This window comes from Misgurnus anguillicaudatus, chromosome 2, assembly GCF_027580225.2.
Source record: "Misgurnus anguillicaudatus chromosome 2, ASM2758022v2, whole genome shotgun sequence".
Classification (NCBI taxonomy): Eukaryota; Metazoa; Chordata; class Actinopteri; order Cypriniformes; family Cobitidae; genus Misgurnus; species Misgurnus anguillicaudatus.
Genome location: NC_073338.2, coordinates 46308922 through 46373931, shown reverse-complemented (window position 1 = coordinate 46373931; position 65010 = coordinate 46308922). Strand labels below are relative to the sequence as shown.

General features: G+C 36.7%; 2 protein-coding genes and 1 non-coding gene across 4 annotated transcripts in view; 2 read left to right on the top strand and 1 right to left on the bottom strand.

Annotated features, from left to right (window-relative positions):
- acsl3b (acyl-CoA synthetase long chain family member 3b) overlaps positions 1 to 3169 on the bottom strand; it is a 23393-nt gene extending 20224 nt beyond the window's left edge. Inside the window, exon 1 of the mRNA XM_073856597.1 lies at positions 2986 to 3169. The gene's annotated coding sequence lies outside the window, so the exon portion shown is untranslated. The remainder of the gene's footprint in view (positions 1 to 2985) is intronic.
- Positions 3170 to 3623: 454 nt separating this feature from the next.
- trnag-ccc (transfer RNA glycine (anticodon CCC)) lies at positions 3624 to 3694 on the top strand. Its single transcript has one exon. It is a non-coding gene; the product is annotated as a tRNA-Gly (tRNA).
- A 26991-nt stretch (positions 3695 to 30685) lies between these two features.
- Positions 30686 to 63313, top strand: pax3a (paired box 3a). 2 transcript variants are annotated; one of them, XM_055203493.2, is made up of 9 exons: positions 30686 to 31984; positions 32867 to 33102; positions 33804 to 33930; positions 34201 to 34347; positions 47585 to 47784; positions 49340 to 49505; positions 49785 to 50005; positions 54299 to 54562; positions 61787 to 63313. In XM_055203493.2, the coding sequence occupies exons 1-9, from the start codon at positions 31900 to 31902 to the stop codon at positions 61802 to 61804; spliced, it is 1464 nt and encodes a 487-aa protein (XP_055059468.2). In that variant the 5' UTR covers positions 30686 to 31899; the 3' UTR covers positions 61805 to 63313. The 2 variants fall into 2 exon arrangements, with proteins under 2 accessions (XP_055059468.2, XP_055059467.2); XM_055203492.2 differs by having other exon boundaries at positions 30703 to 31984; positions 33801 to 33930.
- The last annotated feature ends 1697 nt before the right edge of the window (positions 63314 to 65010 follow it).

Sequence of the window (65010 nt, the reverse complement as noted above, 5' to 3'; positions counted from 1 at the left end):
CATTAAAAAGCGTGCCGCGGATGATCAGTAACGTGAGAAATCATTTACCCCCAAAATACAGGACCCCTTACGTTAGTCATACTGTGCAAAGACACGCAATTACCTGTTTGGTTTTCTTAGCCCACGAACTGAAAGGCTTGCCAATCTTCATCATTTCGCTAAGCCTTTTCCACCTTTATCGATCTTCAAAACATCGAAGCCTTCCTGCATTATAAGTTTGACCATGCTAGCTGAAATAAACTTTTACCTCAAATAAAAGTGTGATACAGTCAGAAAACCCGGAGTGGATCCGGTCCGTAGTGATTACAGAACGCTTACTGCGGAGAGAGGAACGTGATTTGGCTCCACTCCAGGCTTTGATCACATCCCAGAGACGAAAGATCTTTGATTATTTGCCCAGATATGCGGGTGATTTGAACTAATTTCCAGGCATCATAACATTACAAAAGGCAATCGAAAATTTACTACCTCGTCAGATGACGTTTACTACTTTTTACTACTTTTTACTGGCCTTAATTTGGCATAATTTAATTTACTACCTTTTACTACCTTTTACAACCCCGCGGAAACCCTGAAAGAAGAGGAATATCTGTCAGTAGAAGTCTTTCAAACACACCCACCTGGATTACTAATCGAAGCACCACCATTCATTACCAAAACACCCATTGTGCACCACTAGAGCTTCTTAGGTGTGTTCAGACCTGTTGGGTTGGTCTATAACCTGAGCATGAGTGCTTGGGAATGAAATGGCATACAGACACACAGTCATATAGAAAAGAAAATCAGAGCCATACAGGAAACCCAGCCCAGATGAAAAACAAAACCTCACAACTAACAACTGTTGAACACTCAATGATCTTTAAAGCCCTTTTACACAGAGATTTCGGAAAATACACGGATATTGTCCCTGAATCGCTTGATTTTGGTTCTGGCAGTGGTTTTCGCAAACACACATTTCTTGAAGACACGTGAAGACAAGCACCTTATGTTTCTGCGATTTCTCTCTCGAGAAACCATGTGCAGGCATTTTTCCTGATTCGATCATAAACCAGGGCATCGTGCACCATTCCATTAAACTTGTGAACAATTTTGGCTTCAGTGCAGATAGCGAGGAGCTGTCCGATCTCTGCTTTATTGCAGTTCACAGAAGTTTTTTCATCACGAACGTTGATAAACATTTAAAACCCCTGATCAAGGAGTTGCACAATTGTGATGACACATGGGTTCTGTTGCAATGTTACTAGGTCCCCATTCCGGGATCAATCCTGGGATCAGTTCCAAGACGTGTTTGCGTTCACACAAAAGGCACTCTGGCCACTAGGTTTCACTTTCACTTTCGCATTTCTCTCCTTGCAAATGTAAAATATTATTGAATACAATATTGATTTTCTGCAGCAGTATTTGCCCATACATCAAACAGTTATTTGATGCAATTACAAATCGATTAATTGATCGATACTTTTATATTATGTGCCTAGTTAAGCAGATACATTTTTAATAACCAACCAATGCAAGCTAAATAAAAACCATGAACATTTAATTAAACTCTTTGAAAATGGCACCAATCTCAGTCCCAATTGGTACATTTATACCAGCAAACTAACAAAAATACACTATAAATAAAGAAAAATAAATAATGAGGGAAAAAATGTCACTGACCATGGCAACAGTCAAAGTCTTTCTGTATTTTGTGCCAAAATGTGCAATAGTGACAATCACTGAGGTAGTTTGTTCAGCAGATGGAAATAAACAAAAATGTGCGCTTTGTCGGAAATGCGTAGATGGACGTAAATCCTCAAAATGAAGGTACCTCATATCGATGTGTTATGCATCGTTAGAAATTTAACCAATGTATCAACCCAAATCAATGTATTGTTAAATGCCTATAAAATATGGTATTGTACATATTTTTGTGGGTTTGTAAATGGTGACAGAACAGAACTTGGATTTTTGGGTTAACCATTCCTTTAAATTGTGCTAGTACCAAATATAATCAAAACGGATGCTTGTGCATTCATTACATTTTCATTCATGCAAAGTTTTATCCAAAGCGATGTACAAAATTGTTAAACTTTGACTCAAGTCTAAAATAGAATGCAGTGTTTGATTTTGCCTAGCATTATTTTAAATATGACTTCAAATGTTTGACATGGTCTTACTAAGTCAATACTAAATATATAAATGTTATTTCTGACAGAAAACATCCATGTTACCGAATGTAGGATTATTTTATATAGAAACAGTAAATAAAAATAAATGATAATAATAAAATAAATAAATAAAACTTCAACTGGGTTACATAGATATTACATAAATTTAAGATGTCAATTAATGTACCATGCATCTGGGTTCTTTTAAATGGTGTAAATATATCACCTGACCAACAAAATCCCCCCAAAAATCTATATAATATATACACAAACATGGTTTGGTAACATGTGCATGCTCAGTTCTATTTCTAGTCTTGTAAATAAACATTATGTCAGTGCGTCGTCACTATTCAAACACCATCACAAGACAAACCATGCAAACTCAAATATAGCCTACAATAAACTACAGTGTTATGCCACGAGCGCACTTATCTATGAGCTAATACGCACAGCATATAAATCACACTGCTATTGCTATAACACCTGCTTTTCAATGAAAGCATAATCCCAGCTGATGGGGTGAGAAATGTGTTAGATCATATATGTAAAGAGGATAGTTTATGTGAGAGAGAGAGAGATTGTATATGATAATGATATATGCATGTATGCCTGCAGAAGAGGCCTGTGAGATGATAGGGAGGTCTGGAATGTGATGCCACCCATATCCTACATTCCAGAAATTGCCGAAAGCTATCAGACCGTGTGAACCCGCATAATGGCAAAGAAACGTGTATAAGATGCTTAGCTATACCTATATGCTTGTCCCTATTATGTAAATGAAACCTCTTCGCGCGCATCTGCACCATGCAGAACAATTAAGACAATAAACACTCACCTTATTCTTTGGCTGCTTCAGTCACACTCCCCTCCTCCAATTTAAACGTTTAGCAGGAAACAAAATAGCTCGACGCGATGAACAAAAAGCGGTTATTGATGTGTTTATTTCTACGTCGCTGTTTACTGCGCGCACTCGCTCGCGCCGGCCGTCGCGTTTATTCCGGAAGTGATGGAAGCGTTGTCATGGCAGAGGCCGGCCGCTCTGCGCTCTCATTGGTCGACTCTGTGTGGCGCGTGTTGAAGGCTGCGTGACGTCATGTCGGGGTTACAAGCGGTCATTATTGATTTGATCGATTTATTTGTAAATTAATATTGATATTTCTTAATATTTTGGCGGTCCATTAGTGGTGAGGTGTAACAGTGGCTATTGTGATTAAGGATGTTGTTGACGTGAACGTAGAGCAACGCTGTAGCGCCTCGAACAGCTGGCAGCTCTGATTCACATTTCTACAGACTCCCTGTTTATTAAAAGTAATGGAAATAAATGTAACTGCAATAATCATCTTGTATCACAAGACAAAGACTGCTAAACAGTGCTTAAGCTTTAGAAAAGAAAATAACTTCTACTTCTCACATATGTATATTCTATGCATTTCCCAATCCTAAGACATGGTGGTCTTTGGGAATTTCGCGTAAGCGCCGCTGGTGTAGTGGTATCATGCAAGATTCCCATTCTTGCGACCCGGGTTCGATTCCCGGGCGGCGCACTGCTTTTATTTGAATATCTCTTCAGGAAAATCTGAATTGAAACGGAAGATGCTAAATTAACGCTTTCAGATGTGTAACAACAAAATTAGTAGCCTACTTGCAAACAATAAATACTTTTATACAAAATCACAACTGAAACTAAATTTGAAATAACATATAGGCCTATTTTGCAAATATGCTGCAGCGTTAGGTTTTTCCCAACATGCATTGCGACAGGAACAACTTTAACCTGATTAGTTTTTAGTAAAAGTTAGTTTCTTCGAGTAAGATGTCGCTCAGTTACGTAACCTAATGGTCACTGAAACTGCACCTGTAGCAAAGAGCTAATTTGTTCCTCATATTGTTACTGACAGGCTAATTTTCTAAGACATCAAAGCAATTGTCTCGCTATATACGTGATATGAAGGCACGTTCAGAATATATGTGAGACAATTCTGAAAATGATTGAATTAAATATAATTAGATGCTGCTGCCAAAATGAGATGCTACGACAGGCCAGATCATCGTCAGCCAAGTGTGAAACTACATGACTGCAAAGTGCAAACGAAATCTGCATGGCTGGGTAAGTTGGGGTTGTGTCTCTTAAAGCACAGTGTAAGATAACGTTACAACCATAACAGTTAAACGTTCAGTGTTTATTCGTTAGGCTAATATTTTTGCAGCAACTTTTCGTTTGTGACGTATAATGTAAATATCCGACTTAAGTTTTTTTTGTGATCCACTAAGTGCTGCGCTGACCGGTGGGTTTATGACACCAAAATACCGCGAGGGATCGATCACACTCGCGGCCGATATGACCGTTCTACGCCCCCGATCGGTTTGCGCAGCGCAACTTCATGGAAAAATTGCTTTATTTTTTTCTTGTCAAACCACACCATGGTTTTGTCGACCGCGAACAACAACCGTTTTGACCGCATATAAAAACATAACTGTGCGTGAGAAGACTCGGTGCAGAATGCTTTTTTGTCAGCAGAGGTCGCTCGTTGCATAACCATATCATATCAACATTAACAGTAGGCTATTATTATAGATGAGAGTGGGACTAGTTGTCACATTTTTACTCCAGTGTAGGATTATTTTTCAAAGTCAATTTCTGTATGCAAATGCCAAAAAGGCTTGGCTACAAACAAGTTATTATTTTTTATCATTATTGCACAGGAACAAGAAGAGAAATAATTTAACAAGCAGTTATCCTTTGTGAAGACATGCATCAATTACAGGGCATGTTGTCACAGTACTTACTGGCTTTGTGTAACCATTATAAAGCAAAGGACAGCTAATTAAAGAAAACAAATAATATCAAAACCATTCTGTTTCAAAAAAATAAATGGTTTAAAGCAACAATGTTAAATCTGCTCAAATCTGAGATAGATTTTAACTGTGTTAAAATCTATCTTTTTATAGTAGATATATGTTGCCATATTGTATACCAATGTGGTATTATTGTTTTAACTTGTTTACCCAACCACTTTTACAAAAATATGATGATATTATTGTTTTAGTTTAAAGTCATTGGTAGAAAAAAAAGTATTTGGACTTGACTTAGAACCTCATAGTTGAAGATGTGGCACCTTTGAATTCTCCTTAATGTGACATAGATCCGGTCGTCCCGTTTATCTTTCAGGTTACTCTTTTTTCCCTGTCACTGTACCCACTCTGATCAGGTTATGAAATATGAATTTGTCTTAAGGTTATTCTGCAATTTAAGTTTCATAATTAGCGTTTTTATGGAATCTGTTGGTCATTGGAAGTTAGTAAGGATGACAAAGAAAGACCAACATTGTATTTATTGATACATGTTTTCCAAAAAGAAATATATATATATATATATAAGGTAGGAATAGAAAAAAGTGTGTTGTGTGTACATTTGATGTATTTGATGCCAATTCACATTTTGTCTCCATTTAACCTTGAGCGCACTTGTCGTATATCCTGTTGTGTCTTATTACCATCACACATGTAAGTGCACTACTTAACCTTACAAGCCATTGAGTCTAACTGTGACTTGATATGATTTTCACAAGCAAACACAAAACAAACGAGAGCTAACAGACCATTTTATTTTTAAACTTCAGATTTGGTTTACGGATCATTTTGTTCTTTCTTTCCTAATGAGTATTATAGTTTTTTTTACAATAGATTTTGATGCCATTATGTTACATTTACATCTACATTTAGGAATTTAGCAGATGCTTTTTTAGACTTACAAAAGTGAGGAGCAGTTTGTCTTAAGGAGACAATAATATGAGCAGTACTGTGCAAAGTTACTTGATGCTTACAAAGTTTAAATGGTTTTAGATGAGAGCTAGGTGTTTACAGCAATGTTTTTTGCTAGTAGGCTACTCTAAATACATTTATCCTCTTTGCAGCAAGGCTTTGAACTGGTTCGTGGAACGAAAACGAAAACCAGAAACTTTAAAAAAACATATGTTCTGGAACAGAATCTTTTATTTAAAATAATGGTAACCGGTAATATAGTTATTTTTTTTCCGTTTTTTGACCAGATTTCTGTGCAATATGTCGTCGTTGACTCATCAGAGAAATGAGAAGCTTGTCACCAGCAAGTAGCCTACTCAAGCCCAAGTCTCTAATGCTCAAACATAAGAGGCAAATATTGTAGGCTACCAAGTATCTCAAGATGTTTTTTTTTATACTAATTAGTGCAGTTGATCTGTGATCCGTACAGATCACGACCCACGGTTCGGCTCAGAAGCGATTCGGAGATTAATATGCAAATTTAAATAGGGTAAAAGTTCAATCAATCAATCAATCAATCAATCAATCAAATTTAATTTATATAGCACAAATTCGTACATCAAGGCAATTCAATGTGCTTTACAAAAAAAACCAAAGCTAATAAAAAACATCACAATAAAAAAAACAGGAAACACACAGACACAAAGTTGATTCAAAGATAATAAAAAGTTGATCATTTGCACGTGTTTCAAAGGCTTGCAAATGTTAACACTTAAGTGATTTTAAAAATTTAACCACAAAAAGGCGCTAAAGTGAGCAATTTTCTGTATGCACAGACGCACATGTTGTTGAATGTGTCCGGTCCAACTCCAATCAAACGTGATTATCCCTATGCTCTTCAAAGATCAGAACTCTTGATGTATAAACTTGAGAGAGAGTTGCGCTTCTGTGTCTCATACTGTAGTCCCTTAAAATATATCTGACGAATAAAGCACTGAAAAACAACATAATTTTCACTTTATGTTGCACGACTGTTTAATTATAATAATAATAAAATTTATTTTATATAGCGCCTTTAAGTTGCATCTCAAAGCGCTTTACAGAATCATATAAAAAATACATTATGAAGTACACATACATCTAATTTAAGAACATATAAAAGAGGATGCATACAAAGGGAATAAAATCACTTATATGCTAACCTAAAAAAAAAAAGTTTTAAGTGAGGACTTAAAAATACTTAGAGAGTCGGCCTGTCGAATCTCAATGGGAAGAGTATTCCAGAGCCTGCAAATGAAGAAAATGCCCGGTCACCCATAGAGCTTGAACGTGTCGAAGGAACCATTAAAAGCCAGAGACAGAGGATCGAAAATCGCGTCTTGGAGCATATGCAGTTAAAAGTTCAGACAGATAATGTGGCGCTAAACCATTCAAGGCCTTGTAAGTGAGCATGAGGATTTTAAAATCAACACGAAACCTAACTGGAAGCCAGTGCAAGGACTCCAGAATAGGAGTGATGTGCCTACCTTGCATAGTATTTGTCAGGATTCTGGATGCAGAGTTTTGGACATACTGTAATTTGTTTAGGGTAGATTTAGAAACTCCAGCAAGCAGAGCATTACAGTAGTCGATGCGAGAAAAGACAAATAAGTTTATCAAATTTTCAGCCTTCATGCATCTTCCTCCCCAAGCGCCGTTTGGAATTCGTCCTCTCTGTATGTGTGCGCGTGTTTAAGTGCACTCAGCAAATGTAGGCATGTCAGAATTATGCCGCTTACATAATGTAGCCTTTTCTAATGTTTGATGACAAGATTTTTTTAATGTTTGATGACGAGACTTAAGTAAAATTAAGTTTAATGTCCTAATGATCAGCCTACTTATATGTCCCACAGTTGACATGGAACATTATTAACCGGTTTGGGAACTTTATTTTTTTGTTCTAACCGGTTCAGGAACTTCAATTTTAGGGTTGAACCGAAAACCGGAAACGTTAAAAACGTTTCTGTTCAGAACGAACCAATTGGAGAAAAAAATCTGGTTCAAAGCCCAGCTTTGCAGATCTCTAACATGATATTTAACATGACTTTATGGCCAGTGTTACACAGCTAAACCCTGATATGTTACTCTGTCACGAAATGGTTAAGGATTGCCCCTATTTAGGTACCGCCTCCTAGCTGTCACTGGGGCGGTACCCTTTCAAAAAGTACAGTAAAAGTACCTTAGCACCTATAAAGTGCATATTAGTACCTCAGAGGTACATATAGATCTATTTGAAAGTTACTGTCCTCGTGACAGCGTGGGGCCATTTTCTGACCATTTATTTCTGGTGGTGAATACAAATTAAATTGCCTACATACAGTATTTATTGCTTATCTAAATTTTGATGTATTTTTTATGCCTGCTGTTAGACCGGATAAAAGTAAAAGCAGATTTTTATATAGCTGTAAATAAATTGCCCTAAAACACAATTTTATAAAATTTTTTAAAGTTTTTTGTTGGCTTCCTAATTCACACTGACATTTGTGTTATTTCATTTGTGTTATTTCTGTTATTCATGTATAGATGACACGATCGATAATAAGTATAGGTGTATAGAGTGACTGGTCAAAACCTTTGACCTTTGTCCTTATTGGTTCTTGTCCGTTGTCATCTGTGATTTTATTCATTGTGGCTTCATGATGTTGAAAATGTGAATGGGACTTGCCAAACCTGCTGTCGTGATGCTAGAACATTGTGTTGGTTGCTAGGTTACTAACTTGGCAGGGTCAAAAGAACGCCCAAATCTCTTTAATAGTCTCATCACAAGTTAAGCCCCTGTTATATCCTTCAGTGTCAGTCCATAGGATTATTTGACCCATTTTAGGGTGCAGCAGGTGAAAATCTTTAGTCTGCGTAGAAAAGCAACAAGCATGATTTATGGTATCATTTTTGTTTTACAACTCATACCCTGTAGAAAGTATTCAGTACACTAATGTTTCTTATTAGGGGTACCACTGTCAGAAAAAGATACAAAAGCTGTCTGGGGGGGGGGGTACCCTTTAGAAAGGTCATAATATGTTCCATTTAGGTACAGATGTGTCCCTTTGAGGTACCAATAAGTATCTTTGAGGTACTTACATGTAACCTTTAGGTGTGTGTACCTTTATTTCTGAGAGTGCATTAGGGGCCCTCAACAAACTTCCAAGGGAGCCTCAAAGTCATGTGTGTAATTTGCTCGGGGGTCATGACCCTCTCAAAAATCAAATCCAGCTAATATAACCCCCCAATATCATCACATCATTCAGATTAAAATAAATATGAAATATTCTGAATGAACACTTTTGTTCATTTTCTTTATTAATTTCATTTGCCAGCAAGAAAAATAGTATTATATTTTAAATAATCTGTAATGTACCCCCCCGACCACCGCACCGACTACTTGGTATTACCCAACCCGCTTTCTCTACCAAGTTTGTTCACTATTTTGCGCATGCGCAGTCGCTGGGATGAATGGTTGGAGAAAGCTGACGGTGCATGATGAAAAGGACACTGAAAGGCAGCCAGTCGAGCCAGACGACAATTTTTCATTGTTGGTCGGCACCAGCCAAAAAGAGGAAAAATCCTGACCAAGGTACCCCTATTGCTAAGTTAGCTGTTATGTTAGCTCCGCGTTTTTCAAAGTCAGTGTGGGACGTGGGCGCGGCCCACTGGTGGGGAATAGAGACATGACAAGTGGGGCGCCACAAACAGGTTTTGTGCCCATCTTTTTAATTCCTTTATTTATTGACCATACACTCAAAACAAAACAAAGACACATTTAAATGTAAGCCTTACTTAACCTTTTCACACGTAAGTTTAAACATTAAAAAAAAAAATTCAATGCGATTGTTATTGATCGTAGTATCACTTTATGGCATTGCTTCCCATGGAGACGCGTCATTCATTGCTTGACACACCACGTTGAATGACTGATGATCTGCTTTTATTTCCTTTTTTATTCAAAATTTCACAAATTTGTTAGCTATTATAAAGGTTCTGAATAAAAGTGCAAGCTGCACTCCAGTGTGCCACCCTGTATTGCAGGGGTGTCAAACATACGGCCCGCAAAGGTGTCCAATCCGGCCCGCATGATGATTTATACAGTTTTATTAAATATTAAATACATATTTTAAAAACCCTTTCTAGTTCGTATTTAATATGAGAGACTTGCGGAAAGCAGCAAAACACGGAACATAGACTGAACACGGTGCCCAAAAATCTTGCCGTTTTATTGTTTCCGCTCCGCTAAAGATCCACTTATTTCGGTGATCCACTTCGTGTTCCCGACCGCTCCGCAGCATCTCTGTGTCCACTCTCTGCCTGGAGAGCGAAGACGACAGTTTTTAAAGTTCGTTGCATTAACAGGTAGATTTATTATATTATATTTGTTTATGTATATAGTTTGTTTATGTATTTCTTCCGGTAATGATTTGCTGTAGGTGTTCTAAAAGTGCTAACAACTTAGCAAGCAAACAACAACAACAAAATATCCACATTCTTAGTATTAACGTTACAATGCTTGTCTAATCAATTTAATGTTCCCGATCAGATCTAAGTTAATATAAACACAAAATTTGCTGTTGTTGGCACACTTTGTAGACAAAAAATACAAAAAACACAAATGCCTTCACAAAATAACGACAGAGAACGGAAAGAGAGGCTGCTAAAGGCAGTTTAACATTTCAAACATGGAATCAAAGCTCCATCAACATATTGAATATTTAGCAGATTGTCACACTTTAATTCTTGTTATTATATTTCCCATTATAATCACTTGTCTAAGTGGATGCTAGTAATATAACACATCATATTTATAATACTTAATTAAAACCACAATAATAGTACCACCCCCCCATAGTGCCATTTTTGGTTTGGGCCACTGCCCCATAGCATTTTCATTTTCTAAATGACTGTTCTCATTACAAATATATTCCAAAGAAAAGTGAATGGTTTATAAATAATTTTGGCATTAAGGCAAAAGAAGTTAAATTAAAGCTTTTCAAACTAAGGCCAGTGGGTTTTGTACAGATGTAAATTTGTGTGTATAGTATGTACAGTATGAGTGTGACCTTATGAAATGTAGTTTTCACAGAGCTGTGAGTTTCTCTAGTTTTCTTGCTAAACAAACTAATTAATTGGTTTGTTTAGTTAATTTTAACACAATTATCAGCACACTAAGGTTTAAAAAAAATTATCCGGCCCTCACTTCGTGGCGTTATTTACCATCCAGTCCTCAGCCTAAAATGAGTTTGACACCCCTGCTGTATTGTGTAATGTATTGAGAGTTGAATTGTGCATAATACATTTGCTGCAGGTGCCAATACAGTGATGCAATTGATTAATCTTTAAGTTCTTGTTTCTTTTTTCATAAATATTGAACACACACACAAAAAGCAATTAAGTGGAAGAAGCCACTGCTGGCTTGTGCTTAAACACTTAATTTAACTACTGTTTCATTAAGGCATAAATAGTTAAGTGAACAGCTTTTGGGAGTACTTCGACTCGGCGCAGTAACACCCTCCCTCTCCCATTATGAGAGTGAGAAGGGGAGCGGACTTTTCAGGCGAGTCGAAGTACTCCCAAAAGTGATATTACGCCATAAAATATAGTTCCTCTTTTAAATCCGCTTAGAAAACCGCTACGTTTTATTTTATACCACCAAACTTGCTCGTATAACTACTCGTCTTAAATAGGAAAAACGTTGATGTGTTTGGTCACTTCTAACTTTATCTCTAAATGGTACAATTGAATGAATGGGGCTAAGCTAAATGCTATTGAAGCGTCGCAGCGCGCTCCAGCGCTTACGTGCACGCACACAGATGATAGAGGGATGTATCAACAGTTCTTAGTTAAGGTAATAACAAATTTTAATATTGAAAATGAGTAGACTATTCCTTTAACCCTTTATAGGGCACTCATTGAAATCTTTGGAAATTCTAATTTTTAACCTCAGAAAGCCAATGGGGGATGTTAAAGGACATTCTTTAAAAAAAAAAATGTAACAATATTTTTCACCTTTGCATTGCAAATCAAGGTCAACGAAGTTACCATATATGAGCACTTGCCTGTCTAGGGTTAAAATAAATTACAGAGAGTGAATTTTTAAGATTTGATAAAAAACACACACAAACTGCAAGGGACATTTATTTATTATAGGCACAAACTGCAAGGAACATTTATTTAGAGACACGGTCTTGCGGTACTGATACTAGCTTGACTGGGTTTACAGGAACAACAATGGTATCCCTCTTCTCAGCTGCCGAGCAGACAGCTGCAAAAGAAATATGCTTAATATTAAACCAACTCTCATTTATTTGTTAAGGAAAACAATAACAGTGTAATGTAGATCTACTGGAAAAAAAGAGCATTCACATAGAAAATATAAAAACATAATAAAACCGAAAATACATTCATAACTACTGTTAGTACCACTTTTTGCTCATAATTGTGTTTTATCACAAGCCAATATTTAATAATTTAAATCAATTCACACAGTACTAGGCCTCACACTAACAATAAGTACCTGTGTACGCCATTTAACTATAATTAAAAACATAAATTTATAAGGCATATGTCTGAAAATGGACATTTGTGCAACTTAGGTGAACGGGGCATATGACCAAAATGGTGCGTTTAGTTTTCAGTCATTAAAGGGATACTTCACCGATTTAGCATTCAGCTTTGTATCTGTAGAAACCCGGCAGTATTACTGAATGACCATGTTTCCCACCCTCATTTCCCCCTGAGAGGAGAGATATCTGCATTTTTGGTTCTGCAAAAAAGTCCTCCGATGATGTAATATGACGATTTTTGCATCATCGGAGGACTTTTTTGCAGAACCAAAATGCAGATATCTCTCCTCTCAGGGGGAGATGATGGAGGGAAACATGGTCATTCAGTAATACTGCCGGGTTTCTACAGATACAAAGCTGAATGCTAAATCGGTGAAGTATCCCTTTAAGCAAATTTTTAAAAATGCTATGCAAATAACAACAATCTCAATCTTTAACACAACTATTCAACCAAATAATTTGTGAGTTACATCAACTTACCATGTTTAGTTATGATGTTATAACTATTGCTGTGGGAGAAGCCAGGTTCAAAAAAGTTGATTTCTGGAAGATGGCTGTGTATGAGGTGCTCCAGGCCACTGCTGATTGGTCAGATGCATTGGTGTTAATATCCATGAGATAGCTTGATCTCCCCTGATCAGCTGAGAGAAAACTACATGACTCTACTACTCCAAATGAAGGCAGGGCGCTTTGAATGTGTGCGGAAGTGACTAAATATGGTTACTAGTGAAAAAGGTTATAAAGGAATAGTCCATTTTCTTAAAAGAAAAATCCAGATCATTTACTCACCACCATGTCATTCAAAATGTTGATGTCTTTCTTTGTTCAGTTGAGAAGAAATTATGTACATTGCGGGATTTTTCTCATTTTAATGGATTTTAATAGAGCCCAACACTTAATACTTAACTCAACACTTAACAGTTTTTTTCAAAGGTTCAAAGGTCTATAAACGATCCCAAACGAGGCATAAGGGTCTTATCTAGCGAAACGATTGTCACTTTTGACAAGAAAAATAAAAAATATGCAGTTTTAAACCACAACTTTTCGTCTAGATCCGGTCCAGCGCGACCTAACATAAATGCGTAGTGATGTAGAGAGGTCACGTGTTACATATATGCAACGCACATTTGTGGACCATTGTAAACAATAAACTGACACAAATACATTAATTAGTATCATTCGACATACAACAACGTAGGAACGGTCCTCTTTAAACACACTTGTAAACACTGGGGCGGAGTTTCGCGTTCGTCCTCTGTGACCTCTTGACATCATGACGTATTGCGTGAGGTCGCTGGCGCTTTCAGGACCGGACCTAGACGAGAAATTGTGGTTTAAAAGTGTATATTTTTTATTTTTCTTGTCAAAAATTACAATTGTTTCGCTAGATAAGACCCTTATGCCTCGTTTGGGATTGTTTATAGACCTTTTAAACTCCGTTAAAAAAACTGTTAAGTGTTGAGTTAAGTGTTAAGTGTTGGGCTCTATTAAAAGTCCATTAAAATTAGAAAAATCTTGCAATGTTTTCCTCAAAAAACATAATTTCTTCTCGACTGAACAGAGAAACATATCAACATTTTGGATGACATGGTGGTGAGTAAATTATCTTAAAAGAAAAATCTAGATAAATGACTATTCCTTTAAGGACCCCTGCTGTTCATGGTACAGAATGACTGAAATCCCTGAAATAAAGATGCTGTCAAATACTGTAACTGGGTCACCAAAAGTTAGTACCTCAGAGGTACATATTGTTACCAAATGCCTACATATCTATACCTAAATGGTACACATTAGGAGCTTTGAAAAGGGTACTGCCCCAGTGACAGCTTTTGTACCTTTTTTCTGAGAGGGCAGTATAGTAAATGTAAAGCAGGCTCCACGATTAATGCTTTGACTTAATTCTGTTTTTTGATGAAAAGACTAATGCTAATATAGCACAACACATAACCAACTATTGCTAACTTGGTCCTTAATAGCATCCTCAACCTGCTATGAAAGTCACACTCATGGTGAGCGACTCTGAACTTTGTAACTGAACGTGCTATGAGGGCAGATTCGGGGCGAGCCCGGGTGAGGAAGAATGCGTCCATTGTGGCCCGAGCTTCAGCACAGCGTCTCTTTGAGGACCAGTTGGGCTTAAAATGTTTAAGAGCAGAGAAGGATTAGAGAACAAAAAGATCCTTCTCTGTCATCAAAGAGGATCTTCTCCGAGACTCATCTAACTGCTCTCCACGCCTGCCCGCAGGTCTGAGAGATGGAGAGAAGGAGAGAGACAGGAGGGGTGCACATTTCAAAGGTAATCTTTAACTCTAAGCCTGGCAGACCGGTTGAAACAGACTCCCTCCTCCGAGTCTGAGCCAGCATGTTGTCCAGCCCCCCGTTGGGCCGCTTCTCCCCCAGTCGCCTGCATTCTTCCTGCCCTTTTGTTTCGAGGGCACTGAAGTGGCCGTATTCATGACCGGGCCGAGCCGAGGAGAGAGGAGGATTTTGATTGACCTCGAAAGGGGGCGACTTTAACTCTCTTAAGTCTCTTCCTAAAATAACACTTTCTTGAAACAAATACCTGCTTTGTTCCCGTGGCCCTTTCAATGGCTGATCAGGGCTGCAGTGGGCAGGACACCAACAAAAAAGAGGGCAGTTCAGGAGACGCCAGGCGCTGTGTTCAGCCGACACCATCTCAAAACAGATATGACTTGTGTTGGCGTATGTAGATGACCTTCTGTGAAAGTGCACGCATGAGAAGCCCACTTTGTTTGATTAAAGTCACCCCCCTCCCCAGAAAATGTTGGAGAATGTCTTTTGAACTCTGCATTATTGTCAGATATTTCAAACGGTTTGGAAGTGTTGGCGAGTAGAGTAGATTATTTCTGATAAAAAGCTAAATAAATAACGTGTAAATTAACTTAAATAAATCATAGCAGAAGCGTATCAACTACGACACTGAGCTAACGTTACTGTGTAAAATTAATGTATTTTACATCCTATAATGTATTTTAGCAGCCTCAACTCGTCTTTAGGGAACCAAAAATTTTTTATTTTCGACAAGGTATTTGTTTGAGTTTAGTCACAAGCCAGACCGATAAACAAACACAAGTCAATTTTATTTATATAGTGCTTTTCACAATTGTTTAATTGTTTCGAAGCAGCTTTACATAATAATAAAACACAGACCGTAAGTTAACTTGGGGCCAGATGCGTAACCGTGACAACAAACATGGGTCTGATGAAACCACTGTTAGACCATTATATGGACCATTAGGTACTGATTATGTATACATTTGGTACCTTTGAGATACTAATATGAATTCTTTAGGTGCAAAGCTTTACTTTTTGAAAGGGTACAGCCCCAGTGACAGCTAGGGTACATATTTTGACAATTGAGTTATTTCATAAATTCAATTATTATTCTGTGAAGTGGTCTGTATGTAAACATCTGCTATGTGAAATTACTCTTTCAGGGCGGTAATAAAAAAAATATAAATACTCTTAATTTGATTCTTAACATTTTGTGGATTCTAAAAGGTGCCCTAAACTTTGTATATATGGGGCTAATAGCATGCAGTCTGAACTAGGCATTACATGGATGTCGCCGTCATGTTTCTACAGTATAGCCCTAAACAGAGCTTGTTTCGTCCCTACGTTGTCTCAGACAACGACATGTTTGACCTGTGGCGGCTACCATATGTGTTTTGAAATTGAGAGGTGAGCGCTCAATACAGTCTGAGAGTATCTCATTATCGAGATATGGTGGACGTCGTACCACTTTCTGATGGAGGGAACTCCTGGTAATTCAGGACTGTTGGTTAGTGGCAGAGGGTGGGGCTTTATCAGTGTGATGTCATATTGAATTGAGAATCAAAACAGCATGCATAATGAGGCTGATTTGGTTTAATGGCGATTAAAAAGGGATTTTTTGTGTGTTTTTGTGTTGTGTTCACACACTGCCAACACACATTTATGTCCAAACATTGCATAATAGGTGTCCTTTAAGAATCAGGTGTATGTAAACTTTTGAACTTTTGATTTAGGTCATCTATTGATACAGTAAAAGTATATCTTCAGTGCACTGTTGTAAGTGGATTTAGATATTTGCCACATATAATAAGGGCATAGGTAAAAAAAGACATTAGGCAATATACAGTGCGGGTCATATAATTAGAATATCATCAAAAAGTTGCTTTATTTCACTAATTCCATTAAAAAAGTGACATTTGTATATTATATTCTTCCATTAAACACATACTGATTTATTTTACATTTTTATTTCTTTTAATTTTGATGATTATAACTGACAACTAATGAAATCCCAAATTCAGTATCTCAGAAACTTAGACTATTGTGAAAAGGTTCAATATTGAAGACACCTGATGCCACACTGTAATCAGCTAATTAACCCAAAACATCAGCAAAGACCTTTAAATGGTCTCTCTGTCTAGTTTTGTAGGCTACACAATCATGGAGAAGACTGCTGATTTGACATTTGTCCAAAAGATGACCATTGACACCTTGCACAAGGAGGGAAAGACACAAAAGGTCATTGCAAAAGAGGCTGGCTGTTTACAGAGCTCTGTGTCCAAGCACATTATTAGAGAGGCGAAGGGAAGGAAAAGTTGTGGTAGAAAAAAGTGTACAAGCAATAGGGATAACCGCACCCTGGAGAGGACTGTGAAACAAAACCCATTAAAAAATTTGGGGGAGATTCACTAAGAGTGGACTGCTGCAGCTGGAGTCAGTGCTTCAAGAACCACTTCGCACAGACGTATGCAAGACATGGGTTTCAGCTGTCGCATTGAACAACAAACAGCATCAGAAGCGTCTTGCCTGGGCTAAAGACAAAAAGGACTGGACTGCTGCTGATGAAAGGAAATTTTGCATTTCCTTTGGAAATCAGGGTCCCAGCGTTTGGAGGAAGAGAGGAGAAGCACACAATCCACTTTGCTTGAGGTCCGGTGTAAAGTTTCCACAGTCAGTGATGGTTTTGGGTGCCATGTCATCTGCTTGTGTTGGTCCACTGTGTTTTCTGAGGTCCAAGGTCAAAGCAGCGTATACCAGAAAGTTTTCAAGCGCTTCATGCTTCCTGCTGCTGACCAACTTTATGGAGATGCAGATTTCATTTTCCAACAGGACTTGGCACCTGCACACAGTGCCAAAGCTACCAGTACCTGGTTTAAGGATTGTTCTTAATTGGCCAGCAAACTCACCTGACCTTAACCCCATAGATTTGTGAAGATGCAATATGCCAGACCCAACAATGCAGAAGAGCTGAAAGCCACTATCAGAGCAACCTGGGCTCTCATAACACCTGAGCAGTGCCACAGACTGATTAACCCCATTCACACAGACCTTTGGTCCCAGAAAATACCCGTAAAATTGCCAGACAAGCGTCTGTGTGAACCAAACTCGTCCCGTTAACCTTCTGGAATCGTTGCCGGAAAGAGGACCTAGTCAGATACACGGAAAACCCTCTGTGTGAACAAGAAGCCGAAACAATGCTGTAATGGGCGTGTCGTAGTGAGGCCGCGCGCATCATCACAACAAAAGTTATGGTTCAGCTCCTTAAAACGAGAGATAACATGCATATAAACATTCACCACGAGAAATATTGCAAACTAGATTGACGCAGTTATCAGGAAAGGATAAATGAGATGCATAAACAATGATGCACGTGCCTTAGTGAGGACGCGCGTGTCATGGCAACATGAAGTTGGTTCAACTCTTTAAAATGAGGGATTTACAACATTCACGACGAGAAATGTCAGCAAACTGGACTGAAGCAGATATCATGTAAGTTAGCTCGTCACTTACTGCGTTGAAACGGAGATCATTCAGCAGCATAAAAGAATATCACGTCACGTGCTCATTTGAGCTATAATAAACGAAAATACCCGCGCATCATCCCAACAAAATATATCGTTCAGATTTAAAAGCATATAAACAATCACGATGAGAAATATCTGAAAACTGTATTAAAGCAGAGATAAGGGAGCTCGTCAAATATCCACTCTGAAGCTGAGATCATTCACCAGCATTAGAACGGTGCGTCACGCGCTCCTTTATAATCTTATAATCTTATCAATCTTATTAAACAAAAATGCACACGAGTGGTTTCTGGAGAGAGAAATAATAAATAATTTGCAAACTTCAGACGCTGCGTAGAAGAGAGGGCAGGACTTTCAACAGGCCACGTGTCTTTCCGGGACATCAGATGCCGGGTAATCATGGCAGTGTGAATGAACAAAAAATCTAACGATTCTGGAAAAATCCAGGATGCATTTTATGTGTATTTTCCGGAATGTCTGTTTGAAAAGGGCTATTGACTCCATGCTATGCCGCATTGCTGCAGTTATTCAGGCAAAAGGAGCCCAAACGAAGTATTGAGTGCTGTACATGCTCATACTTTTTCATGTTTAGACTTTTTATTTGGCCAAGAAATATTCAGTTAATTTTCAAAAAAAAATCTTTGTATTGGTCTTATGTAAAATTCTAATTTTCTGAGATACTGAATTTGGGATTTTTCTTATAGTTGTCAGTTGTAATCATCACAATTAAAAGAAATAAACATTTGAAATATACCAGTCTGTGTGGAATGAATGAATATAATATACAAGTTTTACTTTTTGAACGGAATTAGTGAAATAAATCAACTTTTTGATGATATTCTAATTATATGACCAGCACCTCTATACAATATACGTCGATATTTGGGACAAATCTTTCAGTTCCTTAAAGGTGCATTGTGTAACTTTTATAAGCATATCTTGACATAAATGCAGTATAATACACAAAGCTATACAGTGGTGTATAAAGACCTTACATAATGATGTATTGTTTTTATTACCTTTGGAATGAGCTGTTTTCCTCGCCATACATCGTAGGTCCCCTTATGCCGAGTTCAGACTGCATGATTTTCAAAGTAGCGTTCAGTCGCTGATGTGTTGACACTGCATGACGGATCGGCGACAGGGGTTTTTCACGCGGTATGACTTTACCATAGAAAGAATCGTGACAACTTTGTCCCAGTTCCCAAACTATGTCTCGCAACCAAACGCACGCAAGAAGTGACAGGAAAACAACAGGAGGTCTCACTTGAGATTTCTCAAAACCTGTTGGCGAGTCAAAATCAGTGTCAGGCTTAACCCTACTGAAAAATCCAGCTAAGACCAACATAAGCTGGTGAGCTCCCAGCTTGGTTTTAGCTGGTATTGCTGGTGTAGCAAGCTGGTCTAGCTGTGTTTTGGTAACTTTTTAAGCTGGTCTAGCTGGAAGACCAACTGACCCACCAGCTTGACCAGCTTTGCCAGGCTGGGAGGACCAGTTTAGACCAGCTACTGCTACCTTAAACCAACCAGCTACCAGCTGGATTTTTCAGTAGGGAAATCATGCAGTCTGAACTAGGCATTACATGAAAGTTACCATCATGTTTTGAAATTGAGGGGTGAGCTCTTGGTTGCAATTTGTAATCGTACCACTAGATGTTGCTAAACTTTACACACACCACCTTTAAAAGACACTAAAGCCAACATTTGACAGAGAGTAAAATAATCATTCTGTTTTTAATGTGACATTAAGTTGTGTCACACACATCTACACACCTGCGTGCAGCATAGTCTTTATTAAGCAGTAGTGCGAGTTGTCAGATATGCAATCCAGCAGTAGTTACAGCCGGGACACAGATGTGATATAAAACATTTTACCTTACAAACAATCACAAATCGTTATGGTACATTCTTCTATAAATTTTCTATGCATTAAGCACTATTCAAATTTATTTAGTTAAAGTTTTGCAGATATTTTTGAGATACTAAATATGATATATTCATAAATAAAATATTACGCACAATAAAAGTTCATTTAGTTTCACCTATGTTTTGTTTGTCTCTAATTTATTATAATTTCATTTGCGTTATATCAGCATCATATCAGCTAATCGGCCATATTTCATTCTCAATATCTGCATCGTCCGCAAAAACAAATCTGTATCGGACGTTCACTATATTCATTTATAGTCATAGAGACACTCATGCAAAGTAACTTAAAATGCATTTAGACTATACTTTCTATCAGTATTGCCTAGGTTTATCTCCTCATCATCATCATCATCATCATCATTAGATCTTTTATTGATTTTAATCGACAGTGTTCTTCCTTTGCAAATCATAGTTTTGTGCTACAGGCCTCAGATCATCTCTTATAAGATGCTGCATTTAGTTTTGTGCCTGTTTGCAATTTAGCAAGAAAACAAACCCACCTTATGACACATGGCACTGTTAACGATTTTCATGTATTTTTACAGTATGGTACTGGCAGCACAGATGCCAGCAAATTACTGTATTTTGTTTTATCAATACTGTACTGCACTACAGTTTTACAGTATATAAATTAATACTTTACTGTTTTTTTACAATATTTTGTAATTTTGTCTATATCTATTGTATTTTTATTAAACATAAATAGCATTGTGTTCAAATCTCAAGGCTGGCAACTGAATGACTGCTAGTTCGAGACAACCAATGAGCAAGCCATGAGCCATCAGAATTGTGTCTATAAGTTTTTTAAGTAGCCTACTAGTATTTTATTGGCATATGTTCACTCTTAAGTATATGGTATTCATTAACCTTTAACTAATTGCTAATGGGGAATTAACATGCATGCATTATCACTGAAATGGATGTAAGTGCTTGTGCTATTGACAGAAACGTCCTCTTTTTCATTGAACTTGTGAGCTTGTCCTACTTATAAAAAATAGCATCTTAATAGTGTGTAGTGTAAACGTGTAAGCGTGTATGCGTGTCTATGTGACAGAATGAAGAATAATGTTTGTAAAGATTGCAACTATGTCATATTTGCCATACGCGTGTCAAATGTGATGACTTGCAAAAAACCTGACAATGCTTTATGTTGCTTGATGTATGTTGGCGTTATGGCTGTGTTGTAGCTGTAGTGGCTGTGTCTCAGATGAATTGTCTGTTAACTTGTAGCATATAAAGATTTATAGCTCAGCTGCAGCAGTAAAGCTCATGATTTACAGATATGTTTCAGAAATAGATGTTTAAAGAAAAGCATTGTTTGGGAGATGTTTGCAGTGAGAGATCATCTCAGCCCGAGGCTCTCTGCAGAACACAGATCATCCCATCAATGCTTTCTTCTGCCTCCCTTCAGAGCTTCAGGGGTAAAACAGAGGACACAGGCTTTACTATAACGAGAGACTGAGAATCTATATGAACTAAACATTAAAGGGATAGTTCACCCCAAAATGAAAATTATGTCATCATTTACTCACTCTTACGTTGTTACAAACCTGTATAAATGTCTTTGTTTTGATAAACACAAATGAAGATTTTTTTGAGGAATGTTTGAAATCAAACCAATCATGTTAATGAAGCTCATGATCAGTTTGGTTTTAAACATTCCTCAAAATATCTTTATTTGTAGTCATCAGAACAAATACATTTTTCAGTGGTGACCAGTGACTTCTCTTCAGAGGGGCGCGAATTCAAAATATGTATTTGTTGCGTCATGTGCATCAGGCATTATTTCAAAATACATGCCTGCTGCACACGCGTCGAAAGGGTTCATGATAAAGAGACGCTCACGTTCGCAAAATACTTGCAAGACACTAACGTAACAATAAACTGTCATTACACGAGATTAAGTGAGTATCTGGCAAACGCGAGCATTTTTTTTATCATAAACCCCTTTGAAGCGTCTGCAGCAGATATGTATTTTGATATGAGACGTGATGCACATAAGTTTACATGACGTGCTGAACACATATTTTGAAATGATGAGCCACACAAGACGGCCTACATACATGTTGGAACGAGCTTCGCTTAATATGCCCTCGAATAAGAAGTCACCGGCCACCACTGAAATTTACACAGGTTTGTAACAACATGAGAGTGAGTAAATGATGACAATTTTCATTTTTGGGTAAGCTTTAAGAAATTAAACAGATGCATTTGTGTTTGTGTGCTTATTTAGCACAATAACAGGACCTACTTCTTATGACAACTGTAATGTTTTTGTGTGCATTTGTGTTTCTCCTGTCCTCTCTTGAGTCATGGTAAACCTTAAAGGCCAACTACTTCTGTAGTTAAAGGCATGGCAATGATAAAACCAAACATTTACAAGATGATTTAAAGAAGGGGAAATTTGCAGCATAGACGTGAGAGATACAGTGCATAGTAGTAGTATTATACATGTTGTTACCTGATTACACCTCTAGATGGCATTGCTGCGTTTATATGACTAGTGCCTAAAGGCAGAGGTTTAAAGTACTCAAATATTTACTCCACTACATTTCATATAAACACGTTTTATTTTACATTTAATACTTTAACTGTATTACTTTATGTAACCAATTAGGTATTAAATATATTAATTGTGAAATGTACGATTAGATTTATATTATTCTGTAAAATATTAATAAAATATAAAATAAAAACTTAAGTACTTTACACCTCTGTCTATGGGTCAGTTTTTCAGACAGGGTTTATTATTCCAAGACTAGCCTTATATTGGGACACTTAAGTTCTAAGTAGTTAAGTAGTGTATATATATATATATATATATATATATATATATCATGAAGAGTTTCGTTGCAAAACGAGATAACTCCGTTTTTTTAATTGTTCAGAAATCTCGTTTTTTGGTTGTGCATTCCAATTCATTTCAATTCAACTGCAGTTGGTTTGTTTTGATTAGTAGCACCATAAAACAAAATAATAACATGATAACATAATAATAAACATGTTTTGACAAAAATGTTAAAACATGGATTTATCTCGTTTTGCAACGAAACTCTTCATATATACTACAACTTTTGTAGACTAAAATCTCATTGTGCCATCAATTTCTTTTATTACAGAAATTTTAATGATTTGAAAAAGTTTTTGACATGTAATGATGATGAAAAATACACAAGTCCAAAGTAGATGGAAACTTTATTGCTTTTTTAGATTATCTCGAAGTGACACCTCAAGAAGACCTCTGCTTAAAATGGCAGCATCTCTGCAAATTCAAGGCAAAAGGTTAATTACACAACATTACATTTTTGTTGTTCATAGTTTTGAGTTTACTATAGTATTATCACAGTAAATCACAATAAAGGACGGCCTTTCGTGAGTTTGCTTTTACACTCGTTTCCAAACTCTCATTTCCAACCTGTAAAACCGTTCGTGAGGCCCATTCACTTGCATAGTAGAAAAAATAATAGGCTGCTATGGAAGTGAATGGGGCTCATGAACGGTTTGGTTACAAACATTCTATATGGCCTTGTAAGCACATGAGAGTAAATGATGACAGAATTTACATTTTTGTGTGAACTATTCCTTTAACCAGTGAATGAACAGCAGTGACACGTGTGTTACACCTGCACCGGAAATGCAAAGATAGTCGAGGCGCGGGAGCTGTCCGCGTGCAGTGGTTCTGAAATAACATGTCATTTAATACCAACAAATACCGTGACATCCAGTGACTGAACGTTTTAGGAACATAATATATCTTTCTATTCATGCCACAAGAACTAAGAAATAACAATGCTACATTTATATCCTACATTTGTCATTAGTTATTTTTGTTTTTTAATTGGTTCCAAAAGGTTTATGTAATTTAAAGTCATGAATAAAATGTGTCAATTTTGGTTTGCAAAGAGCCTATTTCTATTTATTTTGTCTTTTCCTAATAAAATTAATATACACACCCATTTTTATCGTACACCAACATTTTAAGATTTAGGATTATTTACGTTCTCTTTAACAATTAAATAAGCACAAATTAGCAATGCGCGATGCTTTAAAGGAAAAATCAATAATATTCTGATGGTTATGGAAGTGTGGCCATAGTTTTACTTTGAAATTATTAGTTGAGTCTCTAGACTAGTTGAGAGAGAGAGAGAGAGAGAGAGAGAGAGAGAGAGAGGGGGGGGGATCACACACTGGCCCCTTAAAAAAAGCTGCATTACGCGCACAGTAAAATCTATTGCATTAGATAAGGCCTATTTATGTATAGTTGTATTCTAAAATGTTAAATTCCTTAATTTGTAGATTTGGACAAACGTGAATGAATGTAAGCAAATCAAAATATAAAATAGCCAAAATATAATTTTTACTACAACTATTAAGTCTTAAAATTGTATAGGCATAGTTATGGGCCTCATGAAATGTTTTGGTTGTCCGATCTATATTTAGGTAAAAACCACTTTGCTTAATGTTTCCAGTATGACAAAAAATGTGTTCTTGTTCAAGTCGCCCTCTCGTGGCCAGATGTAGCTGGCATTTTGATGACAGATACAAGACCTCCATATCATGAAAGTTAAATCCAGATCGTAGTCGGTGTTTTAAACCAGTAGCCAGTAGAGATATCCTCATATCTCCGAGACTTACCACCTGTTGAGAGATGCGCTACTGGTTGCCATGATCACCTGAGAGCGATAATGCCGAAGCACTGGCCTCGGGGCCAAGGTTCACCACGGGGGCAATAAACTCCCTGTCCCCCTGCCATCATGTAGAGACATTACTGTGCCCCGAGGGCCCCAGAACAAACGCTTCATTTCCAAAGGCTTTTACCCTCTTACCGGGTCACTTTATTTACCCAGTGTCATGCAAAAGTCTTAATTTCCTTTGAATTCCAGCGCTACTGTATTGCCTTGAGTTACTTACATTCATTAACACCATTTAATTAGTACCATCAAACACTTTACGGTTTACAGTGCTCGAGCCTGTTAAACACATTAGCAAAGACTGATAAGGGTAAAGGTGATGTGTTGGTTTCGCTCTTGATAGGTATGTGATCAATAGGCCTAATGTTATGTGCAATAATGCAATAATGCAATAATCACTTTGTAGCAAATGCAGTCATATCTTTACGGAATTGATACGCGTAAAATCAATAACGTTATATGCAGTCATGCAAAAGTAACTTTTGAGCAGATGCAAACATGTCTATATGTAAGAAATTGATTAGGTCCTATAATTACATTTGCAATAGCCTAACTTTCGGGCAAATGCAAAAACATCTTTAAGAAATTGATCAAATCAATAATATTATAATATCTTTAAAGCAAAAGTATTTTGTTTGTTTAAAAGAATGCTTATTTTAATATGTCGGCAACATGATAATAAATGAACTTTTTTGCCTCAAAGTTTGGTGAAAAACGGCAACGTGGAAAATAAATAAACGCAAACATCTCTGCATAATTGTTGCCAGTTCCAGCTACCGATCTGTGCCATGTCAGAGCAAACGCATTTAGCATGAGAAGGAAACTGCAAACAAGCATCACTTCATAGTTATTCTAATGACCCCGGGTAGTAAATAAAGCCATCAGAACAGCGAGCCTCTTTTGTGATGAGACGCATTATTGAGTGGTTTGTCACTTTACTGTAAGAGAGACGTGTTTCCCACAGCAGTCTCGAGTGGTAAATATTTACTTTAGCAGTCCACAGTGGGATGGGATGTTCACCATAGTTACTTTGTCAACATAGTTCATTATATTTCCATTAGCAGTGATATGATGGGTGTATTTGCAGTCGTGCTTTGTTGCTGTAGATTAAATTAGTAATTGTAGGTAAATTTTATGCTTGTTGAACTGGAGTTGAAATATTCTTTGTCCTCAAAGTGAAATTTGTTATGGACTCCAGGGTGCTGGACAAACAAGATGCATTGCCTCTTAAATTGTTATTTTAAATAAGTGCCATAACAGAACTAGAAAACTACAAAATCATCATTGCATAATAACAATAAAACAATGCATCAACATAACATTACAAATTTCTAATAAAAATTTGAAAAATAAATATTTAAATAAAGTGTTTGTATAGATTTGAAATAATATTTCGAATGAACATTTTGAATGACAATTGCGCAACGCTTTTACGCACTATTTTCCAGAGTTCAAAATTTGAGTTTAAAGGTTATTAATTACGAGCAGAAATGAAATGACATACTGCTGAGAATAAAGATCAAACCTTATCCGCAGTCACATCGCTTCTGCGTTTCAGTCTATCAATGCGTTTGGCGACACTCCTCAGAGCTGCAACATTGTTCTTGAGTTTAATCATAATGGCATTTTTCCAGACTTCTATGAAACACATCCCGGGGTTATTTGGTTTAAGAGTCTAAACTAAACCAGGGGCGCTTACATTTCTCCAGTGTGGCGTTTGCCTCTTTATTTATGATGTCTTTTCTTCCACCGATGTAGAAAATTTCTGAGTTAGATTTTTCACCCCAAAATTGATTTGACACGGATATCCAATGTCCCTTTAAAGATAATCAAACTGAGTCTCTCCTCATTCCGCATATATCCCCGCGCACTTTATGACCATATCCAGTTACCACGAGCCTGTTGTATGCAATTGACATTCTTCAATTTGAAAACATTATAACAGCATTTAATATACTAAACGAGGGAGAAGGACCCGTGTTCAAACATTTGTTCACAGCAGGCTTTTCTGAGATTGGAAAAAAAATTAAAAAAGACTGATGTGCCAATATGAGATAAATATATATTCTCTCTCTCTCTCTCTCTCTCTCTCTCTCTCTCTCTCTCTCTCTCTCTCTCTCTCTCTCTCTCTCTCTCTCTCTCTCTCTCTCTCTTCTCTCTCTTCTCTCTCCAGCATTCAGGCCAGAATACAAAAAAGCAATTAGTAAGCAGCCAGTTGGGCCAAAAGTGACCTACGCAAACACAGACGCATGGGAAAACTATATCTATAATCACAATGACTTATTTAAATATTAATTAAAAATCATCTATACAAACACATTATTAATTGCACTAGATTTAAACTCCGTGAGAACATTAAGTCAATGCCAAACATATGCAAAAGTTACGCTAGTCATATCTTTATTTTAAAATTCTAAAAGCATTTTTATGCAAAGGGTCAGATCACGTAAAAATATGCAAGTAACACAAATCAACACACGTTTTATGTTACTTTAACTTAAAAAAATAAGTTAAACAATTTCAACTTGATTTTATAAGTTATGTCAACTTTTTAAGCCAGAACTTAAAATATTAGGTTAAATTGACATGCAAAACCAAGTTGTTTTAACTTCGTGCATTGTTTTTTACAGTGAATGTATCTATAGAAACACACTATATAAAAAAAGATAAGAATCGGTTCTTTAAAGTAACTTTGACTGAAAAATAAATTGTGAAACTAAAATTATAACTTAAATTATTGCACATTTATTTTTGAAAGTGCAACTAAATCTTCCCCTGACAGAACACCAGTAAAGTTTAGAGGTCACAGATTAGAGGTGTCCTAAACGAGTTTACCATTTGTTTAAAAAAAAAACTTAAATAGTTGTCTAAACTTTCTTGTTTTATGTTCTTTCAATTTTTGGTCAAGGTCAAAAAGATTTCAAGATTTGTTTTAAAAACTTTACAAACGCAAGGTAATTTACTTGAGTAGTAGCCTAATATAATTACGAAATATTGTAAGTTGCTAAAAATCATAATAATCATCATCACCATTAGAATATGCTCATATTAAGAGTGATTACAACAACAGTTAACACAATACTACAACTACCAATAATAATTAATATTTTTGTCTGTTATATAATTCTGTAATAATTGCTAGGTGCTTTAGATTAGGCGGTCAGGTTTTTTTTTAATCCCACGTGGGAAATTGAATTAATGGCAATAGAATCACTTTTGATGTTTTGTCCCTCCGGCCAATCCGGCAGAAACTCTCAGATGTCAATTAAAGTCAGGTTGCACGGCTGTGGTGTTTCTCTTGTTCAGACTTCAGCCTGGCCTGTGGCGCGCGCGGCTCCTCGCACCACGACGCTTTGCTAATCCGTTTATGTCGCACCTGGGACCGGGGACCGTGGATCGCAATAACACGCGCTTATCCGCGAGCCGCGAAACATGCTCATCTGAGCAAAACACTGCCATAATGCCCATATCCCAGTGGAGCAGAGGGCAACTTTATTTCTGGATTGAACTGTTGACGTCTCTTAAAGAGGAGCTGATAATTTTCAGTTGACAGCTAGCGTATTTCTCACACCAGTCTTATGGAAATCAGACAGATGCAGTGATGCAGAACATGAAAATACTTATGCATACAATTAATATCATGATTACAGGCCTGTTTCTCTATTTTGTGTATTTTACATTTATACATTTAGCAGACGTTTTATCCACAGTTCATTTCGAGGTCCATTGTATCGTGTTTCCTCGGATCGAACCTATGACCTTTTGTGCACTTTTTAACGCAATGCTATACCAAATGAGCTACATGTATCTTTATATTTGTGTTATTTGGGGTGAATTCATTTAAATATACTTTAAAAAAAATTGTTTTTAATCTATAAGTGTGTCAAAAAGGGGCAAACCAACTGTTTAAAATGTCAACATTTATTAATATTTCACCCAACCATATACAACCCAGCCCAGGTTAATTTATAACCCAGTGGTTGGGTTTATCTCTTTCTACCCAATAATGGGTTAAAAATAACCCAGCATGTTTTATGGACAAGACCAATCATCAAATTTCTAAAAATAAAGGTTCTTTAAGACATAGTTCACCCAAAAAATAAAAATTCTGCCGTCATTTTCTCATCCTCATGTTCTCATCCTAAATCTGTATAAATTTATTTTTCTTTTTTTATGAACACAAAGTAAGATATTTTAATAAATGATGGCAGGCACACAGCTGATGTAAGCATTTACTAGTAGGAAAAACAAATACGATGGAATTCAATAGGTACGCTCAACTGTGCACCATCATTTATCAAAATATCTTCTTCTTCATTTATCACAATACTTCCATAATAATTGTTTTTCCTACTATATGGAAATCAATGGGTACAGCAGCTGTGTGCTTACCATCATTTATCAAAATATCTTCTTTTGTGTTCATCAACATAAATGAAAAACTCATACAGGTTTAAAACAATATCGGTGAGTAAATGATTTTTGGGTAAGCTACACTTTAAAGGGTTTTTCAGAGATGCCACTGAAGAACTATTCAGTCAGGTTCTTAGAAAAAACATTTCTTTCTTAACTTTTAATATAAAAACTTTTTCACTACAAAGCTGTTTTTGAAACTGAAAGCTTTATGGAACTTTTTAGCCAAAAATAGTTATATGGCATTATGACGCACCTTAAATAATAAGAGTGTAGGTTAAGATCAACCCTGAAATTTCTAAATTAATTTTACCCAACAGGTGGGTTTGTCCATGTTTTAATCCAACCATGGGTTGAACAGCCCAGCATAAGGTGGGTAACACCAGATACACTCTAAAAATGCTGGGTTATGTATTTGTATGTTTATAGTTTATCTTAAGGTCCCATGGCCTGGCCAAGTAACACATATTCTTAAGTCATTAAAAGTTTATTTTCATTTAATTTTATTTGTGCGGAGTAGGGTTGCAAAGGGGCGGAAAGTTTCCAGACTTTCCATGGGAACTTAATCTTTTGGAAATTTATGGAAATTAATATAAACTATATACAACTTTATATATTTATCCAAGTTTTATCTTAAAAACGTGGCTTGCCTTGACTTGATGTGGTCTTTGGGCTCAAATGCAACCAGTTTGGCTTCTGTAATAGTCAAGGCCTAGAAAATTGAGTGGACACAGCACAAGAAAGTTTTAAACAAATGTATGTAATTTACGAGAATACATGAAGGACATTTTGACATTATTTTTTGTGCAGGATTCAAGAAATGATATTTGCATGTTGTAGAAGAATGCAAGTACATGCAGGGGGTGTGGCTTTCAGTAAGCAATGTGCTGTGTGCATGAGGAATTTATGGAATTATTTTTGGAAATTTAGGGAAATTCATATAAACTATATATGTAAAACTTTATATGTTTAAGTTTTATCTTAAAAACTTACTTGACTTGATGTAGTCCTTGCACAAATGCAACGAGTGGTAGTCGAGGCCTAGAAAAGTTTTAAACAAATGTATGTAAATTTATGTAATTTACGTGAATACATGAAAACATGGACATTTTGACATTGTTTTGTGCAGGATTAAAAAAAATTATCTGTGCATGTTATGGAATACAAGTACATGCATACATGCAAGGGGTGTGGCCTTCAGTGCATGTGCAGAGAAATTCAACTGAAATTGCATTTAATCTTGTTGTTTTAAACAAAATTATGCTTCAATAATTTTTTTAACTACATTTAAGTTCCCTGTTATAGATAACTCTGCAATGTTTTCAAGTTTCCAGTTTATTCTCATTATTTCCCATATATTCCCATTAATTCCCATGGAAAAATTCCAGCATTGAAAATTCCCGGAATTCTGCACGTAGTGGGTTGGAGGACAAAAATGGGAAAGGAGAATCAGTCTTCTGCTTGAACAATTGAAAGTGTGATGGTTTATCAGTCTGATTGATCAGTGCGCACTGAATGAACGGGGCCGTTTGACTGACGTGCGGTTTTCAATGAGCTTCTGTAAAGAAAGGGGGCTTCAGTAACTACAGGGAACAGAGGAGGAGCATGTGAAAGAGAGAGAGAGACAGAAGAGAGAGAGAGAGAGAGATGCGAAGTAATGCACGAGAATGAGTGGGATGACTACATTGAATGTCCCTGCGTTATAAATAACGCTTCTTCGCAATTGTATTCCTCTCTACAGACAGCTTTTACTGCAGTCCCGGCGTCATACCCTGCTGAGACCCCCGCAAGCTGCTGCTTTCATTCTGTAGTGACTCTACTGTCCACATGCATACAATAAATACCTATGTGTCGGGCAGTTTTGTGGCTTTGCTAAATGTAGGGTTCAAATAGGCTTCATGTTCTTTACACGGTGCAATAGAAAAGAGGCTTAAACATAATGCAAAAAACGCATCTCTGTGCCCCAGGACTAAACATCTGCATTGAGTCCAACTCTGAATAATCGGAAATATCCTGAAGTCAAATATTTGAATAACACACGAAAGCGTTTTCGGATCTGTTGCTTCATGCATCCAGTTTATTTTTGAGGGTGTTATCTATGAGACGTCGCCTTGAACTCTTGAGGTCATGACAGAAGAAAGTTTCAGAATGTGGACCAATCAGAAAGCGGTCCCAGGTTCTAGAGCCCTCCCTCGCGGACCAATCACAATCCTCGATGGGCAGAAGGAACCAGCAACTCCACAACTGATAAAATGTTTCGCCACTGATCGCCGTTTCAAACAACAAGTGTGTCAACAACAGAGGTGCGCAGCTCAGAGTTTCATTTCCAAAAGTGCTTTGAGATCTTCAGACCCGGATATCGGTGTTAAACTTCAGTGGATTGAAGGCAGAGTTTTAACTTTTGAAGTTGACTTTTTTACCGCGCAGTTTCGCATCATCTCTGCTAAAGCCCTGATCCGTCACCAATTCACCGACACTTGACCACTAGTGCCTCACCTTTGGATATTTTCATCTTTCTATCAAGTGCTTCTTGTACCCGTTCTCCTCAAGCGAATATTTTGGAGATATGACCGCATTTGCGGGGGGCATTTCCAGGATGATGCGCCCCACACCACCCCAGAACTACCCGAGAGGAGGCTATTCCTTAGAGGGTAAGACCTCAGCATCTTTGCTTACTGAAACAAGTTTAACTTGTTTTTCTTTTATTAGACAGATGTGTATCTTCACCTTGCAGGGAAAAAAGTTTTTCTTTAGTTGTCTAAATAAACGAAATAATTTCCCCATAGCCTATAGTGAAATCTCATGTATGCAAACCAAACATCTTGCATAAATCATGATTTAATATATTTAATAATAATAATTGATACGTTATGTACGATTTATTATTATTATTATTATTATATAAGGCATATATGAATAATAATGCTTTTTGTTTACGTTATTATTGAAAAACTTTAGCAACGCGTTTTGCACGTGCTACAACTTTAGCTTTGGCAAATTATTACAACAGGGGTAAAGTATGACACGTTTTCCATTTATTTAATTGACAAAGTGTGTCACAACTATACCCTAATTCACCCTATTACATAAGATATAATAATACATTTTGTATGTCAAGTTAATAATATGTTGACAAACCTAAAGAAGTTACAAATGCAAAATACGCTTGTTGCTGGAACACGTTTTCAATAAGAAAATTCTTAATAAACAAAGTTATTGGTTTTATTATAGATAATATTAATAATACTACTTTTTATTGATGTAAAAAAGTGTATGTATGACCATAAAATCATCACTGCATTAATACAACAACAACAAACTTCTACAACTGAAGGAAGCACTAGGCTACAACTAATAGGCCTAATAATAATAATAATACTTTTGTAGTAGTTTTATTTTTGTTTATTCTTATTGTTTGTTGTTGTATTAATAGTTGTCATGATTTTATGCACTTAAAGCATAAGGAAATCATTTTAGGCACCCTGACAAAAAGTCGGTGACATCCAGTAACCTATTGCCTCTTATCACTGCAGTGTCCACGCCGTTAGGTCAGGGCCGCGTGAATCAGCTCGGTGGAGTGTTCATAAACGGACGACCTCTGCCCAACCACATCCGTCATAAGATAGTAGAGATGGCCCATCACGGGATACGACCGTGCGTCATCTCCCGACAGCTGCGCGTCTCACACGGATGCGTGTCCAAAATTCTGTGCAGGTACCAGGAGACTGGATCTATTCGACCCGGTGCTATTGGCGGCAGCAAACCCAAGGTAGGACATCATGGAGGTCATCCGACTCACTGTTATTTTCTTAATGAATTCATATTAGTTTGAATTTTGGACTATTGGATGCATAAAATACTTAACATGGAACGAAATTTTATCGTGGTTTTGCTCAATGGGAAATAACGTTTGAAATAAATTATATTAAATGCAGCTTTTTTGAGTTGGCTATGTTGGTTTTTTCAGAAACAAAATGTCTTTGTTATTAGTGTCATAAGATGAACTTATCTTTATTGGTTTCAAAACATCACTGCATAAATTGTTCACTAAAGAATTACAGGATAAAAAAAGTTATTTGCAAAAAAAGTAAATTATTTACTAAATAATTAAAGGATAAAAAAGTTATTTCTGAAACTTTTAAAGGTCCTCTTTTGCCGTCAGGCTGTAAAGCTTTTTGGATTGTAACTTCAACACGTTAGCGTACTTAATGTTGTTTTATAAATATGATATTGCATTTATCTATTTGGTCACGTGCCTACATCATGTTTTGACGTGACATTTAATAAAAGCGTAAATTTTATCACAAAGCGTTAAAAAACACTAAATACAAAATATATAAATGAAGGCTGTGCAGTGAAGTGCAGGGGCGTAAATACCTGTCCAAAATGGTTGGTTATTTTATTTGCTTATGTCTTCATAAAAAATCTGGGATATTAAAAGGAATGAATGTATTAATGTATTAAAAGCAGAGTACAGCTCCCGACGTGGAAAAGAAAATTGAAGAGTACAAGAGAGAGAATCCAGGGATGTTCAGCTGGGAGATTCGGGATAAACTTTTGAAAGAGGGAATCTGCGACCGAAACAACGTGCCTTCAGGTATTGAATAAGAGATTTAACTTTATATCTGAATCTTATCTGTACACTTTCGATTTTAATGTAGTGCTTCCCACACCTGTTGCCCATAAATAAATAAAAATGGTTTCCTGCAAAGCTGTTGTTTTTGAATATTTTTAAAACATATTTAAAACCTTTATCTTGCATACTGATATAAATGTATATGTTTGCGCATTCAGACAGAGCAATTATGGGCTTTTTAATGCCTGTTGCTTGTATAATTTCACTGATGTTTTAATGTTCTCCTCACAGTAAGTAACATCAGCCGCATGCTGCGCTGTAAATTTGGTGGAAACGGAGATGAAGATGATGAGGATGACGATGAAGTTGAGAAAAGAGAGATGGAGGAAAACGAAAGAAGAGGCAAACACAGCATCGATGGGATTCTCGGCGACAGATGTGAGTTTTAGCGAGTGCTAACTTTTTTCTGCACAACCAATTAATTTTATGTGTGAGGTTTTAAGTGCATTATATCCGTGAAATCTTTTATATTTCTTCTTTTATCATATTTTCCCAAATTATACACAAGTCGATTTTAAACACTACATTTACATTTTGATAAAATACTTCTAGTAGAAACATTTCACATGTTCGAATTTGTAAATATTAAAATAAATTAAAGATGGCTTTTATTTGGGCTTCTTATCTTGCTTGTGAATCTACTATAAGCACATCCATGGTTCATTTTGTCGGGATTGAAATTCATATCCAGAGTTTCAGTTTAATATTTTTGGCATCAAACTGTCAACATAGAAATCCCCTCTTGGACTCGGGTAGCACTTTTTATTGTTTTATTTTTTATTTTTGCGTTTTTGCCTTTGTATCCTATTGAAGGTGAATTGAGGTCCAACACAGATTAACCTCTTAAAACGAGACGCTTCTGGAGTGAATCTGGCCGAATCAGTAAATCAAACATTTGTCCAAGAATAGCGTTCACTAAAAGACGCTCCTGCGGAGCACAATCGGACACTTGAGGATGAACTTGGGAAACAAAAGCCAAAGAGTCCATGAGACTCACGCTTCAGTTTCCCCAGGACAAAGCTCGGCCTGCCAGTGGCTTGGTCCTGACAAAAGACTCCAAGCTTTTCAAAATTTGGAAAGAAAGGAAGAAAAAACGTTTCAACAAAAGACGCAGAGCGGACATTATGGACGGGCAATGAGAGATGAATTATTCAGGAATGACCGAAGTCTCTTCTCAGAAGTGTTTTATAGACTTCTAGAGTTGAATAAAGTGGCCATTTCACTTAGAAAAATCTCTAGATTTTTTTCTTTAACGACGTTAATATTCAATAATTAGTTATTAGACGTTTTAAACGGCGAAGAGCAATGTAGAAAAAAATGAATATACCACACTTGTTGATCAGAGTGCATGAATTAAAATTCATATCATTCCCTTTAATTTACTATTTCAGAATAAATGATTACTGAAAGCTTCTGTTTTAATTTACTTAAAACAATTACACGTAAAATAAGTTACTAAATAATTTTACACATATTGCGCATAATTAGTGACGCGTCTGAAACTGCGTTGCTTCTAAAAAAAAATAAGGCCACTGAGTACTTGTGCTGTTAATAAAGTTTTTTTTATTATTAAAGAAATTCAATCAGCGACAATCCAATGTCAAAATATCGCGAAAAGTATTTAACGCAGAATGTGCCCTTCGGACATTACCTGTTTCCCCTCTTGGAAGAAGGAAATGTATGTAATAACTTGGAAATGGATACAGGCAGTGCGTTTTTCTAACCCCCAACCGCCTGAAGTTCTTGAGTTTGTTCTAGATGTCAAATGGAGAGAATGTTACTCTGACTATCCAACCTATCCAGTGCGCGCTCTCTAATGCGCTCTGCGCGCTCCGTCCGGGATCACGGGCCGCGCTACAATTGGCTCACATTATACTCAGTCATTGCAATGAAAACCTTTTCTAGTAGATTAAATCGAGCCCTTTATTCGTCCCCACTTTCATCTCGAGACAAAATACCCGCCCCCTTCCTCTCCGCCCGGGGCGCGCATTCATTCCTCACTGCCCTTTTCGTTCTCTCTTTTCCAGCACCGCCATCACGAATACAGATCAGTTGGTAATTAGTTTAACAAACGACTGTCGATATGTTTTTGTTTGCAGATAGTAGCTTGATATGAGCTCTGGAAACGCGCAGATTTGCACTGGCACGTGGGCTTAGCAGAAATATTTTCCACAAGACTTTTCGGGGATAAAAAGTCAGATTTTTAAAACAAGATGCTTTTTTGTGCTGTAGTTGGTTTTCTTAAACCTGCGCTTGTAACAAAGTAACTCAATGTCTGTATCTACATTGAAAGAATTAAGGACAAAAGATTGAATGAAAGAAGGAAGGAAAACAGTCTTTTCAATGCAGGGTTAATGTTTTTGTTTTCCTAGGAGGATCAATCACCTCTGGCTTTTATTCACATGTAGATGTGTCTACATCATAAAACTCAATGAGTCTTGATCTCCATTGACACACTGTAAACTTCTCTCTCCATTCAGACTCTTCCGTTTGTTTGCAGAGGATTGAATCTGCACCGGCTGTATTTCACTCTCTCCTCCCTGATTGTGGGAGTTGTTGTTTTTTCCTTTTCGTTGGTCTCCGTTAAAATCTCAAAAGGGTGTTTTCAGAATCAAAAGGGTGTTCTCTAGCCAAATATTGATTAAGTACGTGTTTGCTGAGTCTATAGTTGTCGGGTAAGAGGGGTGTGTTGGCTCCGGGCCCCTGCTCCTTCAAAACCTATTGTTGGGCCCCTTAAAGGCTTAAGATCAAAGCGAGGGCCCCTTCAGATTTATTTGTCTGGGAAAAGCCAGTGTGGAGGACTATTGCTTACCATTTTTCTGAATTTGAGAATACACCTCGAAAGACGTTTCTCAGAAAAGGTTTGTTGAGGATGCTCAGAGCAGTTTTATGACATTTAGAAAGCACAAACTTTGTTCCCGTCATTATCTGCATTTTTTTTTTAATTACCAGCTTTAACTTATTTAAAAGTGATAAACTGAATGTAATAATATTTTTTGGCCAAGTTGGCAGCTTACACAGCTAATAGTTAATTTTTATGAAGTTATTCACTAATATGGTTCACATAGCGATAATGAAATTATTTCGGTTTTAAAAACGTAAACGCCAATTCTACAAAAAGTTTTATGAATGAGAAAAAATTCCAGAACCCAGCGCTCGTTCGATCGGCTCTTCCGATTAAATCGAGGATCCCCTCCTTTTCCCTATACTATTAACTTTGGGAAAACTGACAATCCTCGAGCCTCATTTAGCTAATTAAAAGTAACTAAAGTCATCAAAGAGCCACGGCCCTTCTCTCACAGACTCTCATTCACGGCAGGCGAAAAAGAAGACTCCGAAATACAAACAGTCAAAAGGATCAAGCTTTTTTAAAAGGGAGTCCCGTGGAGGCCAATTGAATAAGCTTAGTGCTTTGAGACGTGCCATGGTGAACGCAGTCAACATGTAATAATTAGTTTCATTGAACGGCATTCCAGCAATCTGCTGCTTTTCTCCTGGGCTCATTGTCTCCCAGCAGGCCAATAGCCAGGAGGACAGAGAGAATCAAGCAATGACAACACATGAAAGATTCAACTGGCTTTGTCCGAGAGTGCAAGAAGGACTTTGTTTGTGTAAATAAAATAGGGCTTTTGCCTGCTTTGCTGACTGCATGGTTAGTCAATAGAAAAACGGAGGGGGTGAGGGCTAAAAAAATCTCCATGGCACGGCCATAAACAGATATTCTGGGCAGATTTATTTTTTTGCATGACCACAAATGTGTTCAGAGCAGCAGAGCCAGATGTATTTATCCAAAATTAGACCACAAAGAGACGATTATGCCTATATCTGTCTGCTGGGGGTTGAGTTTGATTTGTAAATGCCCCTTATATTTTTAGTGTTTTCGTGTGTCTGGGAATGACGTCTGTCTCTCTGATCAGTAAACAAGGGTCTTTCTCTCCCTGCGGGAATATTTCTCGGTCATGATTCTGAGACCCCGGGGGATTGAAGACGGGAGCAACCAAAATCAGTCTTTGTGTTGATCAGTAACACAGATAAACCGAGAGTGACGGATACTCAAAGCATTGAGTATTATTTTGCTTTTGTGTAGCATTGCAGTTTTAACATTTACGCATTTACAAAAAAGAGGAGACTTTGTATCATTTCTGCATGATGTCATCCGATTCGATTCTGAAAACAAAGAATAACACGCATGCACGCGGTCACACCGAGCTTATCTCCGAATGAATGCTGCCTGTATGCTTCATTAGCTCTGCTTTCCATGCTGGCACCAGCATTGTGATGCTCAAATATTAATTCAAAGAACAATTAATGAATGCAAACCATCTTTGAAGTCGGGGCTGCGGGGTCGATCCCGGACCGGCCCCCGCCAACTGATGGACTCCTCTTCCAGTCCTCTCTTCTCAAAGACAGTTTGAAGTGTCTAAAAGAAAAAGTGAGCAATAGAAGGTCATCGAGAATAGAGGCTCCTCGCAGAATAGAGCTCTCTGTTTTCTTGGAAGTGTTTGAGCGAGTGAAACACTGGCAGAGGAGGTATGAAAAGGAGGGGACAGGAGAGGTCGAGGGTTTCGGGGGCCTTGCCATAAAGCCTTACAATGAGGCGGTTAATTGAGAAAAGCTAGACGGTGTTGTCAATCACTTAACTTGGAGAACTTCTCCTTACTGCCAGGGAGAGAGAGGAAAAAGGCGAATCCGTAAGAAATGATCGTTTTGGGAAGAGCCGTGAACGCTCTCTTGACTCCAGTCTCATGACATCCAGCTTCTACAGTAGATCATTGTTAGCTCACTTTTTCTGCTTCATCCACTTGTGACGATCCTTTCCACTTCTAATATGCGAAAAAAAATGTTGGTTTCAGTTTTGGAGACTTTGCTGGCATCAACGACTGGAACTTTCTAATGTTTTCCAACTGTTGCCTGCATACGCATGGTTTTAGAAAGTACGCTATATAGGAAAGCAATGTTGTTTTAGAAACCCTTTTCATTAAGTGCCTCTTAACCACAACACGCTTGTTTCTGTAATTGCACGTTCGGTAATTCACTGTTAATGTTTCATCACGGTCCTCTGGTGCAAGTTTGCTGTTATAAGAAACACAAGACCCAGGTTATAAAGACCCCTCGTTCGCAAATCTCTGAAGTAGTGCTCGGTTTGGTTATTTGTGAGTCGGGGTTGTGGACTCTTACGGAGGACTATCAACCCCTCTTTGGTACCCCAGAGACTGGGCAGGGTCAAGGGGGAGTCCCGGGTCATTGGCTGTGCAAACTCCCGCTCTGTTGGAAGTACGGGTTAAGATAATGTGTTTGTTCAGTGTGACAGGTAGCAGGGTCTCTATGATGGTCAATAAACTCTTTGAGACTGAAAAAAACAAAGGGGAGAGGATTGTTAGTGGGTAGGTTTTAGAGTTTTTTTATTTATGAGAACAAGAGACTTAAAATTGTAATTGGGCATCTTTTACCACAAAGAATGAAATGAGTGACTTTTGTTTCTAGCTGAGGAGTTTAATTGCATTTTTATTGTTGTCTAGTCTTGTGTTTAATCCTACTAAATCCTACTAAATATATGATATTAAGATGTTATGAAAATATTTGTTATTGAAAATATTGTTATATAAATGTGTCTTAAGTAGCACAGGTATATTTGTAGCAATTGCCAAAAATACATTGTATGGGTCAATATTATTTTCATTAGTGGATTCAGTGTTAAGGACTTCATTTGGCAACTTTAAAGATGATTTTCTCACTATTGTGATTTTTTTGCACTCTCAGATTCCAGATTTTCAAATAGCTATATCTTGGCCAAATATTGTCCTATCCTAACAAACCATGCATCAATGGTAAGCTTCATTATCATCAGCTTTCAGATGATGTATACATCCCACTGTAAAACCTAACAGTTAACTTAACTCAAACCATTTAAGTAAACCGATTGCATTAGGCCAGTTTTTCCCAATCCTGGTCCCCGAGGCCCCCCTCCCAGAAAGTTTTAGATGTCTCCTTATTTAACACACCTGATTTAACTCATCAGCTTGTTAGGAAGACATGTTTACCATTTTTGAAGGAGGTTGATAAGTTGAATCGGGTGTTTTAAATAAGGAGACATCTAAAACTTTCTGGCAGGGGGGGCCTTGAGGACCGGGATTGGGAAACACTGCATTAGGCCATTTAAGTTTTAAAACACATAAATTTAAGTACTGTGAACTTGAGTCATGTACAATTATGCACTTATATTTAAGTAGTGTGATATAAGTGCATAACTGCATATGATTCAATTTGTTTTAGTTCACAGTACTCAAATGCATGTGTTTTAAAACTAATGCCACCGGTTTACTTAAATGGTTTGAGTTGAGTTAACTTTTAGGTTTTACAGTGTAAAAAATGACCCTTTTGACTGGTTTTGTGGTCCAGGGTCACAAATATATAATTAGAGCAATTTAAAAGCTATTTGTGACCCTGCCACTGAAAACTAGAGATGCACCAATATTAAAATGTTCCACCGATACCGATTGCCAAATATTCCGAATGATATCAGCTGATGCTAGTACTGAGATTTTTGTGGTTATATTAATGTGCATGAACTAAATTCTAAACATTTAATTTTCTGAATGTTATTCATTCATATAATGACCATTAACATTAAACTAGTGATGTTTTTGTGTTTTTACATGTTCTATACACAGACATCAAATTCATTACATTTTCCTGTTAAGATAGTGTTAAAAACTGCTTTCATCGTCCTATACCGATTATTGCCCAAAATATTGGGGCGCAATTTTTGTGTGATTTAACGGTTTTCTACATACGGTAAATTCAAAGAAAGAACATTATGTGAAAATATAACATTGATATCTTTTATATTGACTGAGTAAGATGAAGATTAAATGCAATGAGTGAATTGAAATGATGCTCCTAATTTCATCATTAGATTATAATACTTTAATCTGAATATAACATTTAAGGTCACATGTTAGGAATAAACCTCAATAAAATAATTCTCATTTAATTTTTTTAAATGACAGACATGTTTAAATTCTGCTTTGCCATTAGTTAGTTATTACAAGTATTAAAGCATCATGTATGTTTAGAAGTGATATCTGCACTTTATGTGAATTGATGACTTAAGTCCTTTGTCATTCCATGTCTTATGTAACCTACCTGTCCTAAAAATATATCCAGTGTGTGTATTTAGTAGGAAACTGCTAAAGTAGACAAGAACATAAATATAATATAATTTGAATGTAATGTGTTTCGGAGCATGTGGTGTGCGTTCCTGCGGTGCGGTCGCTGCGTGGGTGCTGCGTTTTGGCTTTGTCCTGTTGTTGGGAGCGATTCCACGCTGCAACAGGCACCTCTGTCCTGGTCTGACATCATGAGCAATGCATGCTGGGAAGCCATAATACCCCAGCATCCCTTATTTAATGGTTCTCGTGTCCCTTTCCAAACATGGAACCTTTTTATAGTTTGTCATTTCCTTAAATGACCGTATCAGATGGTAATGCCATGGTACTTTGAAATCTTTGAAATGTGTATTTTTATATGAAGTAATCTTAAAAGTGTATAACCTGTGGCTGTTTATTATAAATATATAGTCACAATGTTGGACAGGCGTTTGGTATCATAGCTGTTGTGTAGCATGGCTGGAGGGCTGTTTGGACCATTATCCAGTATCATCAGTCGATGACCAAAGACTCCACATTCGTGCTCTTACTTCGGCCCGCGTTCGAAACCTCAAAAATGATTTGTCTCTCTCTTTCTCCGCGTGCCTCTCGTTCTCTCTCTTTTCCTCTCGGGGCATCTGCTGGGGTCGTGGCTCTTTAGCGAGTTGAGTGACTCCCCGCTCCTCCCTCTTAACAAAATGCCAGTCCCAGATGGAGTCGCGATCGTTCCGTTAACCATTCTTCTGGCTACATCTGCTGGGATTCTATATACTCCTTAATTCACTCACCAGTGGCCGGCCGGGGCGCACGCTGAAAAGGCCAGCACTCCTCCGCGCGGCAAATAAATGCTTCATTTGTCTCTTCTCCCCTTTGTTTTGTTAGAGGAACACATGTCACAGGCTCAATTACCCAACCATTTAACAGCCCCTGAGGAGGAGAAGAGTCTTCCCTACCAGGAGCTATAAACTGCCCAGATGGTCGTGCGTAGACTCGAGCTCGCTCTCGCTCCAGCATCCCTCTGTGTTTACTTTCACTTTAACTTTCTTTGTTTCGCTGTGTTTGTGTGCCAAAGCGTGCCAAAGTGTGTTTGTACCTAAAGTGTCTCCTTCTGACTTTCATGTAATGACATCTAAAAAAGTCTAACTAAAGCGTTTCGATTCAGGGAGATGTTTGTAGATGTCCTGTAAGCGTGCCAGTGCTCTTGCGTCTCTTCTAGAGTTTCAGAGAAGATCTCAGCTGTGTCAGGAACTGTAGTTAGATTGAAATCTTGGAGCAACAGCGTTTGATTCCTGTTTTCTAAATTCAAGATCAAACTTTTATATTGGTAACAGTGACAAATCCCTTTGGATCTTTTCCTCTACAGACTTTTGCTTCATGTCCTTTTGGCTTCTGTTTTTCCACCTTCTCTTGTTTCTTTTTTGATTACCTTTACATTCCTTCATTAGAGCGCTCATCTCTCTCTCTCTCTCTCTCTTGCTCTCTCTCTCTCTCTCTCTCTCTCTCTCTCTCTTTCTGTGTGTGAATGGAATATAAATCTGGTGTAAAAGAGAGGCACACAAATCCAAATTTTCAAACTAAATTCACAGAACCGCTGACTCTTTTAGCAAAATCGAACAATCTCTTTAAAACCATTTCACATGTTCTCAAAACACATTAGTCATTAGCATAAACAATACAGAGCATCCATTAGACACTAAACAGAAAACTGAAAAAATCTCTATTCCTGAAATCACAAGTCTAGTTCAGTAAATACAGTGAATAGAGCACTTAAAGTTATTGTAAGTATTTCAAGCAATAGTACGTTTTCAATACGTGTGTATGCAGCACTTTCAGCAGTCCAAATGTAAAATTTTGCCAATTGCATCGTCTCTGGTGTCCTGCTCTTCCTCAAAGTCTTCCTCTGTCTTTTAAACAGTTTCCAATCCATGCAATTGGTAAAAAATAAGTGTGAACAACTTTGAGTTGTTGTGTTTACTCGATGATAACTGTGTTGTAGTTGTGTTCAACCTTTGCCTGCCTGCGTTTACCTAAACCCGTTTAAGGTTTTTCCAAAAGAGTAAATGGTTAGAGAAATGGGTTAAGGTCACTGGGAATTTGGTTCAGAGAACTCGGTTTAGTGTTTTAGCAATTCAGAAAAATGGTAAGTGTCATTAAAGATTTCTTAAGAGTGGTGTAAAAATGCATTGATGGTTACAAAACAAACAATTTGATTTTACATTTTTCTAACGATACCTAATGTAGTACGGCATTACTTTACTTTTTCAGATTAAAAATCCACCCAATCTAAAAAAAAAATGAATCGTATCAAAGTTAGGGCTGGGTATCGATTCAGATGTTCCAGATCAATTCGATTTCGATTCACAAGCTATCAAATCGAGTCTATTTCGATTCTTGGTTCAATTTTCGATTCCAATTCTAAAATTTTTATACTCGATTCTCGATTCAACTCATGAATATATATTTAATACAAATACTATATTTATAAAAAAGAACAGTTAACATAAGTTTACAAGTGGGTAATTAATAAAAAGAAATTAAGAGCCACAAACCTGTATATTAAACTCTTTCATTTTGGGTACACTTGGGTACATTAAAACCGAACCCATCTCTAATTTTCAAATGCACACTGTAAAAAAAACTTTGCTGCCTTAAAATTTTTTGTTGAATCAACAAAGATTTACAAGTCATGTCAACATAGATGAGTTGTGTCTACTTATAAAATTAATTGGCCTTTCCCAACTATATTTTATAAGTTATAACAACTCGCCTATAGTTATAACAACTCATCTCTAGTCAAGATAAATAATAGTAAGTTGAAATTACTTGTAAATCCGAGTTGATTCAACAAAAAATTTTAAGGCAGCAAAGTATTTTTTACAGTGCATACAATTATGTTAAATACAATACAATTTTGATGCAAGATGAAATGTATGCTGAAAAAGTCAGAACAGTCGCATTCTTTGATCAAACAGGATCAGGTTATTTCGTAAAAAATCAATTCGTAGCCTTTGAGAATTGATTTTGAACAACGTAAAAAAACAACAACGATTAATCTGAAAAACTTTTTTGCCCAGCCCTAATCAAAGTATTCAAATACATTTTCATGCTGTCAAATAATTGTAGTCTGATTGAATCATGGTCCAAGCAAATATCTACACCACTATTGCCGACATTTATCAGTGTTTCTTTATACATGAGTTTTATGCTCGTTTTGTGCTATTATTACGTGAATACACTGTAAAAAGTGAAAAGTTGGTTCAACTTAAAAAGGTACTTCAATTGGTAACACCTAAAGACTTAAATTGTTCAGCTTAAGAGATATTTTAAGTTAAATACACTTAAATGTTTTGGTGTTACCAATTGAAGTCATTTTTTAAGTTTAAATCTAAAAGTACACTTTTTACAGTATAGGGTGAAAGTTTGCCTGTTTCAAAGAATATGTAAGACAAACCCTCTGTCAAAAGTCAAAGAGATGCAGAAGAGATTGATTGTGGGAGTTGTCGGTGGTAAATTGGGGACAGGTATGCTTTAGGAAGCGGACACAGTGTGAAATTCCTGTCCTGCTGATGTTTTGATAGACAGCATCTCTCTGTATCCTTTGCCAAGTTTCTCCATACAACTACAGATCATAGACTAAAGAGTTCATTTAGGAAAATATCTCCTTTACTTTGAATGAGAACTGACATGGTAGCCATTTTCAAACAGGATCATTATATGGACCTTGTGTGACAAAGCTATTTAATGCATTTGTAAAATAAAAGACAGATATGCATTTATGTTATTTCAAGACTCTATGTGATATTTCTTACTCAAAAGCAGTGTTTCTAATGAAATTATCCGAAGCGATCTGATCTTCGGGGTGAATCTGGTTCACGGTGCTAGGTGCATTTCTCTAATCTGATCGGAGGCCATTTGTTGGAACCTCGAATCTTTAACCTCCGTGTCAACCCGGCATCAGTCATGCAGTTAAGAAAAGCGCAGCGAGAGCGAGCGATTAATAAATCATATATTTGAGCGAAGGTGCCTGTTTAGCGTACGTCAATGCGCTAAATGAACATGATGGACGAGATTCGGGGGTAACAATTATCTTAAAGCGGAATCATCGGTATTCCCACACCCCGCAAACCGGTCCCCCAGGTGCCATTGAGCGATACCACCCCCCCTCCATATGATTCCCCCACCTTCATCCCTCTCCACCTCTGTAACCCCCTGGCCATGGAGAAGGAAAGGGTTTGGGGGCGGCCCCCCGCTGTTCCCCTGCGGAGCCCCTATTGCCCTGCGTCCAGCCCTCATTGTGCCCACCTCCCCCCCCGCCCCCTGCCAGGCAGGTGACAGGGGTTTCAATGCTAGCCGGATCGAGCTCATGGAACATACAGATGGAGCGTGGAAATCAGACTCCAAAGAGCTCAGTCACCATTCCCACTAAACAGGCCAACAAAAGACCAGGCCAAATAACTCCCAAAGGAGAGAGAGGGAGAAAGAGAGAGAGAGACAGAGAGAGGGAGAATGCCAAACGCAACAGTGTAATATAAAAATTGCAGTTTGACTTTTTTAGCTTATGATCCAAACTCGAGGAAAAGCAAAAAAGCGTTTACCAAGAACTTAATGCGATTTGGTCTCATGCAGCCGTTCTTGGTTGTTTTGATTTCGGAGAATAACATGTTTTGCGTTTGCCATTTTTCATCCTGTTAGTCATTTATGGTCTTAAAGTTTGGATGGTGGAGATGAAATGAGAACTTGTTTCCTTAACTGTGGATTATTACAGCCTCCGTATGCTGTAAATAGTTCAGAGTTTTGGGGAAACTGCATTTAAAGACGTCTCTGTGGTGCTAAAACGGATGAATGAAAAAGGACGGCCTTGTCTCTTTCTCTATGTCCTTTCTCAGTCTTGGGAGATGCACGGAGTGATGCGAGTTTGGCTCCAGGATGATGACATTGTGTTCTTTTTGTGACTCTTCTTATTTTAGTTTAAAATCTGGCACTGTCTTTATCCTTTACATCATTTATCTTTCATTTGCTCCTCTTTCACTAAGAGATACATACAATTGCACAGAGTTTTTGTCATTTCGAAAACTGTTGTTGGTCAGCTATGATTTTTTTTAACCAAATAAGTAAAAAAGAAAATCTCTGCAATGCATATTGAGTAAGAATACATAAATAAGAATCAACACCGGTGATTCATAAACAATTTAGCAAATCTTATGAATTTAGTTTTTGCAATTATTATACTTCGTAAATGTGTGCGAGTTTGAGCTATATAAATAATGATATTTTCTCCAAACAGTGTCATTAAAGTAAAACATATATATTTGTAATAATTGTTTATATTGAGGTCTCTGGTGACGATTTTGGTGGGACGAAGACTTTTTTAACGTTTTGTGTTGTAAACCGTATGGGGGTGAAAATCGAAAAGAGTGAATAGGAGAAAGGAGATGGCAAGCGTCAGACGAAGCAGATGTGGCGTTGGCGAGTCATGGACCGGGGGCTTTCGCAGCGTATTACTGGACAATAGCGGACTGTCACGCTAGTTTGAGGAGGCTAATCATTTGATAGGGCCGCCCCTCCTCTGGGTACAGATTCACTCCGCTCACACTAACATTCTCTTCTGCTGAATTAACTACGAAAGAGTCTCTCGCCCCTGCCTAACTTCAGCTGAAATAACATGCAAAATAATACCTGCGTATGAGAGAGCTGCGATGTATGTTTGTGTGTGTATACAGAAGGATGGGGAGAGAAAACGATTTAGAGATACAGACCTTCAAACTTAATCAAGTGGAAACCTAATAACTATCAACAATATTATTGTAACGTTTTTCATTGTTTACAACTTTTTGTAGCTTTTAAACCTTAAAGCAATAAATTCTGAAGTATTTCTGTGCTGATGGTTCTTTTATCATTATTGTACTTATATATAAATGTTATCTGTATTAGTATGTTCTTTAGCCTGAGAATTGAAAGTAGGTCTGCATAACGATTAATCGCGACTAATCGTTTGCAGAATAAAATATTTTGTACATCATATATGTGTGCACTGTGTATAGTAATTATGTATATATAAATACACATGCATATGCATGTAAATATTTAAGAAATATTTACATACATTTTTATATTTACATATAATTTATATTTTATATAAATACTTTTTTTTTTCTTAAAATTATACACGCATGTGTGTGTTTTTATATATAAATATATAAATAATACAAATTTATATATAAATGATACAAATAATTTATATATAAATAATATACACAGTACACACACACACACACATACATGATGTAAACAAAAACTTTTATTCTGCAAACGATTAGTCGCGATTAATCGTTATGCAGCCCTAACTGAAAGCAGTGTTGAGTTTCAGAAAGAATATTTTCTGAAACAAACTAGGACTCTTACAGATGAGTTTACTTTTGAGTAATTGCTTATAATGTGATTTGTTTTACGTTGTGTTTCGTCTATAGCAAGTCACTCAGACGAGGGCTCTGATGTGGACTCAGAACCGGGTTTGCCACTGAAGAGGAAACAACGCCGCAGTCGGACCACGTTCACGGCCGAGCAGCTGGAGGAGTTAGAGAGAGCTTTTGAACGCACACATTACCCCGATATATACACAAGAGAAGAGCTCGCACAAAGAGCCAAACTCACAGAGGCACGAGTGCAGGTACACAAACACACACAAACACCCTATTGTTCAAACTATATATTCCATCCCCTTGGCCTAACTCTCACAAAAACATTTTTACATTTCCAAATAAACATTATTTAGTTTGATTTATAAGCTGTTTTGCTTATGGGCACTACAAATTTCCAAAATTACTGGTATTACTTTGTTTATTCATATCTTTCCCTCATGATATTCATGCAGGCTTTCCTTATAAAATGGTCATGTAAATATGTTTAGCTCTGTAAATTTAACCACACACCCCTTCCCTACAGTCACATGACACACGCATGACTTCTTGTGCCACGTCTGACTTCATGTTTGTACCCTCGTATTTCTGTTGTACCGCAGAAAACCCCCTGATCCAAAACTTTTTTATGAGTCTATTATTAAGTTCTTTTAACCCAATTAAACTTGAACCCGTGACATGATATCATCCTTTCAATTCCTGTCCGAAAAACAAGCCTTAAGCCACTGAATACACAAAGAGTGTCTGTGTATACACTGATACAAGCACACACACACACACACAGAAAAAACACATAAAGGATATTTTGCGATAATATCATGTATTCAGTAAGCCTCTGTCAAGACAATTTAAACTCAAGTGACTTTAAGTTTTTCATTTGCTTTGGTTAAAGTTTTGCGGATTTCAGAAACTGACTGTTGCCACAATTGAAAAATGTTGATGTTACCAAGCACTAAAATTCAGTTGAGGTCATATTTTTATTTACTAATATGTTTTTAGCATAAAGCTGGATTGATACAATGCAAACATTTATAGAAATAAATTCGAATTGAATGAAGGGTGTGAAAATAATAATGCTAAAAATTGGCACCATTTCTCATTTGAACCTGCAGTATTACAGAAAGATGTCCTCCATATGACATAAACCTCTATTTTCCTTTAATGTAAGCTTTTATAATATGTACATAAGTTTGTGTGAAAAGTTGTTTGGTTAATGCTTTACAACAAGGTTGTATTTGTTAACAATTAGTTAATGCATTAGTTAACATGAACTAACTGTGAACAATACTTTTACAGCATTTATTAAGCTTGCTTCATGTTAATCTAAGCATTTACTAATACATTTATAAAATCAGCCCATGTATCTGTTAACATTAATGAATGCTCCATGAACTAACATGAATTGTATTGATATTAACTTACATTACGTAAGGAATAATTGATGACAGGCCATTGAATTATAAAAAAATAAGGCACACCTAAGGTGGTAATGCGGGTGTGTATTATTTTTAAATAATTCAAAGGACCTGAGGCAATGATTACGCTAATACCACCACAATTTCCACAGACATTGCTCTGGTGGTTATTTTTAAGACATTTGACATGTTAGGTGTGTGTTTATCAAAAAATAATGCATACCCGTGGAACCAATCAGAATAAACATTCAACAGGCCCATGGTATAACTAGAATTAATTCATGCTGAAAAACTATATTGTTCATTGTTTGTTAATGTTAGTTAATGCATTGACTAATGTTTACTAATACAACTTTTTTGTAAAGTTTTCCCGTTGTTTGTTCTTTCATAGGTGTGGTTTAGTAACAGACGAGCTCGTTGGAGAAAGCAGGCTGGAGCCAATCAGCTGATGGCATTTAATCACCTGATTCCCGGTGGCTTCCCGCCCTCTGCCATGTCGAGTTTGCAGCCGTATCAGCTGGCGGACAGCCCGTATCCTCCTTCATCTATTTCGCAAGGTGAGAAGACCTAACACGCCATATTCAAAGCTCAGTTGGAAGAGCGTTGCATTCGGGACTCATAAAAAAGTTGTGGGTTAGATTTCAAGGGGATACACACTTTGGATCACTCAGGAATTAAATTAACACAGCAACCTTGTTCTTGTCAAAAAACATTTTCATTTACCCAAATGCAGACATTTTCACATGCGCAAAACTTTTCTAAAATGCAAGTTTTTATAATGCACGACCGCAATTCATTTATTATCTTTCTGCTTATTTCTGCCTTTTTCTCCACAGTGTCTGAGCAACCCAGTACGGTTCACCGGCCTCAACCTCTGCCTCCAACCTCAGTGCATCAGACTGGGCTTGGCAGCGGACCGGGACCGCAGGAGGGGAGTTCAGCCTACTGCCTCTCCTCCGGACGCCATGGCTTCTCTGGTTACTCGGACGGCTACGTGGCCACGCCAGGCCATGCAAACCCAGTTAACCCTGCCATCAGCAACGGCATCCCATCACAGGTTAGTCTAAAGAAAGGCCACCTGTCTGTATATATGCAAAAATAGGATGAGGTAATGGCAAATGGCTGTTTTATTTAATGGAACAGAGCTGAGCAATTATAATAATACAAATATAAGGCATCTTGTTAGTTGATGTCCTGGATGGTCATTAGGTCGTATATCTTTCGAAATGCCAGTTTCAATCATTTATAGAGGAGCTTCTGTTTTAATACTAACCAACGGATGTTGAGACAGAGGTTTGGATGATGAGGACGAGGACCAAATGACGGAAACGAGATCTGAAAGACAATTATTTGTAATTACACACTCATCAGCTGTTATCTGTCAGCTCGCATGATGCGCGTGACGCGCTAACAAGCAGAAAATGAGCTCCTGACTGCTCAAAAGACTTAAAGAGGAAAGCTTCGGTCTGCGGACCGTCCTTCTGTGAGTGAAGAAACCAAAACCTGAACGCTGCAAGAGACAGATAAACAACATGAAAGAGAGAAAGAGATGGATGGACACATCAGGATAAATAGATTGATAGAGACAGATGGTGCCCCGGGGCTTCGAAGCTGAAAACAATATGAAAAACAGATCTGTAGATTATGTGGCCATTTATAGCAAACAAACAATGCTGAAATATGAGAAAACACTTTTATTGATTTGATACCGTAGTTTACATATGAAGAGTTTCGTTCCAAAACGAGATAACTCCGTTTTTAACATTTTTGTCAAAACATGTTTATTATTATGTTATCATGTTATTATTTTTGTTTTATGGAGCTACTTAGCTGTATAATTTTCAAAACAAACCAACTGCAGTTGAATTGATATTAATTGGAATACAGAACCAAAAAACCTCGTTTTGCAACGAAACTCTTGATATATACAGCTGTGAAAAAACTCCATATAATTTATAATTTCTACATGTATTGCAACTATTTCTGTACAGTATCCATTGAATTTCAACAAAAGCAAACCTCATGAGACATAAAGTCACCCAACAGCAATACAAAGTCACATTAAAGTTGTGATTAAAATCAGGGTTATTGAATGTAATTATTTTAACTATTTAACTTATTTTCTCTGCATCTATCTGTTTTTTATTATTGCACCATGTTTTCCCCATTTAAATTTTCAGTAAATAAATGCAAATAAAAACATTATTTTTATTAGGAACTTGCCAGAAATGTTGTCAGTAGTTGGCAGAATGAAAAAATAAAAGATAATTTTACCTAATAAATAGTAAATTTAGACAAATTAAAAATAATCCTAAAGTGGTCTCTATTTTTATATCTACAGTAGCCTACTGTGCAAAAGTCTTAGGCCACCATGGTGATCTTTGTTGTTTTAGCAAAGTTTTAATGTCCATCCATATTTATTTGCCACACTTTTAATTAAAATACAAACAAAATACAGGAAAAAATTTACAGAATTTTCAGAACTTAATGCCTTTTTCAGGCATCGGTCAGTACTTAGTGTTGACCTTTTTTGACACTAAACACATCTTGAGCTTTGGGAAGAGACTGAAGTCCTGAAGTCATTCGTTTAGAATAAGAAATTAGGATTTAATTTCATTTAGGTTTAAGACATCCTGCTATTGCTCAAGAGAAAGTGGAGTTTAGCCTAAATACTTAATCTTGTACTGTTTTTAATACTACATATAAATGTCCTGTATTTTCTAGTTGTATTCCAATAAAGAAACTGAGAAATAATTATATATGATCACTATACAATTGCAAAAACATCAAATCTAAAGACTTTTGCACTGTACTGTATAACTAACAAAAAGACAAAGTCATACGGTATCAATCTGTGTCTTTTTGTATTCAGATTTTTACGACACTTTAAAGTGACTTGCAATGCATTCAAGATGCATACAGGAACACACATTTCCATATGTGTATAACTGATATGATGCATATATATTCCTGTTCACTTTATGATGCTTATGAATCTTATAAAATGACAGATCCTTACCACTAGTATCGATCTTGCGTACAATAACTGAACAGCACAAAGTTATTTAACATGACGTATTAATTGAAGTGTGTCTAATTGTAATGCCCTCGGCAGCAGGGTTTCTAATCAGTACCAATTCCCGGTCATTAAGGCGACATTCCTGTGCCGGGAATGACTTGCAGGTCAGGTAACTCTCTCACTAATACTCAATCTGCTATTGCCATTAGCTCGTGTGTGTGTGTGTGTGTGTGTGTAACCAGGGACAGGGTCGACCGGTGGCGCAAGGATTCTTGTTGTCATGACGATGATAGTTGATATTGGTGCGTCTGGGATTGTAATTATGGGATGTTCCAGGCTCTTAATTGATCGGAATGGGAGAATTTACTTTCGGTAATGCGCTGTGTAATTTATGCAAATGAGTTTTTTTGTCGGCTAATTGTTTGAATTATGTATTTATACGTGGTCGCTAAAAGAAGCTGGGGATGTTCGTTGGGTAAATTGGTTTGTAAAGTAAAATTATTTCACTTTAATTTTTCAATAATGCCCATGCCTGAACAGTACTATATATCAATTACATATAGGCCTGTATATCAATTATTATAAATAAGTAACAAATAAAAGTTAATGTTCGCTTTTCTTCCTTTTTATTTAAAATAGTAAGCTGTAAAAATTCTCTTAAAATTTACTCTGCATCATAGCATTGCAGATGTGCGTGATTTTTTTATATTAGGACAGTGCTGTGCAGTGTAATCTTTTTATATGAGAACCAACCTGTTGAAGCAAACCAATACAAACGTTTCTTAAGCAGAATTATTGATGCATTTCAACATGGCACTGTTTGTTTACATTTCAATTTTACTAAATAAGCTCAAAATGAATCATAATTTTTCTCACACTTCGGAAAACATTTACTTACCCACCGCAATCATTTCATGAAGGCAACATGGTGGCTTTTTAAATTTAAATTGTGTATAAACGAAGAAAGGGATGTCTATCTGCGTATTGTTGAATGTGGGCCGGATTCGTCCCTCAGGTTTCATCCTACAGCTGCGTGTACATGCATCTTGCTGGCTGGGAAAATGTTTTATGAGGAAGGTTTTTGTCAACAACTCCTGTCTGTGGTCTCACGATGGAAAGAACATTTTAGGTTTCACCTCAGATGTCGTGGGGTCCGGGCCTCCCACCGGGAGGTGAACGAGAGAGTTTAACCTCCATGTGCTTCTCATTTGTTAAGCATCACACATCACTGTGGCTCACACATGTGCTGTCGTACTTTATATTACAGAGCGTGTGAACGTTGAGTTATCTGCAAGGTGGCGAAAAAACACCTGAAAATCTCTTTCATGAATCCAGAGAGGAATTTCATGGACACGCATATGCACACAATGAGGACCAACCACATATACACATTTTTTTAAAACAAAACACGGCATTATATATTTTAGGAATTGGTGAGGATGTCCCCAAATGTTTCCAAATTGACTTCTTGTGAAATTTGGGATAAAAATTTACAGTTACCCCCTTATACCAACACGTTTAATGTGTAATCTGTTTACACACCATTGCTTTCTATTGGATTTTAGCATCAAATACTGAAGAAATATCTTGTTTTTCTTCTCAAGCTTTTCTTACTTCTTTAAAAATTTCCTTTTTTTACTGGCTATGTTCTTTTCCCAAACACAGAATTGTTATTAGGAAAATGTTAACCGGGCGAAGAAATGCAGACTCCGCCCTCCTTTGGCTGCGCTAGGCAATGGGTTAAAAGAAACCATGTGTCCGATTGGACGGGGAATAATTTGACTCTCATGGTTTCTGGACAGCCGGGCGGTCGGTCGGTGTGCGGGAGTTTTTTTTTTTGGGTCGGGCTGGTTTGGATTAATGATTAGCAGAGGAAGAGGGCTGATGTGTGTGGCGTATGAGAGCTAACAGACACGCTCTTGATGGTACACCCGTGTCCTGTGTCCATCTGTCCGTCACCGCAGAGATTTAGACACAGGCGGTGTAAGATCTTTACTTGCTGTCAACAGATCAGTTTGCAGACACCGGGTTGAGATGTCACAGTCTGTTGTTTGGTTATAAGGATTTTTCTTTATGGATTAAATTACAAAATTATGTTTAGTTTAATATGTTCATTCCACATCACAAGGCTTAAAAGAAAAGGAGGCTTTTCATGTTTTATTTGGTGCAGAATAAGTAAGTAAATGTGTATAATATAAATAAAGCGATTCCAAGGATTTTGGTGGCCACTATAAGATTCTTGGTGCCCAAGTCAGACCTCTTAAAAGTGTTGTCATTTCTTTGCTACCACATGCAATTGATAACCAGTCTGTTTGCTCTTGTGTCTCTCAGGTGATGGGACTATTGAATCCGGGTGGAGTTCCCCATCAGCCCCAGAGTGATTTTGCTCTCTCTCCGCTACCGGGCGGTTTGGAGCCCAGTACGGGCATGGCTCCCAGCTGTCACTCCTCTCAGAGACTGGAGGCTCTGTCGGGTCTGCCAAGCATGCCAACGTTGCCCAGTTCTCAATCCTACTGCCCTTCCAGCTACAGTTCATCCGGGTACAGCGTGGACCATGTTGCATCTTACCAATACAGCCAATATGGACAAAGCAAGGTAAATACCAACACCCATTCTCATGAAGTGCATATAAATAGCACGCAGTGTGAAAAGTTGTGCAATTCATAGGCCAAATTCCAATTTTGGATGCATATGATACGCCAGTCCTTCTCATTCACTTAATGTGCTGCATCTTTTTATGTCGTTTATGTATTGGTTTCTCCATTTTTAAGTCATTGTTGCTTGGGTTTGAGGTTAGGGATTTTGCTTCTATTTTGCTTATATTCTATTCTTAAACAATGGTCGCTTGGAGTTGGGGTTAGAATTGTGGTTTGGGGCTTTATGTAACAAAAAGTTGTTCTAACTCCAAACCCAAGCGACAATGGTAAAAAGCTGAAAAAAAGAGAAACCTACACGAAAGCGCCCTATTAAAGAGTACATATGTTTTATACATATTTAATAATGTGCTTTAGACATATATTGTTAGCTGGAAAAATGACACACACAAGCATGCATCCATCCATTATCATGATTTGTGTATAAATAGCACACAGTGTGACAAGTCATGGAGTACATACACCAAATTTCAATTTTGCGTGCATATGATACGCTAGTCCTTCCCGTTCACTTAATACGCTGCATCTTTTCGTGTCGTTTTATGTATTGGTTTCTCAATTTTATTCTGTTTTTTTTAACCATTGTCACTTGGGTTTGAGGTTAGGGATTTGCTTTTTTTATCTTTTTGTCTATTTTTAAACCATGGTCGCTTGGAGTTGGGGTTAGAATTGGGGTTTGGGTTATGATGTCACTTTATGTAACAAAAAGTTGTTCTAACCCCAAACGACAATGGTAAAAAGCGAAAACTGAAAAAAAAGAGAAACCAATACTTGAAACAACACGAAAAATGGCATATTAAAGAGTGCACGTTTTATACATTTTTAATTATGTGCTTTAGACATATATTGTTAGCTGGAAAAATGACACACACAAGCATGCATCAGTCCATTATCATGATTTGTGTATAAATAGCACACAGTGTGAAAACTCATGCAGTACATACACCAGATTTCAATTTTGCGTGCATATGATACGCTAGTTCTTCCCGTTCACTTAATACGCTACATCTTTTCGTGTCGTTTTATGTATTGGTTTCTCAATTTTATTCTGGTTTTTGAACCATTGTCACTTGGGTTTGAGGTTATAGGGCTTTTTTATCTTTTTGTCTATTTTTAAACCATGGTCGCTTGGAGTTGGGGTTAGAATTGGGGTTTGGGTTGGGATGTCACTTTATGTAACAAAAAGTTGTTCTAACCCCAAACGACAATGGTAAAAAGCGAAAACTGAAAAAAAAAGAGAAACCAATACATGAAACAACACGAAAAATGGCATATTAAAGAGTGCACGTTTTATACATTTTTAATTATGTGCTTTAGACATATATTGTTAGCTGGAAAAATGACACACACAAGCATGCATCAGTCCATTATCATGATTTGTGTATAAATAGCACACAGTGTGAAAACTCATGCAGTACATACACCAGATTTCAATTTTGCGTGCATATGATACGCTAGTTCTTCCCGTTCACTTAATACGCTACATCTTTTCGTGTCGTTTTATGTATTGGTTTCTCAATTTTATTCTGGTTTTTGAACCATTGTCACTTGGGTTTGAGGTTATAGGGCTTTTTTATCTTTTTGTCTATTTTTAAACCATGGTCGCTTGGAGTTGGGGTTAGAATTGGGGTTTGGGTTGGGATGTCACTTTATGTAACAAAAAGTTGTTCTAACCCCAAACGACAATGGTAAAAAGCGAAAACTGAAAAAAAAAGAGAAACCAATACATGAAACAACACGAAAAATGGCATATTAAAGAGTGCACGTTTTATACATTTTTAATTATGTGCTTTAGACATATATTGTTAGCTGGAAAAATGACACACACAAGCATGCATCAGTCCATTATCATGATTTGTGTATAAATAGCACACAGTGTGAAAACTCATGCAGTACATACACCAGATTTCAATTTTGCGTGCATATGATACGCTAGTTCTTCCCGTTCACTTAATACGCTACATCTTTTCGTGTCGTTTTATGTATTGGTTTCTCAATTTTATTCTGGTTTTTGAACCATTGTCACTTGGGTTTGAGGTTATAGGGCTTTTTTATCTTTTTGTCTATTTTTAAACCATGGTCGCTTGGAGTTGGGGTTAGAATTGGGGTTTGGGTTGGGATGTCACTTTATGTAACAAAAAGTTGTTCTAACCCCAAACGACAATGGTAAAAAGCAAAAACTGAAAAAAAAGAGAAACCAATACATGAAACAACACGCAAAAATGGCATATTAAAGAGTACACGTTTTATACATATTTAATAATGTGCTTCAGACATTTATTGTGAGCTGGAAAAATGACAAACACAAGCATGCATCAGTCCATTATCATGATTTGTGTATAAATAGCACACAGTGTGACAAGTCATGCAGTACATACACCAGATTTAAATTTTGCGTGCATATGATACGCTAGTTCTTCCCGTTCACTTAATACGCTACATCTTTTCGTGTCGTTTTATGTATTGGTTTCTCAATTTTATTCTGGTTTTTGAACCATTGTCACTTGGGTTTGAGGTTAGGGCTTTTTTATCTTTTTGTCTAATTTTAAACCATCGTCACTTGGAGTTGGGGTTAGAATTGGGGGTTTGGGTTATGATGTCACTTTATGTAACAAAAAGTTGTTCTAACCCCAAACGACAATGGTAAAAAGCGAAAACTGAAAAAAAAGAGAAACCAATACTTGAAACAACACGAAAAATGGCATATTAAAGAGTACACGTTTTATACATATTTAATAATATGCTTCAGACATATATTGTTAGCTGGAAAAATGACACACACAAGCATGCATCTGTCATTATCATGATTTGTGTATAAATAGCACACAGTGTGAAAAGTCGTGCAGTACATACACCAAATTTCAATTTTGGGTGCATATGATACACTCGTCCTTCCCGTTCACTTAATACGCTGCATCTTTTCGTGTCATTTTATGTATTGGTTTCTCAATTTTATTCTGGTTTTTTGAACCATTGTCACTTGGGTTTGAGGTTAGGGATTTGCTTTTTTAATCTTTTTGTCTATTTTTAAACCATGGTCACTTGGAGTTGGGGTTAGAATTGGGGTTTGGGTTATGATGTCACTTTATGTAACAAAAAGTTGTTCTAACCCCAAACGACAATGGTAAAAAGCGAAAACTAAAAATAAGAGTAACCAATACGTGAAAAATTACATATTTAAGAGTACACATGTTTTATACATATTTAATAATGTGCTTCAGACATATATTGTTAGCTGGAAAAATGACAAAGACAAGCATGCATCAGTCCATTATCATGATTTGTATATAAATAGCACACAGTGTGAAAAGTCGTGCAGTACATACACCAAATGTCAATTTTGCGTGCATATGATACACTCGTCCTTCCCGTTCACTTAATACGCTGCATCTTTTCGTGTCGTTTTATGTATTGGTTTCTCAGTTTTATTCTGGTTTTTTAAACCGTTGTCACTTGGGTTTGAGGTTAGATAAAAACCTGTGACCTCCACATTATTTGAAATTTGTGACTCTACATGTGAAAACCCAGCTAAAGATATCATGTAAAGATCATTTCTGTGAAAACATGTAACTTAGGGTTATATATAAAATATTAGGGCTGCATGATGAAAATGCAATGTGCGATTCTACTGTTGAACATTGCGATAACAATGTTTCTATATATTTCTTGACTTTTTTTATCATTTAGATATGTAATTATCATAATGAAATAAACAGGTAATACACATTCCTCTGATGTAATTACATCTAGTCACTTGTCTGAATAAAAAAACTTGTGTATGAATTAATCAATTCTTGCCATGAATATAGACGTGGATGCTGGAATGGCATAAAGAATAAATATAAAATTCAGGCTACAAAAAAACCTTTCAGACGTACCGTTCTTTTTAGGCACAAGTTTGTCGCTATCGTTTTCCTCGCTCGTCTCTAGCCCTGCCATATTTATTTTCCGCTTTCTGCTTTGAGCCGCTAGGTATACCTTTGCGCCCGTGGTCTAGCCAATAGTATAACAGTATAATACCTACTTGGTGGGTTTTTAGTAAGGCCCCTTCTGATTGGTCTAATTTGGACAATCTAAACATGCAACACACACATGATAGACATGCAAAATGATTTAAATTATCGCAATTATCTGTGATATGGATATATAGCATACACAGTTATCACGGCAACTATATATATAATATAGTATATTGTGCAGCCCTATAAAATATAACCTTGATTTCTTTAATATTGACTGAGGGAAGGTCATGTTAAAGATTGAAATCAATGTGAAATCAAACTTTAGATTAGATTATGAGACTATAGACTGCATGGATTTCACAGACAGGGTCACATTTCGGAAAAATACTAAGGAAACTATTTAAAAAAACATTTCCCACATATACAAGGATGTTGACTTAATCCTGTTCCTGAAGCTCAAATAGATGAGCATTGCTTTAGCAGCGTAAAGGTCATGGGTTCGATCCACACACTGTAAAAAATACTTTGCTGTCTTAAAATTTTTTGTTGAATCAACTCGGATTTACAAGTCATTTCAACTTACTATTATTTATCTTGACTAGAGATGAGTTGTTATAACTATAGGTGAGTTGTTATAACTTATAGAATGAAGTTGACTTTTCTTAACAAAATTTTGTAAGTTGTGACAACTCATCTCTGTTGACATGACTTGTAAATCGGAGTTGATTTAACAAAAAATTTTAAGGCAGCAAAGTATTTTTTGCAGTGCATACTAAAATAATCAATAGTTTGTAATGCACTGTAAGTCACTTTGGATAAAAGCGTCTGCTAAATGCATGAATATAAATGTAATTTTACGCATTTAAAACATTGAAAAATGTGTGCAAATTTCTTGTAAACTCAACTGTACTTCAAGCAAATCGCTGCAAGTCAGTTTTTTAACATTTACACAACCTTAACATGAAATAAGCCAAAGATCTTGGAAGATCGCCTGTTAGCTGAATGTCTAAATGTTGAAAATCTAGTTAAGTTAGTAGCATGGTTTTAATTAGTTACACCCAACACTGCACAAGTCACTTTTTTAAAATGAATTAATTACGTAGAGAAACACGATCATGTCGACTTTGAATTTGCCTTTACATCTGTAACAAAATCATGATCATCTAATTCGTCCGACCACCGCGCAGGTAAACGATGACGTGGATCGCGATGCTTAGCCGGTGACCTTTCGCAACCCCGTGAGATGAGCTCTCTCATCAGATCTAGGCATCCATCAGCCAGCCATGTAATGAGGCCTGAGTAACAAAGATATCATTCACGATAGAGCTTGAAACGAGAGGAGAAGCCATCTCAGTATATGTTTGACAGAGGCGGGATGGGGGCTTAGACACCGGGACTGCATGGCGAGTGCCCGATCCAGGACTGCATCTTGATGTCATTAATTTGCAGGGGTCCGCAGCCCATAAGCACAGAGCTGGGGGTCCGCGGGGGCGCAGAGGAGTTTGTGGGGGTCTCGTATAGGAGTAGAATGGCCCGTGGCAGCAGATATTAAAACCATGTGTTTGAGAAAGGGGTCAGATCTGTAGTGACTGTTGATCATTGACTCTGATCCATACAGAATTAAATATAGACCAGCTCTCTCTGTCTTTCCCTCTTAGTTTTTCCCAAACTGTCATCTTTTAGTCGAGTTGGCCTGGGCCGGCGCTCTCAATCATGTGCTGTGTTTTGCAAGATCTGTCTTTGCTTTGCATCTTTTGCTGGTTTATTGTTCTTCAGCTTGACTAGGCTTGTGCCAATATTGCATATATATATATATATAGTTGTGATGCAATAGTTGATTTATTCATACGTGCAATCGCATTTTTATTTATTAGTAAAGGAGGACATTTGAATAAGCAGGGACTTTGTTAGGAACATTTCTGGGGATGCTTGTATGATGACCAGACAAAAAAGATTAAAGCTGATCCCAAAGACACACCAGCTCACATATAGGGATGCGACGATTATTTTCATAATCGATTAATCACACAATTATTATTAATTTTTTTTCGATTAATCGACTAATCTGATAAAACACGAGTATTACTCTATGTGATTTTTTACTTGTTTTAGCTAAATATGGCACTAAATTAGGACATTCACACGTAGAAGTTTACTTTTAAAAGTGCAAAAGCCACACTAATATATTTTACTAATATAATCTTTATATATTTTGAGATTTTAAGTCTTAAATAAAAAAACTTTTGTGCAGCTTTTAAATAGTAAAACATATTTAAATGTCAAAATATAAATAAACTAAATTAATTGAGTCTTCAGGGATGTGCTAATGAGGAAATGTTAGACCTTGATGAAAATTAACATTATTCATTATTATCAAAAAAGCTATTATATTAAAATGATATGCATGTGTTGTTACAGTAATAAAAACCTGGATTCCCCCCTTACTTTAAAACAGAAGTTTAGTTTGTGGTTCAATAATATTTTTATGAAAACCCAACAACAAAACAAATACAAACTCACTTGTATTAAAGGACGAAATTAAACCTTTATTAACCTCCGTTCGTTTGCGCTTTTGCGTCTGTCATTATCCTGTCAGGGTTGCCAGATCTGCGTAACAAAACCAGCCCAACAAGGTATTTTTATTAGTATGTGTGTTCAAACTTCTGCACTGTAAACACATTTCTCTAGCACTGAGCTATACAGGAGCAAATATATTGTTGTCAACCTGTACATTTTTAACTTTGGGTGTGTCCTTTAAAAATGCAAATGAGCTGATGAAATTAAAACACTGATCACAATGATGGTGGTTTGTTTAAATTAAAACTCAATTGTGCTTTTCTCTGCACTAAATGGCAGTGCTGTGGTTGGATAGTGCAGATTAAGGGGTGGTATTATTATAATAAGAGCTCCTTATGACATCATAAGGAGAGCCACATTTCAACAACCTATTCAACCTATTTCATGTGCATGGTTTACCAAAACTAAGTTACTGGGTTGATCTTTTTCACATTTTTAGGTTGATAGAAACACTGGGGACCCAATCATAGCACTTAAGCATGGAAAAAGTCAGATTTTCATGCCATGGCCCCTTTAAAAGATAAAGTTATGCAAATTATGTAACTTCATTGTGAACCCTAAAATATTGGGAAGCCTTGACATAATATTTCTCTCTCTCTCTCTCTCTCTCTCTCTCTCTCTCTCAGGTGCCTTTCATTATCTGAACTTCAGCCTTGATTGACTGAAAACGACAGGAAGGAGATGTAAACTGTGGATGGTTTGACTGTAAACTCCGGCACTTGAGCTCTTCTTCACCTCTTGAATGTTTGACCAAAATGACCGTCCGTCCTCCACCTCCCACTCCTGGATCTCTGACGCTCAGAAGACACAGCGCTCCTCTGTTTCGAAGCTCCAAATGTGCAACTAAATTATTGGGAGAGACAAATTGTGGCTAGGGTCAGTTTGGGTTGGGGTTCGGGACGGGTTAGTCTCCATCCATCCTCCTCTGGAGTACCGCATCACGCGACAAAACTTACAGCCTCCTTCCTGAAACACGCGCCGTGGGACACGAGGAAGACAAAGGGAAAATCGACAGGAAATACAAAGGACTAAACGAAAACAGAGACTGTGCATGTAAAGCGTATCGAATGGCAGGGAAACGTGTTACGCCTTACTCTGTTATCGGCTGTCACCTGACGGACGCACTTTAGTGACTGGTGTCCATTGCAACACAACGTGACAGTGACACAAGATTTAAAAATGTATGATTTTGCTTTGTTTCTGATATATTTAGGCAATAAGGGCTCAGAAAAGACAGACATGGCAACTTTGGTCATTTCTTCATTGGTAAATAAATGAAACATGTTCACATTCAGCACAAAGCTCTCAGGATCTCGAGAGATAGAGAGAGAGAGAGAGAGAGAGAGAGAGAGAGAGAGAGAGAGAGAGAGAGAGAGTGACCTGTGTGGAATGCACTCAAGTGTCTCTTGGTATTTTAGTCGTTTCAGAGAGATAGAGAGAGAGAGAAAGCGAGTGAACGTGTGTTACTCTCATTAAAGTCTATCTGGACTAAAGAGGATGAGACCAACCCCTTTACTACCAAGAATTTCAAACTGAAATACTACAGTATGGCTTATCGGATACAGCGTGGTATACAATGTATACTGACTATTATTATTTTTTAATTGATGAAGCAATGCAGTAGTCTGCTATTTTGTTGCAACATTACATGCATTGTACGTTAATTCAGACAGCGTGTCAAGATGTAAAAATGCAGCTGACATTACGTCCAGTTCATTTAGTGACGCTGGGATCTGATGGTTGTACTGTCTGCTGTTTTGATCAAAACCAGAGAGACGCACACAAACATTACAAAAAATAAAACCCAATAAAAGTGCAATACACACTTAATACCTCATTAACACTCATCTCCTCTCGCTTGCTCACAAATCTCATCCGTTCCTAAACGTCATGTTATGTTTATGCTATGTATTCTTATTTTTTCCATTACAGATGATTCCATTGTTTTATAATTTATGTATAGATACAAGCAACTTTCGTTCGTCTCCTGCAATCTTTCTCAGTCCTCACCTGCAGGTCTTATTGAAACAATGATTTTTTTACCTTGTTGTTTTTTAATACTTTGTTTTTTGACTGCATATAATTGTTAATGGATAATGTGTCAAATGCAGCACTATTTACTATTTATAAGAAAAATAAATAAATGGCCTCCAGTCTTATGTGTTCTTGAAATTATTACAACCTTTAACCTTTACTACTTACTGTTTTTGTTGTCCATTGTTCGTTTTTCAGAAGTAAACAACGATTTGCATGGTTTTTGTTAGCTCACACTGTAAAAATTCTTTGCTGCCTTAATTTTAACACTCCAGATTTACAAGTCATGTCAACTTACTATTATTTATCTTGACTAGATATGAGTTCTTATAACTTATAAAATACAGTTGAATTATGTCAAACTTTATTTTATAAGTTGTAGCATTAAATAGTTTAAAAGTTTTTGGGACATTTAGATCAAATCAGCCTAATCTTGAACAATCCGATGCACATTGTATATACGCAGCATTTTTGTCAAATCAACACATATTTTTATGTTACTGTAACTTAAAAATATAAGTTAAACTATTTTAATTGGATTTTATAACTTTTTTCAACTTTTCACAAGCCACAATTTAAAATAGTAGGTTAAATTGATTTGCAAAACCAAGTTTTAACTTCATGCTGCATTTTTTTACATCTTAAGTTTAATAAACACACTTGATAAAGTCTTTTTTCCAGGGGAAAGTGTTAATGACTAAAACAGAGCACCATAAACTAACCAACCACAACACTGAAAGAGAGAGAGAGGACATGCAATCTTTCATTCTTTCTTTCATTTTCTCTTTTTTTCTTCTCTCTTTGATCTCATCTCTGTCAGAGTTCTTCAGCTGGCCCTGTCATTCTTGTAAGTTGGTGCGTGTGAGTTTATGTGATCATAAAACTAAAGTTTTCATGTATAATTTAAAGCTTTAGGAATCAGTTTTTAACAGATACCCATCATTTTACCCAAACTTTTCCATAATAAGACTCACGTTTACACTAAACAACCAATACAAACAAAACCAATTAAGAATTTACTCCAAACCCAAGTCTAGATGCACATTTCACTTCATGCATTCACATTACATAAATCTGTAATATTTACATTTCATTACACTTTTTTAATTTTGTTAAAAAGCAACTAAATGTTTGGTCATTAAATTATCACTAAATGTGACCCATGGTCTTTGGTCGTATGGGTATACTTGTTGCAATAGCCAACAATACATTGTATGGGTCAAAATGTATTTATCTTTATGGCAAACTCATTAGGATATTAAGTAAAGACCATGTCCCATTAAGATATTTTGTCAATTTATCAAAACTTTATTCATCATTAGTAATATGTGTTGCCAAGGACTTCATTTGGACAACTTTAATCTTTATTTTGTGTAACTGGAACCATGTTTGGACAATTACACTGTTTCATGTTAAAAAAAAATTGGTTAATATATTTATTGGTTTTTCCTAACTCCAAAATAGCTGGAAGAAATCTAAAAAAAAAACAAAGCTCAGGTTTTGGGAGGTTAAAGATGATTTTTTGTATATATTTGGATTTTTTGCACCCACATATTCCAAAATTTGTATCTCAGTCAAATCTTATATTGTCCTATCCTATTCATTCTTCAGATGAATTTTAATTCTCAATTAAAAAATACCCTTATGACTAGTTTTGTGGTCCAGGGTAACACATTATTACTTGATCACATCACTAGACTAATAATTGTTTAAATTTTAATTTAACAATTTGGAAAACTGCATTATTTAAACGTGTTATACTCATGTATTTATTTTTTTTTAAACAAAATTTAAGTCTTCAAATGTATCTCCTTGA

Bases quoted from the DNA above. Each gene is read 5' to 3' on its own strand.
- pax3a (XM_055203492.2), top strand. From the start codon at position 31,900: ATGACCGCATTTGCGGGGGGCATTTCCAGGATGATGCGCCCCACACCA. The intron at 34,348-47,584 runs GTGAGTTTTAGC...TTTCGTCTATAG, and splicing joins TGGGATTCTCGGCGACAGAT to CAAGTCACTCAGACGAGGGC. The intron at 49,506-49,784 runs GTGAGAAGACCT...TTTTCTCCACAG, and splicing joins TCCTTCATCTATTTCGCAAG to TGTCTGAGCAACCCAGTACG.